Source organism: Excalfactoria chinensis, chromosome 2 (assembly GCF_039878825.1).
Source record: "Excalfactoria chinensis isolate bCotChi1 chromosome 2, bCotChi1.hap2, whole genome shotgun sequence".
Classification (NCBI taxonomy): Eukaryota; Metazoa; Chordata; class Aves; order Galliformes; family Phasianidae; genus Excalfactoria; species Excalfactoria chinensis.
This window is the reverse complement of record NC_092826.1, coordinates 16,092,457-16,164,545: the sequence shown is the minus strand read 5'-3', so window position 1 is coordinate 16,164,545 and position 72,089 is coordinate 16,092,457.

Below are 72,089 nucleotides of genomic sequence, written 5' to 3'. Positions count from 1 at the left end.
TCATTTTAGTAGAACTGCTGAGTCATTCTAAAAAGTATATCTCTGGCTGTGACACTGTAACAGATACCCCATGATCCTGAAAAGCTTGATATTTATTTAAAAATAGACACCTTGCATACCTTCAGAAAGGTCAATATAAACGTTTGGGAAATAAGTAGAGACAATAAAGACAGATTATATTTTGGCTTTGAGTTTACTGTAGAATGTTAATGAACAGATTTTAAAAGTTACTACTGTTTGTAAGAAAATACTGTTGTCACTGTCATGACAATAGGTATTCAGAAAGTAAAATAGTTTAAATAATTAGTAAGATATACCAGCCCATTAATTGGAATTCTTCTAGACTTTTTTTCTAAAATTGCTGTCTGAATTTTTCAGTCAGTTTAGGAGGTGATCAAAGCTAACAATGGAAATTCACAAAACTAACAGATTGTCAGAAATGTTCATGTTCAATAATCCAGGCTTGGGTGGAATTTGTTATGAAAGACATTTTGCTATGCAGTTTTGCAAGTGAGTGTCCTAATGAGCAGGCACACATTGTAACAATCAACAGATATTTATACCTTTATCACTGACCACAATTCCCTTCTCCTGATTTATATCCTTCTAAGTCATCCCCTCAGGAAAGTTTTTCTTTGTTAAAACACCCCATTCATAATCTCTAAGATTGCAGAGTATCAAGGTCACAATGTTTGCAATTCAAATTAGCAAATAGCATCATGCAAGAATACTTCAGAGCTGGAAGGGTACAAAAGATCATGATATGATTATGGTCTGAACATTTTGATTTTTATAAGCATTAAAAAAGATATAATCTGTTGGGCTGTTACATAAATGATGTTTTTGAAACTAGATTTAATATGTGAATTAAAGATTATGCAATGCATGTGGAAGGAGATAAGTCTGCAGCCAAAATGCATTCTATTACACTTTGCAGCTGATAGAAAGAAGCAGAAAAATCTTGTGGATTTTCAGTTTATTAATTAATTTTGTCTATATGCAGCTCTTTAGTCTTTGAACATACACTATTAAATCTGTAATAGTAATTCTGCTTCCTGGCATGGAAATGCCATTTGTTGAAATGACTTGTTCTTTGGTAAAATAAACTGTTATTTATTGAGCTCCTTGTAAAATACTTTGGTTGTATGAACCAGAACTCCAGACAAGAGGCAAAATGAGAAATCACATCATCTGTTCTTCAAGCCTGAGATAGACAGAGTGCAAATTCTTGTTTGAGACACTAATAATATCTTAGAAGTTCTGAGAAATGTGATTACTGTATTGGAGAAAAAGCCTCTCTTCTGCATACCTACGTTTTCTGTTTCTATACTGCTGAGTTTTCTAAGATTTAAGGACCAGCATCTTACCCAATACTTTTCACCACAATTTTTGTCCAGATTAATATTTTGATAGATTACCAGAATTTTGAATGTTCAATTCCAACATAGTAATTTTTAATATCCCTGCTTAATAGATGCATAGATTGTTTCCCTTTTTTGAAGTTAAATGTATTTCAGTCTCCAGATTGTACACTTCTTCATACTCTTCATACTGTCATTCAAGACTGTGACTGGTGCTTAAGAGTGCCTGAATTGTTTTTTCTATGGTTTAGGGAGATAATAAGAGCTTTATTTTGGATGCCCACCCAAACAGAGATAAAAGATACTATCAAAATCAATCATTTCATATGATGTGTTGAGAGTGTTAACTAGGCTTAGTAGCCTACTGACTGAAGTGTTCACTCCAGTAACAGATGTAGCTCCAGCTACTCCTCTTCTTTACAGGAGTACCCTACAAAGGAGAATGAATGCCTGGCTAAGGCTGAAGTAGTTCCTCCTCTATGATGACTCTGACTTCATCTGTTTCTTGTGATAACTTCATTTGTTACATGTAAAAAAAAAACAAACAAACAAACAAACAAAAAAAAAACCACAAAAACAACCTGAGATTTACAGGTTAATTTCACCTATTAACCTTAACAAATATTATAATAAAAATTTATTATAAAATATGAAGTATTAAATGGCATAGGTAACTATTTAGATTAAAATTGACTGTCTAACACTTTAAACTGCAGAGAGCTGTATCTCATGAGATTCTAATATTGCTCAGTTAGAAGCAATGCAACAGCTGGAGACATTCCTCTGAAAAATGGCAACTATGAGAAATAAAACATCCTGTTTGTAGTCTCACAGGTCTTTCAAAAAATATGAGTTTTCTTCAGTGTACTTGTGATTATTCAGAGTTCCTTCTGAAAAATGCTTTTAAATCCTTCAAGTCCAAGAATCCTGCAAACATAATGACTGTCCTTAGATATACATTTTTAGCTGACCAAGAGAAGGAATGGAATTCTTAATGCTCCCATTTGACTGCTAACTCTTCTGGACAATAAGAAAAGATGAAAAATTTGAAGTTGTTATTTATCATTTTGATTATAGCATTGCACTGGGGGTTCATGTTTTATTCAAGGTTATATAAGTTTATTTTGTGAGAAATGCTAATAAAAGATATTACAGTTTTCAAAGTATACTTTGATTTCTACCTCAATAGCGCCTACATATATTCAGAGGATCCCGTAAGGCAACTTTGGTTTCTAAAGGGGGTCTAGCTATTTCACAATACTTTATAAACTTACAAAAACAGTGGACAGTTATCTTGAAAGACAGATTTAGATGGATTACCCATTTCAACTAATCCACAGAACAGCTCTATGAAACCTGACAGAAGCATATATAATGAACTATTTTCTTTACATCTACATAAAGCTAAAACTCTTCTGTAAGAGAATTGGACCTGTAGGAGTGCTGTAGTACAGCTTTGGCACTTTTGGTATAACCTTTGTGTAAAATAACTTACCGAGGTTGCAATGACTCCAAACTAATTAATACAGATGTAAACACGCATGCAACGCTGTCTGGAGATCAGAGTGCTAACATGCACCTTTCAGAATAACATTCTGAGTAAAATCATCCAACTAGTGGGCAGTAATGCAGTTGCAGAGATAAGCATTTGTCTCACTTTATAGGACAAGAGAAAAATCCATTTGTATTCGTAACACTTCTGGGACAGAAATTAGTTTAAGCCTCAGGTGGGTATGAGACTAATAAATGTGAAAGGAAAAGAGGAAGGCTTCATGGGATTTTTACCTGCCAGAGCACTACTGAAAAGAACTGAACTACCTACTTCTGGATGAGAGGAACAAGTGGAACTAATTCCTCTCCCAGATTGCTAAAAGGCAACAGACTGAACCTTTAAATCATTCATGACAAACTGTGAAAGGAGTGCAGACCTATGGAGGATTTGAAAAAAGTGACATGACAAGAAGAGAGAAGTCATGTTCCTATAAAGACCATATATTATTTTTTTCCTTATCTGCAATTAATTTCTTAGTATTCATAATTTGCCTTTTTTTTTTTTTTTTCCAATACTTTTAGGTCTTTTCTTAACTTAAATTAAACATAGCTTCTCCATGGAAGAAATAAAGAAATATCTGGTCAGCAAGCCCCCTTACATAAGGAATGATTTTGTGTCACCATATTCTATAAGTATGGCTCTACATTTTAATAAAGTTCTTATTATGCTCAGAGGACAAATTCTGTCTTATGGACTTCTGTTCTCTTTGATTTGAGAACAGTGGTATTCCCTATTATATTTTGTTCCAGATCTAATTCCAGAGTATTTAAAATATTAGGAAAATTCTATTCTTAATATTTTTTGGGCTAGATGCAAATGGCGCTGAATTAGTAATGCCAATGGGAGGCATTTTAACAAATAAGTGATGCTTTAAGTTTGGATTATTTTCTTTATGTTAAGCCTCTTTATTGTTTATTTATTTATTTTCAGGAGATGAGAACAAACATTCACAATGAAATTAAACAGTCTATTTTTTATTTTTTTATTTTTATCAAGGACATTTCATGCAAGCAGCGAGAAAGTAAAATAGATATTATTAATAAGAAAATTATTAGTGTGGAAACCATACAGAGAATGAAGAAGAAAGATGGAAGGCTGCAACCACTGAAACTGATAACTTGAGTGAACAGACCAGAATATTTATCCTTGTAAATTCCTGAAGCAGATCTGAAAAATAAAAATGGAATCCAGGTGCTTTGCAGTTAGCATATCTTGGTGAATCTGGGTAAGAAAAACCAAATGGAATTCTAAATGCTACACATTTGGGTTTTAAAAAAAGAGTTGTATTCTTCTAAAAATAAAGCAACATTTACTGTTTTAGGGATGATAAATTAAATGATGTTGTTTTCCACTGACTCACATTAAAAGTTACTGGAAGTTCTCATTACCTTGGTGTGCTGATGGACAGTCGGCTGAATATGAGCCAGCAGTGTGCCCAGGTGGCCAAGAAGGCCAATGGCGTCCTGGCTTGTATCAGGAATGGTGTGGTGAGCAGGACTAGGGAAGTCATCTTGCCCCTGTACTCAGCATCGGTGAGGACTCACCTTGAGTACTGTGTTCAGTTTTGGGCACATCAGTACAAAAAGACATTGAGGTATTGGAGCAGGTCCAGAGAAGGGCAATGAGGCTTGTGAAGGGCTTGGAAAATCAACCCTATGAGAAGAGGCTGAGGAAGCTGGGGCTGGGGAAAAGGAGGATGAGGGGAGACCTTATCGTTCTTTTCCAGTATCTGAAGGGTGCTTACAGTGAGAGAGGGGCAAGTCTCTTCTCACTGGTGGCAAGTGACAGGATGAGGGGAAATGGCCTCAAGTTGCACTAAGGTGAGACGTTAGGAAACACTTCTTTAGAGAAAGGGTAGTTAAGCACTGGAATAGGCTCTCCAGGTAGGTTGTTGAGTCACTGTCCCCGGATGTGTTTAAGAGCAGTTTGGAGAGGGTTGTTAGAGTTAGGGTATTGTGTTTAGGCTGTGGTTGGACTTGATGATCTTTGAGGTCTTTACCAACCTGGGTAATTCTATGATTCTATGATTAGCTCGCCATTGTATATGGTTATTCAGGGTCTGTCTTCTGTCTATTCTGAGGACAATCTGAGTTTAAAAGAATAAAGAACTTATTAGAAACTGCAGTTTATATCCTTCTAGCTATCTTCCCTTCAAATGCAAAATAGTTCAAAAAGCTGACCCAAAGCCAAGGCTAATACAAGGTTCGTGAAAATTGTTCAGCCCATTTTGGAATGCAACTGAACTTTTTTTTTTTTTTTTTTTTTTTTTTTTTTTGGTTTGAAAAGCAACCGTGATTACGCATCTTGTCACAGAATATTATGTGACCTGTCATCACCTATTCTTCAGCAAAGCAAACAAATGTATAATCTGCCATCTATTTTTGAATTTTATCACACAATAATTATATCTAAGATTGATCTGCTGAACTTTGGGCTTTGCCCTTTTGTAAAGTGGCATGGAATACAAATTTGAAGTAATGTGTCTGAACTGTAAGGTTTACTTTTACATCAGTATTTAACATTTTTTTCTCTAAGAACACTGATGTGAAATTCATCCCTGGTTGACCTTGAAGTTTTGATAATAAAATAGCTATAATTGAAGACTTTGCAGAGTTTTGCTTATTTATTTATTTTGTGGGGGAAAAAATAAAATAGCAGAAGTGTACCTGAGGTATAATAAATTTCATGGTAATCTACATTTGTTTTACTGATTCATGATTATAGTTAGACATAATAAAGTACTTTGACTTTGTGTTCAGTAGGATATACGAATAGTACTGGGCGGATGTTGCATACATGAAAAATATACTTTGAATACTTTATCTGGTTGCAGTCTATGAAGTTGATAAGATGCATGTGTCAGATTTTTAAAGCTTGCATTTGTGTTTCATTTTTATTATCCCTAACAGCAACTCACTGCTGGAAAAAATAAATTTTTCTTAAAAGGAATTACAAAAGCAGTAGCAGAAAGAAGGAAAAAAAGCATTAAGAAGTGCACTATTTAAAAGACAGAAAACACAAATTCATTTAATCTTAAATAGTACAATATAAAAATATAAATTTCTAACAAATAGAGAAATTTAATAATGTAACTTGAACGAGCAGAATTCAATTCTGGTTTTAAACAAAGAGATGATGTTCTATGGAGAAATATTTTCTTCTTCAGTAACATGAAATTCAAAATTTTCTTTCATATCTCAGCATAATGTCAGGGGTTAACTGAAAATCTACCTGTGCCCATGACAGGGGGGCAGCTGGCCCACAGGGCCACTGGCCCAAAAAAGGGAAGGGAAAAAAGAAAGGGGAAAAGAAAACAGCGGCAACGATCTAAGGAGGCACACTTATTTACTAAATACTATATCGAAATACAGGATAACACAATATAATACAATATAATTGAAATTAAGACTAATGAATCAAGCAAAATAGAAGAGAGAGTGAGTCCCAAAATCGAGAGGCCTACTGTAAGCTCTAGGCGAAATGGCTGGAATGCTCCCCCCTGGCTGCGAGGATTCGAGAGAGCGATTCCAGCCTGGGAGTGAGATTATATAGTGTCCTTGTCCTGTGACTTATCCCTGACCACGATGTCCTCTGGGATATTGTCTTGCTCCAATTTAGGAGAGAGGCAAAGGTTCTTTTGATATGTTATGCCCGGCGTGAGATTAAGAAGAAAAACATTCAAATGTTGATCCAACCAGTTTATTAGAAATAATAGTCAGCTGGGGGAATGGGGAAGGGAGAGCGGCGAATATTAAAATTAGGGTGATGGGGACAGGAAAGTGGGCGTTAGAAAAGGTGGAAAAAGTCAAGAGTTACGTAAAGGCGGGGAAAGTCACCTCCTGGATGCAGCAGCGTCCCGTTGCACATTGATTCGTTGGTCCGGGGGAAAAATAAGTGTAGGGGAGAGCAGCAGCAGAGTGGCAGGCCGCTAGCAGCAGATTGGTGCAGCACAGAGCAGGTGGTAGAAAGAGTAGTGGGGTCTCAGGGAATAGTGTGGTCTCACGAAACAGAGTCTTGAGCAGCGAGGTCTCACGGAGCAGTGAGGTCTCACGGGCAGAGTCTCGAGCAGCAAGCCCAGGTGAATCCGTTGGCAGCAGTAGGATGACGATGGAGGAATCTGAGGCCAGAAACCTAGAAGCTCTTCAGCATGCAGGCATCTTCTTCAGCATGCAGGCATCTTCTTCAGCATGCAGGCATTCACGTAGTGAGGCATCTGATGTCAGACAACCTCCTTGTTCACGAAGTGAGGCATCTGATGTCAGAAAACCTAAGTCCATGCTCTTTTTATCCGACTTCTTCCCAGCCTACGTGACATTCCAGGGAGTCTTGGGTCAAAGTGATGTGAGTACCTCGGAGATGGCCATCTTCCTTAAGATAAGCTCACACAAAAAGACCACTTTAGGGCCATTCATCTGCAGCTTCTCTCTCTCTCCTTTCCCCTGGACTTGTCCATCTGTTACCCTCAGACAAAGGGAGTTCTGGAACCTTGGCCAGCCTTGCCTGAACTTGTCCATTTCAGCAAACTTTGAGACAGTAATGTAAAAAGCATGGCCTCTTACAGATATGTAGTCTTCTTCTGTGAGCTGAACATCTGGTAAAATTATCCATACTTTACATGATGTTATGATGTGGAATACTGATAGCAAAATTACAAAACCATGACACATAACACTGGAAGGTATTTTACAGATGCACTTTAAAAGGTTACAGTGGATTTTCTACATTTTACTCTGAACTATTTTTTTTACATAAACTGTGAATGAGCTCTTGACATTCTGGAAGCTTCTGGCATGTAGTGGAAAATACATCCAACTGTGGTTTTCCACTAGCTTTGGCAAAAAATAATTAAGAAGTTGTTAAACTCCTCTGAAACCTTACATGAATAAGGAAGAGTTTCACAAGCTGTGCTATGCACAGAGCCTAGTTTCATAAGCAGGAATGCCTGAGAGTACAATTGTAGGATAGTAACCAACATCTTCAGAATAGTGGCACAGGACAGTGGCAAAGACTGAGTATAAATACAAATCCAGATGTAATGCAATCTCCAGAAGTGGGTGGAATAGTGCAAGTGAATAACAAAGAGAACAAATAACTAGAATCTAGTGTATCCTAAAGATCCCATATGTGGTGATAACATATAGGAAATTATTAGATGTCATAAAAGATAGTCACAACCTCTAGAGGAATTAGAACAAAAGAAAAAGAAAGTGGAATTTCTCTAGCACTGTCTTTCCAGTTAAGTGTGGTCAGTACTACTACTTACAATGAGTCTGCAAAAGAAGCAACACCATTCACCTTCACAGCACCATCTGAAATAGTCTTGTGGTGGGCTTGTGTGGAAAGAGGAATGACGTCAATCAGATTCAGTGGCTATGAAATGCTTTTCTACAGGTGCAGTTCTAAAGAAGATATTAAATCAAGATTGCTGTCTGCCTCTTTGGCTCTATTCCATCACGGTCTGGGAGTTTTATGTTGCCAGTCATCATGCTAGGAGACATGGGAACTATATTAATCTCAGCTATATTCTGTGACTCAGACCTGCAGTCAAAAATGCAGACCAAGCATTTCTAATAATTAAAAGTTCTTATCCCAATGAAATTTCCAAAACAGAATGTGTTCTATTCATTATTATTACTATTATTATTATTATTTACATTTTTGGAATTTCTGTTCATAGCAAAAATTCTTCAGAATGGAAATATCCTAGAAATATATCCATAGAAATATCCTTATACATCAACCAGAAATAATTTCAGCCAGTGGTCTACTAGTTTAACAGTCCAAAACCTGGTGATAGGTGCTGCTTGCAACACCAGAGGCCCGGGGTTCAAATCCCCCCTGTGGCACAAATGGCAGAAATGCTGCTCTGCTACACAGAAAGGCTCGAATCCTGGGAGTTGGACTCAATGATCTCTAAGGTCCCTTCCAACTCACACGATACTGTGATACTGTGATACTGTGATACTGTGATAGCCAGAATCAGGATTTGCTCCCACTTCAGAGAATCAGAAAGAAATAAAATGTATTCTGTGAAGCTAAACAGTGAAAATGATATTAAATTAAATTTTTAACAGCCATGACATAAAAAATCACACTACTATCATTTGTGTCATAATTTGTCATAGATGTTTTAAATATTACTGTCTAAATATTTTTGTCTGTTGTCACTTTCATTAATACCTTACAGTAGATCTGATGAAATATAATGGTTGATACTATTTAAGAAAAAGAGCCTGGAGCAGGGATATAACCACAGACAAATTTGTTGAATTAAGAACATATTTTATTTCTGTCTCCAATTCTCTTCACATTTAGTTTCTGAAATTTCTACAATATGGGCAAAATACAGAATGTAAAATCTAGCATAAAACATGAGAAAAGTCACTAAATGATGCATCACAGGATTTTGCACTAAGCAACAGGATTTACATAGTCAGGAACTGCTTTTGACAACACAGCTTCTGCTTCTGAATCCCAAGTAGATACAGGTTTTTTTTCTTTTTTTCCTCTGGGGGCAGATGCAATTATGTAGACTTCATCAACTGAGAGAGATTAACTGGTGTAGCTATTCTGAAGCAATTATATTCTACTATAGTTTCTTCAATAATTTCTCCTTAATAATTACTCTCTTTTATATTTGAAATATTATACACTATTCTTAGTGAATTATTTATTATACCGATAACATCCCAAGTACACTAAATGCACTAAATATGTAAAATCTTTATGTAATCCTTTTAACAAAATCAACATTAATAAATATATTAAGTTTTAGAATGGAATGGCAGAGACATTACAGTAGTTAACTTCTTATTAAAAAACTCTCACAAATATTTCATATGTTCATAGTCATTATATCATTAAATGTTTACATGACTGAAATACACTTTGAAAAGTGCATTTTTATGTATAGTCAAAATCAGAGGAAATTACTCAGTAAAGCAACTAAAATTGTTTGTCATAAGTAATAAAAATTTTGAAAATTTGAAATGGCAGTCTTAGAGTGGAGAAAGGAATAAGATAAATTTTTAGAAGTCCTTTTTGAAATTCCATGATTCTTTTGAAACAACCAATTAATGAAATCAAAATAAATAGATGCTCATTGTGGGTTAGTGAATGGCCAGAAGAATGAAAATAACATTTTTATTTTACAGACAAACTATTGGGATTGAAAACTGGAAAACTGTGCATGAAGTTAAAGAGCAGGTATATTTTTTATGATGTCCGCAGGAGAAATGAAATCTGTTCTCCTGCTTTATAAGCTGATACCTGGAGGATATAATTAGGTTAATTATAAAATTCAAGAAACTTCTTTCTTATAAAGTTCATCAGTGCCTTTCCAGTGTTCTGAAGAAGTCCAATACAGGAAAAGTGATAACATTTATGTAACAGCAACAGAAAATGCGGCAAATATAATGAAGTGTTAGTACTCTCTAAAATCAGTTTCCTAATGGTTGTTCATAACACATACTGGAAGACAGCTTTAGGATTCAGAGCCTTTGCCACAGTTCACTGTCATATATTATCTTCTGGAGGTTTTAGGTCAAACACTGTCCCTTGTAAAAGGAGTTGTTAAATAGGTGCTGCCAAGTCTTGTCTGCCTTTGGCATAACAAATAGCTCTTGCACAAGCTCCAGATCTGCAAAGCCTTCCAGGATCTTCTTACATGTCATCCCATTAAACACATCTCATGCATGTTGTGAAAACAACAAGCAGCCAAATGATGAAGCTCTCAGTATTATTACATTAACAGAATTAAATAGTTACATATCTCTCATTGTACAGCTTGTTAAAGGGTGAATATAAGTGAAATGCACTATTTTTGATGCAATAAAGGTTTCTTATACAACGAGGGACTGTCAGGATTTGTATGGAAGTAGTAAGAACAAAGGCAATGTGCAGCCTTGGTTCACTGTGGTATAGTTTACTTGCACCTAACACAGAATGACAACTAATAAAGTCTGCATGTGTCATCTTTGTTTCACTAGTCCAAAATAAAATCATGGGTAAAAAAGTGCCATTCTGTTGCTCAAACAGGAGAGTATGAAATGGCCAATGGCTTCTTTTCTCTTACTCACACATGCAATACATTCATACATATGAAAAAACCTGTGTATAATTTTGGGCCACCTCTTCTCTCGCTGTGCTGGAGTTGGGCTGATCAACAGCGATACTTTTAATTATCTTCCTGAAAAGTTATTTAGATTCTAATACATCAGAAATGTATTCTGTCTAATGGCTACTGTGCTTTCCTCCTTGAATATATTTCATACACATCCTTTCTCTGTTTGCATAGATAAGCTGTTTCAAGTCAGGTCTACAAAGTACAAACTTCACGGTGTAGTAAGTATTTTAATTATTCTTGTATGCAACCTTTGGGGGTCAGATCTAGGGAGAGAACCCAATGGAACTGCACACTCAAAAAGAAAAAAAGCTGTAATTACTGTTCCGCATATCATTCATGGGTCAGTGGTAAAGAAAGTCTCCTAGGGAATCTCTTCAGCATATACTCATGTTTACTGGGTGAAATGTTATGCTAGCTTTAAACTAAACTTTTTCATTTAATCTTTTTAATTAATTCACTTAGAATACTTGGAACATCTGAGCATTCCGCAGATCTTAAGGCTATATCTGTGACCAATTGTGAGCAGATTTAAATGAACTTGTCTAGTCCTATTGTTGATGTTAATGAGCTTATAAATCTGATTACATCCAGAATATTCACTCAGATACTCTGGGCACTTTGCACTTTTCTGCAACATATTTTGATGTTAATATTAATTTCCACAATTAGATTACTAATGCTGTGCCTACTATCTTTTTTTTTTTTTTTTTTTTTTTCATGTTTTTTAAGGATTTGCAAGTTCTTTAAGGTAAGAATTGGGAACCAAAGTATCAGCTTCCTTATTTTACTAGTTTTCGTCTGGTGTTTTTGTACTGTTTGCTGCAAAAGGTGGGAAACTTTGATCCCAGAACTTCTTATCTTGTCTGGTGTTTTCTATTCATCTTTTTCATTCATTTGGCAGGATGTCATATCTATTTATTGTTCCCTATGCTTATCTTGAGACTTTGTACTACTTAGAGGTCTAAGTGGCATCTAACCCCTTTGATGCTCACATTACTCACGTATTTATGCAAAATCTTGTCTGATCCACAATATAGGTGTATTTTTGTTGGTTATAGTTAATATACTCATTTTAATCAAAGCATCAGGAAGAACAGTCTGCATAAGTGATTTGATAATGGCTGATTTTGGAATGCTGATCATCAGGTCAATCATCAGGAATCTCTCTCAATTGACTGTGTAGTCTCATGAATGTTGATCTCATGATGTATGATGTTCATGTGTTATTTGGAAGAAGTGACTGGATCTGGTGTAAAAGCCTGGAAATTCATTCAGATAGAATTTGAAGATATGGGAATATTTGAAACAAATTAACTGTTCCATTTTACTGAAAGATTGGAAGTAACTTACATTTTCTCTAATTCCAGCTGTATGATGTTCATCTGTTAACAGCTGTGTTTGCTTACTGAGTGCTTTCAAAAGCTATTCAGACCATGGCTGTTGAACATTTTGTAGTCTTGGAAGTCTTAACATGCAAAAAAGTTACATTTTATTATTAAGTCTTAACATGCAAAAAAGTTACATTTTATTATTATGAACTAATGATGTCTGAAAGAGTGAATTGAGCTTAGAGTTCTCAAAATGTCAATTGCCTGCTGTTCCAGCTTTACGATTGAAACTTTGGGTAGAAGGTATTTAGAGGAAATTAGTCAAATTCAGAACATTCATTCAGAACTGAACTAGATATTTTTTAAAGTGCACACTTTTGTAAAGTTAGATTGCGTAAATGTATCTTTTGAAATAAAATGCTCATAAATGATTTAGACTCTTCATTTATTTACAGAAAATGATCCAGAATACGCTGCATTTCTGATCAGCTAACCTGAAAGTTCTGTTTCTCGAATGAGTCATGACTTTTTCAACTATTTTTAATCATTCATTTCTTAAAATTTTGATCAAAGAAGAAAGTCAGAGGGGAATAGAATAATTTATTACTATTTGCTATAGCTTACCATATGAGTTGTGTGTAAAAATTAGATTTTATTAGAATAACAGAAAAGTTTTGATTTTGCTGCATACAAAATAAAACTGTACACTAACACTGCCACATAAATAAAGTATTAGCAAAAATTCATATGTGTGATGTAGGGATGGTAATCAGTAATTTTTACATCACCATAATAGTTTTTAACAGTTGGGCTTCTACTCTTCGTCAGTGTTATCATGCTTCAGCTATAAAAACATTGCTGCTAGCTGAATAGGTTAGATTTAAATATGTGATTTAAATTTTTATCTAGACATAATGATGACCAGCTTAATTTGAATATTTAAATATCTCAATATGCAAAAGTTTTATGAATAGCTATCTAAGCTTTCAGGATTTAGAAGCTGAGATTAACATACTTCAAAATAAATTAGCAACACCTGTGCTAATAAAGCGGTGATTCCATAACTATTATTTTATAAGTTCTAATAAATGACCAAATAATGCACAGCACATACAAATTATCATGTTTGGGTAAAACATTTCCAATTAACACCATATTAGAGATTTTTTTCTTTCCAAATTATTATTATTTTTTTTATCATCTATAAATCACTATGCTTTTTCCAGTTCTGAATTATTTTGATCATTTGACTGATGTGGATCAAAATCAAACTGGATAGAATGCAGCTCTGTTTTGCTAAAAGTAGAAATGTCCAGCACAGTTGACTGACTTTTTGAATTTTGAGGACTGTATAGATTAGAGAAATAGATTTAACCTGAGAGAAATCAGTTAAGCATTTGCTTAGAATGCAAAATAAATATATAGTCCTTAAAAGGGAGAAGTTGACTGAAAAAAGGAAGTTAGTAAAAGATTTTATTGAGACTTTTTTGTTCAAGAGGGATTTTCAAGATGGATTACTTCAGTGATCTTTACAGTGTTTTGTGGGTTAGTATTTTTTCTTTGTTTTACTTTGGTTTTAATATTAACTAGTATAGATTAATGTGCTAAATACAAATAATTCTTAAATTGAAAAGACTGAAAGAATGAACTGCAGAATGAGACTGAATCATATAAGCACAATGAAGCATTTGAGAAGAAGAATAAACATAATCTTAGCAGAAGCATATAGATAGATATACTGATAGAATACTGATAGATAGAAGCATATAGATAGATATACATGGAATCAGTACTTAGTACTGCTAAGTACTAAGCCCATGCTAAGTGCTAGTGCTAAGGCCATGTCTAGAACACTGTATACAGTTCTCATTGCCTTACTCGTGGAAGACAAATTAAGATTGGAGCAGACACGTATAAGAAAATAGATAGGGATGGAATAGTCAGTTTTACGAGAGGGTTTAAAAGAATTGGCCTTATGTAGACAGCATAATGAAAAATGAGAAGGGATCAGATTGTTGTCTATAAATACATCACAGAAATTGAACAGGAGTTAGGGAGAGAGTAGTTATTTAAACTGAAGGACAGTGTTTGAACAGGTGCAATAGTTATAAATTGGCCACAAACTAGACAGGCTGTAAATTTAAAGGAAAGGTTTCTAATCATTAGAGAAGAAACAAGGAAGGAAAAATATCTAGCTGCTTTTAAGATGGACCTTGACCATATTTTATTAAGGTAATGCTATTCATAGAACAATTTTTATATTGTTTTTGTTGTTTATAATTTTAAATAATCAGTAAAATTAATTTCTCTTGTAAATGTATGTGCTGAATTATTGTTTTTATATGCTTAGGCAGGTGGGAAATAAGTTAAGGCAATGGTAATGTAATAGATTCAAATATGACATATATTTTGTTCTATTAAGAAATTCAAAAGCTTTCTGAGATATCTTAGGAAGAAAAAGTCATTGTTTCAGACTTGTTGGAAGAACTATTCACTATCTGGGCTTAGTCATAAATTCATAGCTGAGAGCCTGCTCACGTTATTTCAGTGATAATTCCCTTTTAAATTCTTTTGGTGTGTTTTGGTCACTAGCTGCCTTCTTTTCTTTTTTCATTCTTAATACTTGTCTTAAACAATTACATTAATTAATTAAAATTTAAAGCCAAACTATTTGGGTTTCTTTTATAACATTTATATACATTTTATAAGACCACATTTTCTATAGTGGTGTCTGAACTGACAGCTTCCCCACTTTTCCTACTTATAGGCAACTGTAGTTTCTGAAAAAAAATCCCAAATTTATACATTCTATAGAATCATAAAATCACAGAATGGATTGAGTTGGAAGATCATCAAGTTCCAGCCCCCTGCCACAGGCAGGGTTGCCAATTGCTAGATGAAGTACAAGATCAGATTGCCCAGCAACCCATCCAGCCTTAAACAGCTCAAGGGACAAGTCATCCACATCTCTGGGCAAACTGTTCCAGCACTTCACCACTCTCAGTAGGAAACTATCCCTGACAATCAAAATCACAACCTTATCCTGTCACTATTTATCCACATAAAAAAATTGATTTCCCTCATATTTATAAACTCCCTATATATATATTGGAAGGCCAACATAAGCCTTCCCTATTCCGTGCTTTACAAGCCCAGTTCCTTCAGCATATCTTCTTAACAGAGATACTCCACCCCTTGGAGTATCTTTGTGTCCCTCTTCTGGACCCTCTCCAGCAGCACCAAATCTTTTCTGCATCGTGGTCCCCAGACCTGGACGCAGTATTCCAGATTGGGCCTCAAGAGGGCAGAGTGGAGGGGAAAAATCACCTGCCTTTGAAGTCTGCTTACTAGATAACATAAGTTCAGGTCCATACTTTCTGCAGAACTCATCTCATTTTCATTTCCTCTTCCTGTTTAACTTTTAGTTTATTTTTCATCTTGAATATTACCACATGTTTTGAATATATTTAAATAATCTATGTGTGTAAAAATGAAGGAAAGCTTTTCCTAATTTCATTTAAATCTTATTAGTCTTCAATTTGCAGTACTTGCATGCTTTCCATGGAAATTATTTGAGCAGAAACCTGTGTGCTCTTTCAAACTGAAAGATAGTACATCAATTCAAATCTTGTAGACAAGAATTTGCCAATTTATTTAATCTATCTACAGTAGTTAATGGATGATGCTAATTTATTACTATAACAGGGTCTGAATTTAGCTGCCTGCTTAAATAAATGTTATTGATATATCTAAATTTTCCTATTAGTTCTTTTGGCAGAGTATCCCTGACCAGTACAGTCTTCAGTGGAAACTAAATTTAATTGCTCTTGAAAACTGGCAGATGGGCACAGAAAATTATGATTAAGGGATTTTTTTTGGTAGACCTCACAATCTAGCCTTTAAGGTTGCCATGTACTATAACATGACATATCTAATTTGTAAATTAATATTAATACACTGACTAAGATTTTTGGAAAATGGTGGATAAGGAAAATTTGAGGGAATTAAAAATAACTAGGTCATAAAACATTGTCCTGGTTTTATGATTTTTGGTTACTGGTATTCCACATCATAACATCATGTAGTGCACTGGGAATTAAAGTATTAATGCTCCAGTTCATGGTACCTGTCCAGAAGAGAAGAACTACATTCCCCAGGGGGCTTTGCAGTCAGAGAGGAGATGTAACTCCTGGCAAGGAGGAGTAAGCTGTAAGACCTACAGCTTTCAGATACTCCCTCATTATATTTGATATAATAGCTTCAATTCTAATTATATTGTATAATAGTCTGTTATCTTGCATTCTGATACCATATTTAGTAAATTAGTTTGTTTCTCCTTTTTTTCTCTTATTTTGGGGTCCCCTGTTTCCCTTTTCCAGAGGTGCAGATTTTGCAAAATCCCTCCACCCCATTTGTCATGGAACTGGGATGAACCAGCCCAGCCCATAAAACACTGACAAATATTACACGTGTAAAAAGAAGATAATCATGAGTTACTCATGCTGCCAATATATTTGCCTGGATGATTTTATTGCAGAGATGCCTTTTTACTGCAAGCCTTGTACCTGAAACTGCATGGCCTAAACCAATCCTTACTGAATATGAACCTAACTTATTAGATGAATATCTTGGCAAGAATTATCTTGGATGCACTTTAATAATGCATCAAGACTGAAGTCCAAGAGGTTCAATATTGACATTTAATTACTTTATGATTTTTCATGATCTCTTATTTGCACAAAGTAAACTAAGTGATCTATTCCTATCAGTGCCAAAAAACTTTTTAAACTTTTATTAAACTGTTGCTTTCTGAGTGATATGAAGGTAATTTTAAAGAAATAAGTTGAAGAATAAGAGTAGTCATAAGATTGTTTGCTACTGAATGGATTCCAATTGTGGAAAGTAACTGCAGTATTTTTGGTTATTAATGAATCCTTAAGTGGGTGGCTAGCACATCCTGTTCATCATGCAGAACTGTCAGCTCCTGCAATAACCTCAGCTTTCATTTCAAACATTTAGTATTACAGTTCAAACCTAAAAGTACTGAATTCTGTATTTTCTCAAACATAGAAAGAAAAAAAAAGTATTGCTATTAGTTTTTAATAGAAGAACAAAGATAAACAAGTTGTACTTTATCTTTTTTTTCCCTTTCATTCTTTATTATTATTATTATTATCCAGAAGTTAGCACTGATGATGTGATTTTGGAATGTTTTAGATTGGGAAAGGTGGAATTCACTCATTTTATCCTTAAGTACTTTATGATGGAAATAATCAAACCTACCTGCAATACTCATCTTTCATATATTGTAGGTATCTACATCTGAACAGTCTATGCTATCACAGTCAATGCAGACATTGTCAAAAGTGCAATTCAGCCCACTAAACTCAGGTATTATAGAGCATGCACAAGGATTTGTGTAATGAATAGCACTTTAACCTCTACTGACTAGTTTGTGATAACTAAAAATGTGAGCCAAAGTGTCCTGCTCCAATCTACATGCCTAATCAGATAGATAGACTTTTTTCCATAGCAATTATTTAATTTACTTTAACAATTCACCGGCTCATGTTCCATTTACAAAGAACCAGTATAGTCATGCAGATGCCTATGACAGAGCATCCCTTGGACACTTCCTCTCTTGCACTTGGATAAAAAATTTGTAATGGATAATTTTATAGAGTAGAACTCCGAAGATTTTTATATACCAGTACTATACAAATTACTCTTTTAAAAAATATATATGTATATTATTTGTTCAAAAGTAATGTCTACTGTTCATTTACAGATTTTTTTCCAGCTAGCCTGAAGTTAACTTACTACAATATGACTAACTAATTAGCTGCTAGCAGTAGAGCCAAGAAAACCGGTAAGTGTTTCTGAATAAATACTGTTTCCAGATTCTAAAAATACCCTGCTGAATAACAGCAATGATATAATTAATACATTCTTAAAAATATAATGTAAAGCATCACACTTAAATAAAAATGTTTCTAAATATGATCAGTTGTTTTTCTTAGAATAGACTGGAAAAGTTACGTGAAAAAAATAAGATCTGTTACCATAGTAATAATGCTTAAAAATAGTACTACCGTGGTCTCATGTGAACCATTAGCTACTGACTTTAATTGAGAAAAATTTATGCCAGAAAGACTGTAACTGAGGTCAAACAAGAGAAAACCTTGAATAAAATGTATATAAAAAGGAAACTTACTCTGACAGTGATAGTCTTCTGCCCAAGCACAGAACACAGCCCCAAGAGTTAAACTGTACATAGGGAATTCTTTTCTCCAAGTGTGATTAAAATCATTATTTTTAAAAATACGTTTGTATGTGTGTTTGCTATGTTTGTGTGTACAGATATGTGTTTCCTTAGGGATGCAAATATGTGCTCTCTGTGGAAGCCATGCTTTTTTTTTTTTTTTTTTTTTTTTTTTTGTTAATTGACTTTTACTTAGATAGGCAGGTTAAAAATGAATTGATTTTCTGCTCTCTGACACAATGAAAACTGGCCACTGAAAACATCTTGAGTTATCTGTCTGTCAGTATTTCCAGTCTATCTGTCACTGAAATAAGTAGGTACTAATTATAAGGATTAGGAGAAGTATCTATGCTATCCCACTAGGATCATCTTGATTGCCTATCTTAATGACAAGGTATAAATCATTAAAAAGTTGTACGAGTTATAGGTCTTTTTAATATTTTTGCTTTGTTAGCAGCTGACATAGTGATATTTTAATAAAATTTTAGAATTAAGTTAATGATTTTTGAGAGATTAGTGCTTGAATTGTGGCATCAGTATCAACATTTGGGCAAGACAGTTTTGTAGCTGCAGTAGCATCCATTCAGGTTGCCAAGTAAAGTCAGGAGAGTTTTTTCAAGGTCATTTATGTTTGATGGAATCTGGCATGTTGCAGATCAATCCCTGTCCACAGTGTTTGACACTGATAATGCCTAATCCAGTGTGACCCTTAGGTGTGGTAGATTTTTCTGCTTTAGTTTTGTTTCTGCATATCTCCTTGTTAATCAACACTTCTGTAAGTTACAGCACATGAATGGAAAATGAGATTACTCAGACATCTAGGGATGCTAATACAATGATGATTTTATTTAGATCTGTCTCAACTCTTTTTTTATGATTTCTACTTACTACCTAAATTGATTTTTATTATTTTTGGCAGACAAAAACTGCTAGAGAGTTTCTTCTTAGGACAGCTACTAAAATGAAATAGCAGCCATCATTTTCTTTGGGAAATGAAAATGTAGTTCTGCAGCTGATATGCTTAATTTATATTCTAGCTGAGTGCATTATATTTCCTATGATGTGATGATCTCAGTGTAGAGTGCTGAGTGCTCACCAGTGAAGGCCAATTCAAAATTCTGATTTACTTGAGCTTTGGCTTTTGAATTCCTGAGTTTTGCTATACTGGGTAGATGATAAAATATTCAGAAATGATTTGAATATTTGTCAAACTGCTCTACATGCACTAGGAAAAAAAAAAAAAAACAACTCAAGCACATTCATTTAAAAACTTATGTCCTTTTTCCTATGATGACTTGAAAGCAGAGAATTTCTGTCTGAGCTGAAAGAGGGAAAATGATCCAGAAAACACTGATGTCTTCGGGTACAGTTTATCTCAAGGTTTCAGTGAACTGCAGATTCAGTGATTCTCTATACAGAGCATACCCTTGTTGTCACGTAAAGCTGGGTCCACTCTGGAGAGGGATGGCAGGAACCAGCTGCTCTGACATTGCTCATTAGTAAGGTACTCATGTCTTAAAGGTTCCATTTAACTTTCATTTCCTACCTTCAAAGGTGAGTCTGGATGAGTTTGCTGGTTAGAGGCTTTAGTGCATGGTGAGCTTTATGAGCTCCTCAGTATTAAATGATATAAGCCTGAATTTATTTAGAGTTTACAGTAATGATGGATGGTAGACATGGTTGATTCACAAATAAGTTTTGATTAAAGTTGTTCTACACTTCAAGAGAAAACTAATGGTGTGTTCTTCAGACCCAAGACATCTTTTTTGTCTTTCTTTCTTTTCCACTTCTCTTTTCTGTTGATTTGCCCTTATCAAAGTCTCCCAGTAGTTTTCCAAAAGAGGTTCAGGAAGACCAGTGTACAATTACTTGCTACCACCCGGCTAATGTCCAGATAACAATGCAACAGACGGACAGCCAATGGCCAGTTAACATCACAACAATTCATGACCCACCAATGCCCAGCCAATACTTAAAGCAGAGATTTGCTCCTGGCCAGATTCCTATAGCTTTATGGCCTTATGCAGATAAAAATGTAGTATGGAATAACCCCCTTCCCTAACTCAGGCCAGCTCTCTTGGCTTAGCCCTACCTCCTGCTGTTGCGCCATTATGGTGATAGCTTTTCCTAAACAGAGTGGCCTTGGGCATGCTTCAATCATAAAACAACAACCAAAACATTGGTGTGCTATTAACAGTGTCCTGGCTGAAACCAAGAGCCTGGGCAACACAATAATGTGTTAGAGGACTACATATTCATGTGTGTTCCCTCTGAATATTTTTTCCCTATTTTCACTCAGTTAAGTTCTCACAGAGATTTACATAAATTTACTTCTTGAGCTCTGTTGGTGTTCTTGACACCATTTTAAATACAGACTGTCCTCAACTGCTTTATAGTATAGGAAATTTGGGAAAAGAAGGATTTCTGCTTGCCTTTCTTTGCTGTTTATTTTTCACTTACGGAATTTTTAGCATTCTCTCCAGAGAACCCCTTAGGACACCAAACATTTAATGCTGTCTTTCAGCTTCCAGTACTTGAAGGGAATGTATAAACAGGAGGGGAAACAATTGTTCACGAGTGGATAATGATAGGACAAGGGGGAATGGTTTAAAACTGAGACAAGGGAGGTTTAGGTTAGATATTAGGAAGACGTTTTTCACTCAGAGGTTGGTGACACACTGGAACAGGTTGCCCAAGGAGGTTGTGGATGCTGAAAATAAAGAGATTAGAATAAAATTTTTTGGGTTAAATCAACATACCTTCACTGATATCATGGTTCTACAGTGGCTGAATAGCTCAATTGAAATTATTTTTTTACAAGGGCTGCTGAAAATAATGACACCTATTTTATTATTCTGGTCCACAAAATCAGAGGTGGATGTTGGTGGTATAGCAGCAGAGGCTGAAACTTCTCACCCATATTACATTACATGTTGTTACCATGTGACAACTGCAGCAGAGGGGCAGTCTGACAAAATGGCATTTGACATGGAAGTGGGTGTGAAGCAGTGGTGTGGAATTTAATTTCTCCATGTGGAAAAGATGGCACTAATTGAAATTCATTCTTGCTCACTGAATGTTTATGGAGAACTAACGGTGGATATGAATATAGTGAGACAGTGAGTGATGTCCTTCAGCAAGGACAACAATGTCACAAAACACAAGTCATGATCCAGTTATGAACAGCTGTCATATCACTAAATGAAGAGTGTCTCAATCAGTTCATCCACACACATCAATGGTTCATGACCAGGGAAGGGTGTATGGAGCTGAGTATCATCTTCAATGTGTTGGAAGCAATGGTGGCAACATTAAAATACTGTAAAGTTTGAGGAAGGTGGACCCCACAAATGCTCACACAAGAAAAGGAAGAACAGCTGTGGGGGTAGACTCAACTGTGAGCAAGTCACCAAAGAGCTTATCAGACTCTTTGGTAAACCGTATCACTGTGGAACCCTGGAAGACCAGAGTGTGAGACAAGAGCAAGCAGTGTCTGTCTGCGTCTAAGGGTGGACAGGAGGTTCCATTGATATGCATTGTTAATCCTGTTATTCTTAAGAAACCTTTCATCTTTTATCACTGTTGTTTGGGAGAAGCTGGGACCAATTAACTGATTAGAGGAACTGTCAGAGGAACAGGAATGTCTTGTTTGTAAGTGAATGGTATATAGGATGCATGTTGAACACAATAGAGACGCTATTCTGATGCTACAAGAAACTAAGAGAGCTCTCTAACTTGACTGAGCACCGACAAACAGCATATTCAAGTTTGTCATGACCTATTGTACAAATGTGAGGCTAAAGGTGACAGGTTGCTGGATCAAATCCTCACCAGTGATGAGATGTGGAAACATCACTATGAGTTGAGTAAAAATGGCATTCCATGGAGTGGTAACATGAGTTCTCCATCAAAGAAAAAGCTTAAGCTTCATCTCTCTGTGATGTACACAGTCTTTTGGGATAGGACTCTGACCATGACTTCATGATGCTGACTAAGCTGAAGGCTTGAATTTTCAGTAAGCCCAGAGAAGAAAGCTTGTTGCACTGATTACTAGTATTGTGAGCTCGTCTCGGTGAATACTGTCGCACATTCGCAAAGGGCCAAATACAACACCATCAGTCTCAGAATGAAGTGCTTCAAAAATGACTTCTTACCTCTCCTTATATATTCACTGCTAACAGCCTATCACAGAGCGGAGGGGCCTATCACGTCACAGCCCGAGTGTTCGAGAATGCCTATTACAACAAAAGCCTTACTCTTGTAATGATAAAATCAGGACCCCTACCAGTTTGAAGGGTATGGAGCACATTGCCAGTCTTGGCTGAACTGTCTTACCACATCTGCCATATATTCCAGATTTGGCGCCTGCTGACTTCTATATGTTCAGACCAATGAAGGAGGTACTGTGTGGGCATAATTCTTCAAGCAATGACAGCAGTTGTGTGACAGTGTGTTACCTCCACTGGTACAGATATTTTTGAACACAGCATGCAGGATTTTGTTCATTGCTGGTGAAAATGCATAGATAATGGTGGTGACTATGTTAAAAAAAAAATATTTTATAGTTAAGAAACTTGCTTTATCAAATAGTGCTGTTGTGCTCTTTGTTTTAGTTGTAGTTTCTGTGGAAATAAAAAGAAGGCATCACTAATAGAGTGACCTACATGTATTAATTTCAGAGTTTAAAACTGAGCTGGTAACTGAGGACATAAATATACGTTTGCTCTATGAAAGAAATCAAAGCATGTCCCAGATCTGCTGCTGTGCTTCGAAGATATTCTAAGTTGAAATCTCATAAGTACTGCCAGGTAAGCTGGCTGATTTCAAGTTCCTTAGCAAAAGCTTCCCTGGGACGCCAGTACAGCTGATGCAACCAGAGCCTGCAACAGCCACCATCTGCTAGCAGTGTTAAAAATTACTGCTACAGATATTACTTTGTTATTGTTTTTTTCTATCATCCAGATGCTGCATCAAAAATATTAGTGTTATGAGAGCCTGCTTAATACTAGACATTATATAATGTTGGATAAGAGAGAAAAAGTTAATCATCTACTTCAGGTTGATGCTTACTAGAAGGAATTTAAATGGCAGAAGCAGAACAATTCAAACAGGTTGATAGCATCTGGTAGCAAAGATTTTTCACTGTACACACTCAGTGACTGAGTCCTTTGTAAGGCATAGAGTGTTTTCTTTTATAACAGTCTTTGCTCTTGTCATGGCATTGCTCTAACTGTCACAGTTTATAGATATTTGTTGGAGAAAGATAGTATCAGTTCCTCTGATAGAAAATACTGTTGGAGTTGGGAACAGACAGCCTTCCAGGCAAACAAGCTACTCCTTTATGTGTTCAAGACCTTGTTTTCTTTCCTCCGCTATAGTAGTTGTTACAGTGACAGATTATATCTTCCTGCAAATCTGATCTACTTCAGATCATTCCTGAGTGTAAAAATCTTTATGGTTAATTTTGTACAAAATATTTTATTTATTTATTTATTTATTTATTAAGGGTTCATTAGTATTCTTGGTTTCTGAAATAAACCCCAAGCATCTTCTTTCATTAATTATATGATATGTCCTGGCTACTCAACATACTGTTACTGTCATCTGTGGTGGTATATTGGTTGAAACAGAAGACAGGTGTAATGAAAAAAAAATATATTTATTATATATATATATGAAATTATATATATATATATATAAAAGCAAACAGCAAACAAGATTTGATAACATTCATGACATGAACATGTTCTAAAAGAACCCACCTAGGGTAGCATTTACTCAACCACAGACTAAGACCTGTGGCTACATGAGACAGACTTAAAATGATAAGTACTTAATGAAAAATACTCCTAAACTTCAGCTCTCTTTATATTTCACAGAAAATTAATCTGACTTCAGAAATGTTCCCAGGTGGTCAAAATTAATTTTCAAAGTATTTTTCAAGTGTAAAGAAACAAAATATTTTCAACAAAGATTCTGTTCATTAGCAGAGAAGAGGGCCCAGTAAATTATAGTTACATGGAATAAAGTAACCAGACAAATAGTAATATATTTTTGAAGTAGCATCTTGCGTAAATGTTGTCATGTAGTTGGTGTAGAACAGTGTACACAATATTGTCTGAAATCAATAGAAGGATTTCAATTTGTACCAGTTTATATTTCATTCAGCATGTGCTGTGCACAACATCAAATATGCTATGTAGCTATGCACACACTATGGATGACTTCAGTAGTAACAGCTCATTTCAGTGTGAACAACAAGCCACTGTGCAATTAAATATAAAAGATTTAAGCTATGCTGAGATTTTCATGCCAGAAAAGCTTTGACTGTAATTATTACCAGTTTTATCAACAAACTTGTTTGGATTAATTATGTTACTAGCTTTGTAAGTGATCAGATTTCAGTAGTGTATTTTTGAGTTTAGTTTTACCAGTTAAATTACTTGGAGATGTGATCAGTGACTGACTCAATTGGGGAAGAAGGTATTAAAATTTTTACTACTCTGGTTTCTATGTAAGTTATTATCTATATTAAGTATTTGAACATAAAAATATATAGCTACTGAAATACTGAGAGATCTGGTGTTAATACACAGTAGCCCTAAGAAATCCTAGACAAGGTTTTGGGACATAACATCAGAATTTGATTAGATATTTTAGTACAGAATATTATTTTTCTGGCAAGTCAGGAACAAGAGGGATGATTTTAAATGTCCATGAAGCTGTCCTTGGAACTGATTGAAAAGAGAAAGTCAATTGAAGAAAACTGTCTCAATTAGAACATTTCATTGTTCTTTACAAGTTTTATTGCTAATACATTTGCATAATATGATTCATACAAGTCATTAAAATAATATATTGGAAGGCATATGGTCTCTCTACAACATAAAGAGATAATATTGGTAATATGGAGAGAGATTAATTAAAAGTTGCAATCACAGGCCACATAAGGTTTGTTGCAGATATGACTCAGACTTTCTAATACTTGGCAACACTTATAAAAAGTACTGTACAATTGCTATTAAGAATAAATTGGTGTTTCCAGATGTTTTAAATTGTTTAACTACCAGAGTGATAATGAGGACAAAAACAAATAAAGAACTGTATACAAAATCTTGGGATATTACAGAGTTGCTAAAATTTTGTCACTAAGCTAGAGATGACCACACCGGTATGTAAATGATTATAAAATATTTAAATAAGCTTTATGAATTTCAAGGTTTCCTCAGTCACACAAGGAGGAAGTGTCTATAGTGCAGAAAACAGCCATATTACTGTTAAATGTCCCATTTATCAAAGATATATTATCAAGAATGATTTTCTCACTTTTCAGAAATATTTTAAATAAAAATTGCTCAAAATACATACCTTTCATCTTATATATAGGTACACCACAGGTAATATGTAAATATAACAAGATATCTGTTATTTTTAAGATGTCCTAACAGTTTATTTTTCTCTTCTGAAGGCTTACATGTATTTTACTAACAAGCAAATACTTGTCATTTCTGCTCCAAAGAAGGAGAGAGGAGTTTCTTATTTCTCCCATATGGCAAATATACGAAGATTAGCATCCAGCTCACCTTGTTTATACATTGTGCTAAAGACTTCCAGACTCCTATATCTGCTCCTTTTATGGTTACTGAAGAAGTGACATCCTTATTGTGTACATTACTAAGAAGAAAAAAACCTCCTCTTACAAATATGTAGTTCTCTCTGAAAGTAATAACTCCTTTTTATTTCCGTGGAAAACTACAACAGATATAAAGAGCATAATAACACTGATAAAACAAATTCTCATTTACAGAACATTATTTTTCAAGATAGCCAGCACCATTAGCTGTTCATTTTCATCAGTGATGAACAGTATCCTACATCACACTTATGAAGATCTGCATGGCCATCTAGAATGTAGTTTGTCTTTCATGTCACTGTCACCACCGCTTAAATGTGGCATGCACCACCTCACTGTGCTCACATCCATTGATTTGTCTCCAGAAGCATTCAGTAAGTATTGACAGACGTCAATGTGTTCTATTTTTTTTTTTCAAATGTAGGAATTCACTTCCACACCTTTGCTTCATACACACTTGTGTGTCAGATGCCATTTTGTCAAACTGCTCTGCTGCCATCTGTCACACAGCAACAACATGTAACAAAATACTTGTGGGAAAGTTCCACTCTACTGTTGTACTACCAACATCTGCCACTGACATCATGGGCCTGCATAATAAAATCGGAGGCATTAATTTTAGAACAGCCCTCATTCATTGCCAATTTGTGTGTCACAGTTTCTATAATGCATTTCTGAATCTATAACTGCAATAAATTTTATCAAACCTAGTTATATATAAATACGTGGGAAATATCAAGGGGAATACTGATATTTTGATATATGAGCATAACATTTTCTCATTTCCGTTGGTTATACTCATTTGGCAAAGTCTGTTTTTTTCTGTTTGTTGTTGTTGTTTTTGTTTGTTTGTTTATTTTTAATTTCTCACAATTTACTCCATCTGCTTATGATATGCTGTCCTTAAAATTTTGCTCAAAAATTTGACTTAAAGGATTTTGTTTTTCTCATAAAATTTTAGGTAACTGTTTTCAATTCAAATCATTATATCACAATAGTTTTTGCATTCCTGGAAGGAGTTGTTTCTTTCAGTAGATTCATTTAACATCTCTGTATTTCCTATCTCCTACACTTTTCTCTTTACTTAGAGATGCTCTCTCCTTATTCTTTGTACTATCAACAAAGAAGTACATATTAGATTTAAGTTTCAACTGAACTGAAGTAATTGGTCACAGTGGATTTCTCTGAAAGAATTTTTTTCAGTTCATTTGAAATACTGATTGTTGTGAAGTGAAAAGTTCATTTTGCATACTCGAGATCTCAGCAACTTTTAGACAGTCTCTAGACAGTTATTAACTGCAGGATAGACACATGTTGGTTCTCTTACAAGGTAAAGTGGCATAGACATAATTTTTCATTTTTTTATTGGTGTCATTATTGACTTACCTAGGAGATTTTCACATAACACATACAGAAGGCAGATTAATGGGGTATAAAATAAATACGTCTAAATTAAATTATACCAAAAATTCTCTTTTCACTGTCATGTTAATCATTTCCTTTTCACATTTTCACATTTTCACATTTTCACAGAATCACAGAATGACCCAGGTTGGAGGGGACCTCAAGGATCATGAAGTTCCAAGCCCCCTGCAATAGCATAAGATTTTAACGTTAGTTAAAAGTTAGTTAGTAGGAAAAAAAAAAAAAAAAAAAAAAAAAAAAAAAAAGAAAAAGGATTTCTTTAAGCCAGAGACTGCATAAGCATTCATTGATACTTTGACCTTCATAGATTAGATTGTAGTCTGGGCAGTCTGCCAGACTCCAGACACTGTACTGAGTGTCTTCAGTTTTGTTGTTTTTTTTTTTCCCTTTTTTAGCAGCTACCAGATATGAATCCACTCTTCATTTTAGCTGATCTGTTTAAGGTATTGAAAGCAAATATGATTTTCTGAACGTATTGACCAATTATTAACGTCATGATTTATTGTGGAATTGTGTTCATATATAACCACATCAGGGCACTGATGGAGACACCTGCCTTGAACTTATATGCAATGTAGTATAATTTGAATTTTGACACTTTCATCCCAGATGGAATAACTAATTTTACAAATAATTACATCCCAGATGGAATAGCCAATTTTACAAACAACACAATGTTCAATCCAATTTCCAGGCTGTCTTTTCAGTATGCCACACACTTTTCAAAAGCCAAATTAGTGATCATGCTTGTGTCAGTCCCCCTGAATGTACTCTTTTCCATTTGTTTTATGTGGAACAAGTCTTCTTCAAAACCAGAGAATTCTGACTGGCAGGGAATACGGAGAGGTTTAGGAAAAATCTTAGAAGCGTGGGGGTTTACAACGTCATGGGATTTCACTCTGGAATACCTGTGGGGTCCCAAGAAACTAAGCCGGTATTTGTGTCAAGGATGGTGCAGCTTAGATAGATTTAAGGAGGCATGACTTATCTGGGGCTTGGCTTGTGTTTACAGTGCCCTACACAATATTATTCTGGAGAGACAGAATTTCTGAGCTGAGATTCAAGCCAAAGGGAGAAATTCCCAAGTCAAATCTGATCAGTCATGGGAGGCACCCATGTCAGTTGCCCTTGTGGAAGGCAAGAAATGGAAATGGAAACAGAAAAGAGAAGTGGAGGAGGAGACAGAGGAAGATCCAGGTGAGGGGCCCTCCTCAGCACCAAGAAAGGCAAAAGGAAAAGCTAAGAGGCATGAAGAGTCCTCTAAAGATGACTGAAATCCAAGGTTCAAGAAAGGAGTTTACATGATGCCCAAACAAATCTCTTGCTAACTGGTTGCTTCACTGTTGGGACAGCAAGGACAGTAGCTCTAGCTGTCTAGCTCTAGTCTCTAGATGGTAATGAAGTTCAGATAGAACTTCTCTGATCTGTGAAACAATGCTATGCAGTAAGAGAGAAAAACAAAATACTTAGTACTTGATATGACTTGTGTGCAGAGGAAGTGACAGTTCTTCCAAATCTTGTATCTATATTTAAAATAGATGAATACTGTACAGAATATTTTTTTGCAGCATGAACTAATTAGTGGAGAGGGAGTAAACAAGAATGTAGGAGATTGGAGCTGTATCTCCATTAATACTATCTGATGCTTTAAGCTTTCTGTCTTTTCCCATTATTAAAGATGTACATGCTTTGGCACATAAGGCAAGTCACTCACTAGGTGGAAACATCACCTAAAACAATCGGTACTACAGTGTATTTGTAATAAGAAATATATGGTAAGTCAGGAATTAGGGTAGAATGGAATGGAATGGAATGGAATGGAATGGAATGGAATGGAATGGAATGGAATGGAATGGAATGGAATGGAATGGAATGGAATGGAATGGAATAGTTCCCCCGATGTATTCGTAATTAGAAATATCATAAGTCAGGAATTAGGGTAGAATAGAATGGAATGGAATGGAATGGAATAGTTCAGTTGTCAGAGACCTTGAAAGATCATTTTGTACAACTGCCAGTTAGCTACTTGGAGGGGAATATTTTGTTTGATGTTTGTCTAATATGCTGTGCTGTCTCACACTTTTGTCTTTTACGGAGATATGGAAGAAGAGTTTTAATTCAAGGAAATTCAAGAAATGTACACATACAGGTGTACTTGTATGTATGCCTTAAATGCATTGTTATTTCTTCTACTCTTCGAATACCCTACATTAAATATGTATGGGTTGCACTGGGATAGGGCTGAGACATTTAGCTGTCAATAAGTGTGATTGGTCTGAGTGATTATCATTATTCGAGTACTGTGTCCAGTTTTGGGCACCTCAGCACAAGAAAGATATGGAAGTACTGGAGCAGGTCCAGAGAAGGGCAACGAGGCTCGTGAAGGGCTTGGAGAATCAGCCCTACGAGGAGAGGCTAAGGAAGCTGGAGCTGTTTAGTCTGGGGAAAAGGAGGCTGAGGGGAGACCTTATCGCTCTCTTCTAGTACCTGAAAGGTTCTTACAGTGAGAGTGGGGCAGGTCTCTTCTCACTAGTGACAAGTGACAGGATGAGGGGAAATGGCCTCAAGTTGCACCAGGGCAAGTTTAGATTGGATATTAGGAAGAACTTGTTTACAGAAAGGGTAGTTAGGTACTGGAATAGGCTCCCCAGGGAGGTGGTTGAATAGCCATCCCTGGATGTGTTTAAGAGCCATTTGGATGTGGTACTCAGGGATATGATATAGCAGAGGTTTTTTTTTTTTTAATGTTTTTTGCTGCCCAAGATAGACTACAAACATGTAATCTTCCATATATTTTTAGTTTTATTATACAAATTGTATCAAACATTTTACTATGTATCTGATAGTTGTTATGGTGTTATTGTTTGTGTTATGTATGAAACAATATATTTCATTTTATACATGAGAATTTTCTTGTATTGGTTAATTAGAATTCTGCAACGTTATTCATAGGTCTTTGTCTCATTTGCTGAACAAATCTTTAGAATGGGCTGGGCTTTTTTTTCTTAATTGAACGTAGTATCATAGAATCATTTGGGCTAAAAGGGACCTGTAAGGTCATCTAGTTTCAGCCTCTGTATTCTAGGCAGGGACAGCTCCATCTAGACCAGGTTGGTCAAAGCCCCATCCAGCTTGGCTGTGAATGCTTCCAGACAAGGAGCATCCACAAGCTATCTGAGCAACCTGTTCCACTCTCTCTCTAACCTCACAGTAAAGACTTTTCCTGATATCTAGTCTAAATCTACCCTCTTCCAGTTTAACACCATTTCCCTTCATCCTGCTATTACACGCCCTTATAAAAAGTCCCTCTCCAGTTTTTCAAAGGTCCTATTTTCTTGGTAAATTGTATTTTACTATTGTTGTAAAGTGCATGTTATTTGTTTATTAAACTAAATTTCTGGATTTTAAAATGCCATAGGTCGCTTTCCCTTACAGGTAGGAAAACTGGAAGATATCCTTTGTACAAAATGTATTTTAAAATACTTTCTTCACTGATACGTGCTTCTCTTTCTTAAAAGTATCCTATAAATGATTGTTCAGAAAATTGGGATGCAAAAGCTTTCTGTGGAAAATGTATACATGTGAAATACCTTGGGGTTAACCAGCTGATGAGCCACAATTTTAACAATATTATTTATTTATTATTAAGAAAGCTAGGTTCTTTTTCAGATATTTGTTTGAACTTTGTATCTAGAGTTGTAATAAAGAAGGCTTTTCGTAATCTCTAAATTTACTCAGAACCTAATTAAAGGAAAAAACAGTGAATTAATATACCCAGAATTGTATCTCTTGGTACATACCCTTGCAGAATGTGTTGAGTAGTTTAAGTAATTGTATTAAGTTATGTGAATTCTCTTTCTTTTAATAAAAAACACTGGCAGAAAACTTCTTATTGTTCTTTTTAATTTATTTAGCAATTCCCACCAGAACTGCACACTTATATTACAAGTAGTTGATTTCTGTGAAAAACAGATAACAAATCTATCTTCCTGTATCAAATAACTTTACATTCAGACATGTAAGACCTTCTATAATAAAAGGGCATACTTTTTACATGTATCTTGTATACATACATGAAGAAACAAGAAACTTCATAGATATATTTTAATTGGAGTAAAACATAATAAGTATACCTGGGAATTAAAAGAATTCTTAGGGCATAAGTCATTTTGCACTGTTTCCTCTAGCAAAGAATTAGTTGTTATGTGTCACCCAAACTTGCTGGATAAGTGAGCATTTAAATGATGACTAATTAAATATGTGGTGCTGAAGCACAAAACTCAATAGAATATTTAATAGGGCAACAGGAAAACTAAGAAATGTTAAGGCAGAAGAGATCTTGTAAGGGCAAGAAGTGTTCATCAGTGAAGTCTATAAATGTTCTAAGAAAGAATGTTTCGGGTTTAATTAACTAAAGATTCTTAAGGACCAGTTGCTGTATCAGCTGTGGTTTTATATTCATTTTCTTGGTTAGCAAAAATGCTTGGGAAGTTCTTTACTCTGCCTCCCCGTTCCAAGCAGTTTTTAAAGAATAAATAGGTGAGATTCATTCCTGAAACTAAACTTGGGAACAAGACTACAAAACTCTTGATTTGATTGCCAACATCATGTTTATATTTTTTCTTGTGGTGGACAGAAGTGAGAGAGGATCTACTGTCTTCAAATTTGGGTTAGAAAAATAGAGGAGTGTAATAGAGGAGTTCTCAAATCATGCTTATTTCTCTGTTAATAATTATAATCACTTCTCTTGAAACTGAAACTTTATGATTGAAATAAAGTGTGTGTCTATTTGTTGAAATTGTTTTGTCTCAACACAAGTGTGAAATAGTTAACTAGTTTACTTATTATTTGGTTTACTGAACTTGATCCTGAAATTCTTAAACATTAGTTATCTATTTTCTTTATTTTATTTTCTGGGGAATCTACCCTCATCGGTAAGATCTGTAGTTATTAAAGATGTAACTCAGTTATTGAAGAAGCTGGTGGAAAGATTCACATCAGCCTTTAGGGAAGCTGATTCAGCCTTCTACTTTTATGATACGGTTATAATATATCTTCATTCATAAAGATAGTCTTTTAAAAAGTTGTCTGTCCACACAATTTATGCTACAGTCATCTCGTGCCTAGTATACCTAACACAGTATAAAAATTTCTACTGTAAGGGGCAAAATGCATGGTCATCTTTTAAAAACAATAACATTTCTGCATAATGTCATTCTCAATTATAGATTTTACATGAATGGATCCCTAAAAGAGATGTACACTTCAACAGATATAGTGGATATATTTTGGGTAGAAGCAAAAGTTTGTAATTTGAGCATTGAATGTGCAGTAATGCCTATAAAATACCAATCTTTCATTCTGAAATATAGGATCTTTAATCTCAATCTTATAGTAAAGATACTTGCAGATAGTAGGAGACAAGTTTGTAATTCTCTTGAACACATAGAGGAGACAGACAAATGCCTATCTTATAAGGTAAAGTTTGAGTAAATTACTCAATAACAGCAGAAAGTTTGGGACATATTTGTGTTCTCTAATACTAACTTAACAAAAAGCATTGCTTTTTACCACAGACCTACTGTTTTAATTAGCAAAAAAAGATATTTTGCCCTCTAATTCTCTCCACCTCTTTTTATAAAAATAAAAACTGTAAAACTGTATAAGGAGAGCCTGAAAGACCTGGGAAGGAACTGGGAATGTTCAGCCTGGAGAAGAGGAGGCTCAGGGGAGACCTTATTGCTCTTTATAAATTCCTGAAGGGAGGTTGTAGTGAGCTGGTGGTCAGCCTCTTCTCTCATGTCATTAGTGATAGGACCAGAGGGAATGGATTTAAGATGCATCAGGGGAGATTCAGGCTGGATGTTAGAAAATATTACTTCTCAGAAAGGGTGGTCAGGCACTGAAATGGACTGCCCAGGGAGGTGGTGGAGTCACCAATCCTGGGGGTGTTCAAGGAAAGACTGGATGTTGTGTTGAGGGACATGGTTTAGTGAAAGCTATTGGTAATAGGTGAATGGTTGGACTGGATGATCTTTTAGGTCTTTTCCAACGTTGCTGATTCTGTGATTCTGTGAAAACCACATTTAAAGAAAGCCTCTTAAAAAATGTACTAATACAACATATGCTATAATTCTGGCTTCTATGAATGGAGAATGAGACATTTTTTCTGGACTAAATAGGTGCCTGGACCATGATTATGTCATAACCTAAGCTTTCCATTGCCAATGGAAATCATATTTACAATTTTGGCTCTTCTAGATGGAATTAATGGTGGGCAGGATATCCTGCAGCCTGGTATCCTGAGATGAGTTCAATTTCACAGGTAAAATTAATGTGCTTTCCATTATGAAATGCACTTGAACACTGATTGACTACGAATACAGTGGACTTGTGTACTTCATCATCAGTATTTTCTTCTCACATTGTGTCCCTAGGTATGGATTTTCCTCTCCAAGAAGGAGAACAGCTCTGAAATTTATACCTTTGACAATTAAATGCATTTGTCATTCCCAAGATACCAGCAGGGACAGGTTGTAAATGATGTGAAAAACACATGCTACATCGCTGAATATCTCAGTATCTTCAGTAATTGTCTCCTCATATTTCCAAGAAGTTCACATTAAATCTTGTAACCCATCCTTGCCAATTCTGCTAGGTGAAAAACATTAGCTCCAGATTGCACTGTATAGTATGTAGCATGAGTTCTGTCTACCATCTAAAGTGATTTATTACTCTTGCCAAAAACACAATTCTAGAGCGGGAAGAATTTGGCTGTTTTGGAACTGAAGATAAACACTTATTCCAACCACTTATTTGTTTGATGTCCTGATAAAACACTCAACATGCATAACTATATACATTTTTATTAATGTTTCTTTCTAAAGAAATGCTTATTTCTTCACTTTGTTTTCTCATGGTTTTTAAATGTGTCTTTTCCTTGTCCTTTATCATGGGAATACATAACTGTTTAAGTAAAATTTCAGAGTTGCGGTTCTCTTGATGCTTAAATGCATTTGACTAGAAATAAATTATTTCCCAAACAGTATGCATGTTTTAAGTAGAGTTTTAATTAAAAAAAGGAAAAAAAAAAAACAAAACAAAACAAAACAAAAAAAAAAAAAAAACAAGTACAAAAAGGTAAACCCTCAATTAATCGTCGTGTTTACAATATTGCTTTTTAACACAGAAATTCCAGAATCACTGCATGGGTCATATTGTATGCATCAAAAGAGTAGATAGAAAGACAGCTAGTTAGTACTATGTGCTGGGCTATGCCTCATCTGAGGAGTATAGTCTGCTACAAGACTAGTACTCATCAAAAATCTCTTCCTTTGGTATATATGCCTTCTGACAGTGATCAGAAGATTGCTTTTGTTTTTCTTGGATTGCATGAGTTTCTTTAATCTCTCACCATAAATTTTTTATTTATTTATTTATTAATTTTTTTGCACAGCTTTTCTGACAACTCTTCCTTTTTGCAATATATTTTTTAAAAAGAATTGACCAAATACCAAATGAGCATACAGTGTACCATCAATGGCTCAACAGTACTTGGAGTGAAGGGCAGAACTCCTTATGTCCCTAGCTTATTGAGATTTTTCACTATTTAGACAGAATTGCATAAAATCATTTCATACAGCAACACATAGAACAATCATATTTCATTGAGCAGCGTAAGATTAAAGATAGATACACAGTCTCACTGTGTAAAAGCCTATCAAAAGCATTTGTTTTTTGACTATGACCAAAAACGAATGTGTAGACAAGAGTAATACAACAGATCAAGCATATATTACACTACCCTTAAAAGTCTCCCAGCTTTTATAGTTTTCCAGTTAAGGCCTCCCTGACTCAGTTTTGTGTATTTGGTAACTTTCTGAACCTCCCCTTCAGCCAGAGCTAATTCTACAGTATCTTGCAATGTGGAGGTCCACAGATCAAGAAGCCTGATTTGGCACCTCTTTAGTACAGGTGTTCCCAATATGTTTCCTGCTTCTTGCATACACTCTCTACTCTGGAAAAGAGAATCAATAACGATTACCTTCCCGTGACACTAGCAATTTTCATCATCATAGTATCATAGTATCATAGTATTGTGCGAGTTGGAAGGGACCTTAGAGATCATCGAGTCCAACTCCCGGGATTCGAGCCCTCTGTGTAGCAGAGCGGCACTTCTACCCCCTGCTCCACAGGAGGGGATTCGAACCCGGGCCCCCTGGTGTTGCAAACGGGAATTCTACCGCTGCGCCACCGGAGGCACACTTTGTAGGCACATTTTGGTAGATCTCTCTTCTATTACTTCACATTTATATTTTTCTGGAGAGAAATTTACTTCTTTGTATCTAATACAGAAGTCAATACATGCTTGCAGCCTTTGTTTAACGACTTTCTCATTATTGTGCATTACTTCTGAGACATAAGGGCAGCTAGTAAACAGAATTAAAATAATCAAATTGATTTCATAACACATTTACTCTTCCTCATGATACTTTTGTTTACCTGCTGTCTGATTCTGAGCAGTTTCAAGTTGCTGGTTGAACATCGTCAAGATTTTTGTTAGTGTCTAGGTTATCACTTGCTCCTTATTTCTTGCATACCTGTATGTTTGATAAATCACCCTTTTTATCTCCCAATTTTAATTTCTATGCTGGCGTTGCAAGCCAGGTATTCCTCTCTAATCAGATATTTTTGCATTCCAGACATCTCTATATATATTCACATTTTATATATATAATGCTCCAGTATTACTCTTATATGGAGCTTCTAAGAACTCTTTGAAAATATAAGAATTGTTGCAGTTTATCAGGTTGATTGATTCAGAAAAATCAACATTGCTTAAAGTTTCAACAGAGATTATGCAGCTACTTAAAATAGGTAATTTATCTCATTACTATTTGTTTTTTATATCTGCAAAGTTACAGTACTTAGGGGTGGTAAGCGGCCTTTGACAAGAATCCAGTATTAGCTCCCAGAATAAGTAGTTTTTATTTTATTTTATTTTATTTTATTTTATTTTATTTTATTTTATTTTATTTTATTTTATTTCATTTTATTTTATTTTATTTTTATTTTATTTTTTTTATTTGTTTTCTGTTGGAATAATGCAGGACATTTGATTCATGTATATGCACAGCAAAATAAGCTTTAAATTTGCTATGATGGGTTAAGTTTGTCTTTCAGTCTCCCAGATGAATTATAAGTGCTTCATTGCATTCACAACATGCTTCTTGCAAAACAATAAAGGTAGGAAAAGAAGACCAGAAACTAAATTTGCTGATTGACTAAGTTTCACATCTTCTCAGAGCAAGAGTCAGTGTCCTGACTCTATCCTGACTGATACAGTCAGTGTCCAGAGTCCATTCTTTATGGTCTAAACTTTAAATTAGTCTGGCTTATTTTATACAGCTTTCTTTGGGAAAAATAATAATAATAATAATAAAAGATTAAATGTGGTACCTCAGGTCACGGACTTGCTGTGTGTTATTTCTAGAAAGTGAACATATACAGCCACATGCATCCCACAGGCTGCCTCATGAATTATGTATTAACTGTCCAAGAATAAACATTGTGCATTATATTAATTTGGAATGTTGTGGTTGTGGTTTTGGTGCTGAAATGATTTACCTAACCACAAGTCTGAAAAAGACAATGCATACAAAGTTAGGCTTAAATAATCTTCATAGGGAAGGAAGAATGTTCAGTGCAGGCAGGAATAGAAGGGCAGCTGAGCATTATAGAAGAGATCAGCTGTCATTTCAGCTACCTAAAAGATGAAGTTTCTGTCAAGAGTATAAGTACAGGTGGGAGTGATGTTCATTACCTTTAGAGACACAGCATAAAATTATAAATCCAAACAGTAGGTATGGTAAAGGAAGGACAGTTCTTTTCAACCTTGTGATTCTATGATTTTATAAGGATATTAATTACTATTACAGGCAAAACATACTCAGCATATGGAGATTAATATAATTATTTTCTGTTGCTTACTCATTATCACTAAAATAGTGAAAAAATAAAGCAAACTAAGCCCCCTTCTCCCTATACACCCTCTTCTACCTCCTTCCAAGTCACTCAGGGGAACAGATAATTTCTCTCTGATGCTCCTTAATGGTCACTGTCTTCCCCTGCTCCATTGCAGGGTCACTCCCATGAAATGATGTCCTTCCTGAACTGGTCCCATATGGACTTCCCATACACTGCTATTCAAGAACTACGTGAACATGGATCTGTACCAGAGGGCCCATCCTTCAGGACAGACTATATCAGCATGTGTACCCCAGGGGCAGCATCTACCCAAGATCTCCAGCCCCACTGTGGGCTCCTCTACATAGGCTGCAGCTCCAGCCATGTTCCTACTTCTGCAGGGGTTTTCAATGGACTTTGGTCTCTTTCAGACCACATCCACTGCTGCATCGTGGGCTCCTCCATGGCTGCACATGGAGCTGCCCATGAACTGCAGGGGGACAGTCTGCTCCACCATGAGACTCTCCTGGGCTGCAGGGAATGTCTGCTTTGTGTTTGGAGCACCTACTGCCTTCTTTTGGCAGTTACCTTGGTATCTACAGGACTGTTCTTCTCTACATCTTCTCACTTTTTTCTCCCTTTTTCCATTCTTAAATCTGTTCTCACAGTCACAACCAGGGCAGCCCACTGGCTCAGATCTGGCCATTGGTGTGTCCATTTTGGAGCAGCTGGAGCTCAGATGAGTGCCAGTTCATCTAACATGAGGAAGTTCTTCAACTCTACACAGAGGCCACTCCTGCGTAAGCATCATGCTAGCAAAGTCTTGCCACCTAAATCCCATACAGTAGGTTTTTTGTTTTTTTTTTTAGTCAGGGCAAATACATGTGATTCTACAAATATGAAATGGAGGCAGATTGGATTGTCAAGGTAGACAGGTGCTTGGAGGGGTTTGACTGGGACGTAGCTGGTGCCAACTTGCACTAAAAAAGAACTGACCTGAACCTCTGTTATGGCTGCAGGTAGACAAGGATAGACAAACTGGGCAATCACCACAAGACAGTTGGTACCCCAGAAATGGGGGATTCTGCACCACAGATGAGTCTGAGACCCAATGAGAATGAAACAGCTGAGGTAATGTAAGGTACCAAAATAAACTCAGGCAGATCTAACATCAAGGAGGAACTGTAAACTTTGTATTGCTCCTGCGATGATCCTTTTGCGCTTAAGAAGATTTTGAGTGTAAACAATATGTTCAGTCTGAACAACTCTGCCTTTTGTACTTGCAACAAGCTTGGATCCCCCTATATAATTTTGTAGCTCTAAGCAATTTCTATCTTTCTCAAAACACTTCATAGGAATTTTCTAGTTTTTAACTGGAAATGAAATATAGAATGTTTAACTTTGTTCTATACAGGTATTAATCTTACCTCAGTAGCCTGAAATTAGAATTTTAAAATCATGTATGTTCTAACAACAAACAAACAACAACAACAACAAAATCATTGCATTCCAGAGGTTCAGTAGCAAAGATATTAGTGGTGGCCCTGCCAGGCAGGGGGTTTGGAACTTCATGATCCTTGAGGGCCTTTCCAACCCAGATCATTCTGTGATTCTGTGATAAGTCACTGGGAATAATGTACCTAAAATGGGCGGTAGAATAGAATATCTTTTCATTGCAGCATCTCTTGAGACCAAGAGATTCAGTTTTAATGAAGCAGTAAATCACAGTATCCTCATTCTCTTTTCTCTTTCTGCATTTACCAATGTGCCCCCAAACTCATATCCACGGGTGGTATAAAGTAAGCACAGAATGTCTCCAAGTGGAAGGGGCCTTTAAAGATTTTCTCATTCCAATCCTTCCTGCCCATGGCATGAATGTCTTCTTCCAATAGATCAGGCTGCCCAAAGCTCCATCCTGATCTTGAACACTTCTGGGGATAAGGCATGCACAACTTCTTAGGGCAACCTGTTCTAGTATCTAAGCATTCTTGTAGTAAAGAATTTCTTCTGTATATCTACTATATCATCTCATAGATTAAAGCTGGTACCCTTTCTCCTATCCCGGTAAAGAGTTTCTCCCAGTCTTTCTTGTAGCCCCCCTTTGAAGGCCACAAATAAATCTCTTCAGAGATTTATGTTCTTCAGGGTACAGCTGGAACTTTCTCAGACTCTCTTCATGGAGAGGCGCTCCAGATCTCAGACCATTTCTCTGGCCCTCTCTGGCCCCAGTCTGAGAGTCAATACATAAAGAAATAACTGCATCCTCAGGAGTTTGCTTGTTTTGTTGTTGTTGTTTCTTTCTCGGCTGTAAAAAGTGATGGCTGGTAACTGGATTCAGCATTTAAGGCATTCCTTGGGTTGCATGTGAAGTTATTTTAGCTATTCCCAAGGTCTTTATTAGATAGATGCTAAATTTAATATTTTGGATCCAATTAAGATCCAAAATTCTTTTCTAAAGTTTGTTTATTTTAAGAAGAACTAATATAGCAACCGTTTTTATTTTGGTTGTCTAAAATCTATTAGAAAAGGTTTACTGTCATGTACGATAGGTAAGAAACAGTCCAGTGACACGACCAACACAGTGATTACTTTGATGATATTACATTTAGTAATCCCTTCTTGGAAGCTTAGAAATGGGAAGAATGTGTTATATGATCCTGGACTGCCTCTGACAAAGCAAATCATGTCACAGACACATCATATTTTGAGATTTGTATTTTGAGATTAAGAGTTTTATTCTTGATTTAGATAATATATGGTCTCCAAATTTTTTGCCCAGATGTTGACCCTTCCATATTATCCTGGCTTTGACAGAGATAATTTCCTTCTTAGTGTCTGGTATGAGGCCCTATTTGGATTTAGGAGAAAAACAATGTTGATAGGACATTGATATTTTAGCTGTTGCTCAGCAGTGTTTACACTAATTCAAGGAATTTTCATTGTCTCACACTGTCCTGCTAGCATGGAGTCTGGGGATACACAACAACCTAGGAGGGGAAAGAACAGGACTGCTGAGACAAACTGGCCAAAAGGGTATTCCATACCATATGGCATCATGTGAAATAAAACTGGGTTTGCTCTGCTGTGAGGGTGGCTGCTGATTTGGGATTGGCTTGCTTTTAGTCAGAGTGTAGTGGGCATATGTATTGTGCATCGCTTGATTTATATATATTTTTATACATATACATATATGCATATACATGTATATATGCACAATACATACACATATATAATTATAAATAATTATGTGCAAAATAAATATATGTGGTATTTTATATATAATGTGTAAAAAATATGTAATTATATATAACATATATACCTATACTATTTACTACTATTTACTACTATTTTATTGTTATTGCTGTTATTTTCCTGTCCTTTTCTGACCAATCAAAACAGCTTTATCTCAACTTACAGGTTATATCGTTTTCCAATTACCTCTCCCACCCTACTGGGCAGGAGAATTGAGTAAATGGCTGTGTGATGCTGAGCTGCCTACCAGGTTAAACCACGACACTTTCACATTAGAATATTTGGTATCAGTTCTGCACTTCAAATCACTCTCTTATTTGCTATTTTAAGAAACCGATTGACTATTTTCTGTCTTCTGATAAAAAATACAACCTCTCAGACGTTGCCAAGTCATATTCTGATTTCTTTTTTTCTTTCATTTAGACTGAGCTAAAATAATTTATGTTTTTAATCTTCCTTATTATTGCATGTTCCATCTTGTTTCAAACATTATTTTTTTTCATATCTCTTAATGGCCTCTGAAGTTTTCCACTTCCTCTTCGAAATGTAACTAATGCTAGAAATGTAACTGGCTGTACTGAATATTTGCTCTGCCAAATAGTAGTTCAGTGTTGTTTTCAAGTATATAATATTTGTTAATATATAATCATAGAATTACCAAGGCTGGAGAAGAGATCAAAGATAATCTAGTCCAATTTACCATTTACCATGTTTCCCCACTAAACTCTGCCCTTGGTATAACACCTAACTGTTTCTTGAACACCTCTAGGGACTGTGATTCAAACACCTCCAACCCTGGGCAGCTTGTTCCAGTGCCTGAACACTCTTTCAGAGAAGAATTTTTTTCTAATATCCAACCTGAACTTCCCCTGGCACAACTTGAGGCTATTCCCATTTGTCCTTTTGTTGTTACATGCAAGAAGACAACAATTCCTACCTCATCACAATCTCCTTTCTCAAAATTGTAGAGACTAAACAATCCCAGTAGTCTCAGCAAACTCCTCTTAAGATTTGTGCTTCAGACCTCTCACCAGCTTTGTTGCCCTTCTCCAGATATACTCCAAGGTCTTGATGTCTTTCTTGTAGTGAGGGGCATAAAATTGAACGCAGTACCTAACATGAGGCCTTGTCATGGCTGAGTACAGAGAGGTAATCACTTCTCTGCTCCTGCTGGCAACACTATTTCTGATAAAAGACAGGATGCCATTGGCCTTCTTGGACACCTGGACACACTGCTGACTCATGCTAAGCTGAGAGCCGACCAACACACCCAATTCCATTTTTTCCATGCTGTCTTCCAGTCTCTCTGCCCCAAGTCTGTAGCATTGCCTGGGGCTGTTGTGGCTGAAGTGCAATATCTGGTAATTGGTTTTGTTGAACTTCATCCCACTGGCCTCAGCTCAGTGATCCAGCCTGTCCAGATCATACTACTACTACTACTACTACTACTACTACTACTACTACTACTACTACTACTACTACTACTACTAAAGTACTAAAAGTTAGTCCTTCTTTTTACTTTTTGCTACTGTATCATCTTTCATCCTTATCACCAGTTTTCTGTTTAACTCTTGCTCATAGAATTGCAGAATTGCAGAATTGCAGAATCACAGAATCAGAATTATAGAATGGTTTGGGTTTGAACTTCTAACACCCTGGTCAGGATGGCAGGGATACTTTCCAGTTGATCAGGTTTTTCTGATCTGGCCTTGAATAGTACCAGGGATGGGGCATCCACAACTTCTATGGGCAAGCTATGTCTCACTACTCTCATAATCATATATATATATATATATATATACTTTACATCTAATCTAAGTCTACCCTCTTATACTTTAAACCCAATACCCCTTGACCTTTCACTAGATTCCCTGATAAAAAGTCCCTCCTCATCTTTCTAGTAGGCACCTTTTGTGTATTGATATGATGTATAAAATGTTCCAGAGTTTTCACCAGACTAAACAATCCAGGTTTTCTCATTACTGATGAGGTGCTCAAGCCCTCTGATAATCTTAGTGATATTTCTCCTAACAGGTCCATGTTTTTCTCATTCTGCAGATCCTAGAAGTGAATGCAGTATTTCATGTGGTGTTTTGTGAAAGCAGAGTAGAGAGAGAAATCATCCCCATTTGGCCTGCTATCTACAAGTCTCTTGCAGCACAGGGCAGGTATGGATTTCTGGACTGAAAACTCACATTACCAGCTCATGTTAAGCCTTTCATTCACCAGTTTCTCCTTATCAAGGCCACTCTATTCATTCATTGCCCAGACTGTAATTTTTGGTTGAGATTGCCCTGATCCAGGTACAGATTACCTGATTTTGTTAAACTGTATATTGTTTATATGGCCTACCTCCCAAACCTGTCAAGGTCTCTCTGAATGGGATCCCTTCCCCCTAGTATATCAGTTGTACCACTCAGCTTGGTGTCATCCGAGGACTTGATGAAGGCGCATTCAAGTCCACTGTTTATGTCATTAAATAAAATATTAAACAGCACAGACCTCTCAGGGATACCTCTCACTTCAGACTTCTGTCTGGACACTGAACCTTTGTATGTGGCTATCCAGTCATTTCCTTATCTGTCCATCTTTCAAATGTATGCCTCTCTCTAAGTTAGAGGCAGGTTTGTTGTGAGGGACAATACTGAAGACCTTACAGAAGTCTTGATAGAGACTGGTTGCTCTTCCCTTGTGCAGTGAGTCAGTCAAACCATTGTAGAAGTTAATCAGGCTTGATTTGCCTTTGGTGTAGCTACAGTGGCTTTTCCTGATCAACTCCCTCTCTTTGATATATTTTGACATAGATTTCAGGAGGATGTATTCCATGATCTTACCACGCACTGACATGCTTGACTCATCAGTTCTTCCCAGGATATGCCTTATTACCTTTTAGATATGTGTGATATTGTCTTTGATATATGTATATGTGATGTGGGATTAAGAAACAACAGTTCAAATGTTGGTCCAATCAGTTTATTACAAATCCTAATCAGTTAGGGAGATGAGGAAGACTATTACGAATTAGGGTGATGGGGAAGATAAAGCAGGTAATAGGAAAGATAGGAAAGGAGAAAGAATTACATAAAGAAGGGATAGCCATCACCAAGATCTAGCAGTGTCTCATTGCACACTGTCTCCTACATTGACCAGGACTTGCCTGGCCTTGTCCATCTGTGTACCTCAGCGAGCTTTGAAATAAAGGTGCAAAAAGAATAGAGTCTCACAGATGTTTTCTCTTCTCCAGTCACGGGGGACTTTGCCTGATATAACTTCTCAAATAAAATAGAGAGGGGACTCTCAGAATGACAGATGACATAGAGGACATGTCTCAGAATTCTCAGAATTCTTTCTATTTTGTTTCTTTTTTTTTTTTTTTTTTTTTCCTTTGTTTTTGGCCAACTGTCACTATAAATTGGACTATGAAAGCAAAGAATAATTGAGGGCAAATTCTGCTGTTGTCATTATTATTATTTTCTATGGCACATTCTGTCAGGTATATACATATCTAAAAGATTAAATGAAAAGGTAAAAGTTAAATTTAGTTTTGACTTTTCTGTTAAACCCAAATTCAAGGTGAAAAGCAATTTCTGAGAGGAAAACTTTTGAAGTATTGGCTTTACTTGTATACAAATGGACAAAAGTAAATTTTCTTGCATATCATGCATAATCATTAAATCAGATGTAAACTGGAGAAAGGGGAAGCCTTGTATAATTGTTAATCCTCCACCCACTGTTCAGACTGCACTTTTGAGCATCTATAAATTTGTTTTTATTGGTGTCCTTTTTTATATATCTTGATATATAAGTAAAGTTTTTGAATCATTTCCTATAGCTCTTACTTCTTGTGCAACTGTCAGAAAAATTCTATTCTAGACTGCAACAAACATTAAATTTTATGATTTTTTTTTTTTAAAGACAGATGAGCTGACTAAAAAAATCCAATAACCTTCTAGAGCTTTTTTTTTATCATATTGTTGAATTATAATGAATTTTTCTTAGAGCCTAAGAGAGTTATAGATTACAGACTGTATAGGGAAAAGGCATAAAACTTGATTATATTCTTAATAAATTCAAGCTTTACCTTGAAGGATGTTGTTTTAACATACAAAATATTTCTTCAGCTAGACTATTCAACACAACTTAATTGAACATAGACGAAAAATGGATCATTCGTGTATTATATTCTCCTGCTGTTTTCTTGAACGATGGCTCAACCTAAAGCAGTGGTAGGGTTTTAAAAGGGAATAAACAGCTGTGACAGCATGGCACTCAGCATTTTTTTATGGAAATGGCTCAGACAGTATTTATGTTATCTATAGGGAGAATGTAAGCAAAACAGTTTAGACCTTTATGGCTACAGAAAAGAAGAAACAAAGAAAGAAAAAAAGATACTTGGTTTACATGGAACTTGGTGTGGATGAAATACAGTTCTTTTTGTTGCACTAATAAAGGAGTTTGCATACAGAGCAATTGGGATTGTTTAATACTGGCTGACATTCCAACACATCACTTTGAGTCCCCCTCCTCAAAAGGACAGGATAAGAAAATATGATAAAGAAAAAGCCTGTGGGTGTAACAGGGACAGAGATCACTCACAAATTACTGTCACAGGCAAAACAGTCAGCATAAGTTAATGTAATTTATCAACATTTAATAACAAACTAGAGCAGTGAGAACTAAAAGCAAATTAAAAACACCTTCCTCCCATCCATATTCTTCTACCTTCTCTGCCTGAGTGGCACAGGAGAATGGGGGTTGTGGTGAGTTCATAACACTTAATCACTGTCAGTCCCGCACTCCCACTCTGTCCCTCTGCTTTACTATGGGGTTCCTTGTGTGGGATGCTCTCCTTTTTGGATTGATAAAAAAGTGAACTTCTGCATGGTGCCTGGATAATACACTGCCCTCCTTCACTGACCTTGGGGTCTGCAGGGCTATTTCTTTCACATTTTCTCACTCCTCTCATTTATTTTGGGTCAGCATTTTTTAGATTTTCTTAAATCTGCTCTCACAAAGACAATCAGCTTCACTCCCTGAATCAGCTTAGGTCAGCGGCTGGTCCCTTTTGGAGCTAAAATAGGGCAGCTTATAGATCCTTCTTCCAGAGGCCATCCCTTCAGCGTCTCTACCACCAAAGTTTTTCCATCTCAATCCAATACAGCAATGCAAATTTTGTCTCTTCTATGTGCCTAATACTCAGATATTTATGTTGCATTTATACATTTATGTGTGGCTTTTTTGAGGTAATAGTATTTGCTTTGGGGTTACACAGACTTTGTGTTTCTCAAATCCTCCTCAAATGAGATCAGTTATAAGTCAAGTGCTCCCTGACATCTGCAGAAGCAGATCCACAGTGTTGGCTTGATATCAGGAAGGGAAATATGCATCAGAAGGAATTAGAAACACTACTTGCTGAAAAGCTGGAGATAAAATAGTACAGGTTCATAGATATTTAGAACATCTAGGGGCCACCTCTAAACTTTCAATATGTTCAAAATTCTCTTGAGTTCAGAATGAAAAGAATAATTTAGTATTTTCTCTCATGTACACAAGCTGAATGAAAACATATCAAAATATCTTAAATAATATTTCAAAATGATGTTCCTATATTTTTAGCTAGTTATTTAATACACATTCCCATATTTAGCATGTGTGTTTAGGAGTGTTTAGCATTATTTACTTATTTGCTTGAAGGGGGAAAAGTTCATTAAAACATCCTTTTTGAAAGGCAAATCAGATAAATTCTCCAAACTAAAGAAATGTTATGCAAGACTGAAAGTGGTGAGCTGTAATTATTGCAGTTATGCAACTGAATTAATAGGGAACTTGTGTAAGGATCTAGCTAACTGATTAATAAGAATACTGTAGAAAACAACTGCAGTGTTGTATTAAAACATTCTTCATACAGAAAAATGACAAAAATGCAACATCTAAAGAAGTTTCAAATGACTGTAAAATGCGATGCTGCTAATGGTAAGAATATCAATGCATTTTTAGTGTATAGATAAGGATTTAAAATTGAAGGAGGGGTGCATGATATAAGAGAACAACAAAGAAAGAACTTCTTGAGGAGACTTATGGCTGATGTATTTGAAACTTGGCAGCTAGCTAGCACAGCTGCTTTTGTCAGTAACTGCCAAGAGTAATTCTGCTAAGCTATCACATTGCCTCAATAAGCAAGGGAAAGAAGTCATCCATGGAAAGAGTAAATAAGTTCACCTGTGGAATGTAAAGAGTTGCTCCTGCTCCTTTTTAATTTTAAAATATTTTTACATGTGTAGATCAGGAGATGCTGCAACATGCCATACTGAGTTTGTCCAACTATTAATAATACATTTCTACTGCAGGACATTTTAAATGACCAGAAGTAATGGTTTACCTCCTTACTATGTCACTGTTGTGCAAAGAAAGTCTACAAGTTCCCAAGTTTATACCTTAACATTGTCTATAACTCTAAAAGCTAGGTTTTCATTTACCTTCATATATCAGTAATATTTCATCATATTTTTAGTAAGGGAATTGATGTTAGAATAGAAGTGCTTTATCATCCTATCACTGAATTAAATAAGCATAAGGTTGTGCTTATCCATTATTCTTTCATTGCCAAGTCTTAGACTATGACGGAGGCCTATCTACATCACCAGTACATCATCTGATGATGTTCAATGACAGGTTGAGATAAAATTTAAAAAAATTAAGCTTTTAGTGGCTATGATTAAACTAACTTCTCATCTGTACCCCCTAATGGAGATATATCAGAGGAACAGCTTGCAGCACTAGAGAGCCAGTTTTTGCTAAGTGAAACAAAACAACAATCTTAGATTAGTCTATATGCAACTGCCACAATTTCAGTTTAAAGTTTGAAATAACATAAATTTGGTTTCTTTAGACTTAAAACACAGAAAGCTAATCTGTTGCCTGAGAAGGTACATGACAGACTGTCTCTTCCACAGTTTTCACTGTTGAAATAACCAGGCATATTAAAATATCACAAGTCAGAACATTTTTCCTTTGTAATTTTATTATGTTTTATGTTGTTGAAATATTTTATTTTAAGGGATGCATAACATATGTTGACCTCATGAATACTAATGCCAATGAGATTCATACTCCTTTTTTCTTTAGATGATTTTTAATGTTTATTTCCATAACCTTGATAGACAGAACCAGAGTATAGTGGGAACTACACATCCATTAGTTGTTGGAACACAAGAAGGACTTTGCAGAGTAGTGGCTGTGGAGCAAGATAAACAGCATGAGAACCAAGGACACCACTTGAAGAAGAAAGAATGGCTCATGGCTCTGATTGGATAAGCGCCCATACGAACAGTTGTAAACTGTTTGTGGAATGTTCTGTTGACATGTAAAGGTAGATGGGAAAGTTGTAGGGGGAATGGGAACACTAGTAAAAGAAAACTTGTGAAGGCATATAAGTGATGTGAGAACTTGTAATAAACAATTTGGATCGTTCACATCTGAATCTGTACATCAGATACTGCAATTAGTTGACACTAGTTTTTACTCATTATTGCACAAAATTAAGCAGGTAGAGATGTTGAACTTAGTTCCTCATACTGAAGTCCTCAACAGTTTATAAAAGAGTCTGTTACAGCTGAGAAGTTAATCTAACCCTAGCCTGGCCCAGAATGTTATTTTCAACTTTCCAGTAAAAAGTATTGCACCACTAGAATGCATCTCAGGTGAAACAATAGAATTTGCCAGTTCTATTTTAGACACACCGTCTGTGACAATTCTTTTTTGTGAAAGTTGGCAGCGTACTGACACTTCATTACTAAAGTGAATGAGACCTGACACATGGAGAAATCCCAAGATTCTATTCCAGCTAATATATACATATTACTCAGAATATTTTTTTTCTTTGGGGTAGTTGACTGCTACTGTTATGGCAATGTTTTAATCCACACTGGCATTTTAATACCTTGTAAGAAATTAATGGGAGGGGTCATGCTGAACAATGATTCCTGCCATGGCTATTTAAAATACCTAAGTTTCCTTCCGGACTACTGGGTTGTCAGAAGCATAAATTTAGCATGGATCTGTTTTTATTACCCTAAATTACTGGTGTATTGTCCCTTGTAAAGTTGAAATAAAAGAAGTTTCGGAGATGAAGAACTCTTGCTTAGAAAAGTATGAATGAATGTGATGTGGACTGGGCACTCTCTTAAATCAAATTCCTTACATTGTCTGTATTTTTAAGCCTGATAACTAGTACAACTCAGAATTAAATACATATACAGATTCTCTTGGCATTACAATTATGGTAAGTGTAAATGCAAAGTTCACTGAAAATTTGTGTAAATCCCATAATTTGTTAGAACAAACAGAGGTTTGGAAGTTTGCACATTCTCCAAACACTTTTTGCATGTTAACATACCATAGAAGCTTATCTTCAAATGTTTATTTTTCTTCTTTTTGAGTACTGGTTGGGATTCCTCTTGAAAACTTAGCTAAACTTATTTAACAAGGCTAAATTTATTGCAGAGTGCTACAAAATTAATTTTTGACACCTAGATGTATAACCCTCCATCAGGTGTTATCTCTAGTTTTGTTTGTTTGTTGGATTGTTTATTAGTTTATCCTTTTTATCACCTGATGTGGAATGCAGTCTCTAATACTGTCTTTCCAACAGGCTGAATGTAATGTACATAATGTACATCCCAGGACTGTTAGCTGTTTCAATGAAAGCATTGAAAGACCCTCAATCATTTTCAATCTTTTCGTTCCCTACTGCTACATAGATTAGGAGCTTCCTTCAGTACTGCATATTAGTTCAGTAAATTGATAAGTAGAAAGCCTAACCCTTAGAATAACGTAAGAGTATTTTATACCTTTTATGTTCCAGTTGCTACAGCAATCAGTGCTGCCACTGTCTCCTTCTATGTCTGTGAGCTTATAATTCAACCTCTTGCATTTTAGTATGCTTCATTTCAGATCTACCTGTAATTCTAAGACAAAGACACAATTGTTTCAGTTTCAGTTCTGCAACAATTATTAAATGATTAAACACATTTAAAATGTCTGTTAAATTACTTATTTAATGCTTTATAGATTTCAACATTTTCTTACTTATCAAAATAAAAATGCAAGGAACATGATAATTTTTAAAAGTTCTGCTAATCAGAAGTTTTATAAGTCAGTGTTCTGTGTCTGTAACCGTGTTGTTAAACATTTCATCCCATTCAGTTTATCAAATGTTTAGGCAAGTTGATGAGAAGATTAGAAGTGATGGTGTCTTTTGGAACACTGTGTCTCTATACATACAGTTACATATTTGAGTAACTGTATTTTACCATGTAACTTCTTATACTGTGTGTCCATATGAGGATTTTGAACATGGGGATATGGGAGAAGGGTAGGACAGGGCCTCTGTGGGCACAGGATGGGACTGTGCCATGCTGACTCATGCTACCAGCCAGCTCCAACAGCTCCAGTGTAGTGCATGGCTGAGCCCAGCTGCCAAAATGTTGTACCTCTGTGATAACAGAGCAAAACCATTACAAAAATAAAGAAAAATGGTATGTGTCCCACATATTAAAGAGGAAGAAATTTGACTACAAGTCAACAAATATCAAACAAGTCAAAATATCAACACTTTTCAAAGGTTAACAATATTTTAAAATGCTCATTTTCATTTTCAAATAAATGGCAAGATATTTCTTTATCATCTTTCTTAATGGGTTCTCACAGCAGTTTACAAAAATTTAGTGCTCTTGGATCCATTCCATGAGTTCAAGCAGTAATTTCCTCCATATGGCAGTAATGCCATTTATGCTCTACTTTAGTCACAGAATCATAGAATCACCAGGGTTGGAAAAGACCTCTAAGATCATCCAGTGCAATTGTCCACCTATCACCAATATTTCCCGCTAAATCTCAGTACATCTAAACATTTCTTGAATGCCTCCAACCCAGGGCAGCCTGAACACTCTCTTCTAGAGAAGAAGCTTTCCAAACATCCAACCCAAACCTCCCCTTGTGCAACTTAAGCATTCTCTCTAGTCCTAGAGTCCTAGTGCTAGTTATATTGGAGAAGAGGCTGACCCACACCTCTCTACAGCTTCCATACAAGTAGCTGTAGAGAGCAATAAGGTCTCTCCTGGGTCTCCTATTCTCCAAACTAAACAATATCAGTTGCCTCAGCCACTCCTCATAAGACTTGCACTTCAGTCTCCAGCTTTGTTTCCCTTCTCCAGACATCCTCAAGGGCCTCAATGTGTACTGAACAGAGTGCTCTAAGTATGGCCTTATCAGAGCTGAGTACAGAGTCATTTCCCTGCTCCTGCTGGCAACACTACAAGGCAGGATGCCATTGTTCTTCTTGGCCACCTGGGCACATTTCTGGCTCAATGTTCATCTAAGCGTATCTTGAGATTCATTTCCCCTACACAGTCTTTCAGACAACCTGCCTCAGGACTGTATAATTGAGTGAAGTTGTTGTGGCCATAATGCAGGCGTTTATAAAGCTTTCCCAGTGAATCAGGAAGGGAATCAACTCTTTACAGGGATAGATAATGGCAGGACAGGGGGAAATGGTTTTGAGTGAGGGATGATTTAGGTTGAATATCAGGAAAGTTCCTTACCAAGAGAATGGTGAGGTGCTGGAACAGGTTGCCCAGGGTAGTTGTGGATGTCCCATCCCTGGTGGTGTTCAAGACCAGATAGGATGGGGCCCTGGGCAGCCTGGTCTGGTATTAAATGTGGAGGTTGTTGTCCCTGTCTGTGGCAGGGGGCTTGGAGCTTGATGATCCTGTAAGTCCTATCTAACCCAAGCCATTCTATGATTCTGTTAATCCATGTGGGCTGGCAGCAGTTACAGTGTGGGAGTAAGGTAGTTAGAGTGCAGCACACTGTGTGCTTACCTGGCCAAGCAGCCTCCTGTGGACTGTAGAATCTGCTTGCTGTCACCTGAAAGCTACTGTAACCCTTTCATCTTTCCTGGGTAAACTGAAACAGATAGTCAGCCCTTTCAGATCTTTTTTTCAGCCATTCAGTATTTATATTGCTTTTACAGGCTGACTCTGAGTCAGAAATGATCTTAAATTGCTTCCATTCCTGTCTAAAATAAAAGTCACAGGATGTCTACTTAAAATCCTCTTAAGGAAAAGTCCATTGAAATAATCAGGCTTAGAATGTGATGAGAATGTCAGTAAAATAATGCATTCCTAACAGCAGGGTAGCAGAACAAACTTTTATCATCAATGCAGTTGCTTCTGTCCTGAGTCTTTGGTACAGGTCTTAATTGTCATGACGTCTAAGGAGACTGGAGGCTTCCCCCAAAGCAGCAAGGACAAGGAGTACCTAGATAACAGTATAGCAGCTAAAGGTGAACAAATGCAAACTAAAAAAAGTAGTTACTATGTGCTTTCTGAAAAAAAAAAAAAAAAAAAAAAAAAAAAATCACAACAAAACAACAAACATGTCACTGCTGCATCACTTCAAATATGCCTTCAGAGGCAAATTCTATTTATGGGAAATTTCTTTAAACTTAGCAGAGAGCACAAATCTCTCTTGAGAATTTTAACACTCCATAGTTTTTTATAATAAATAAGCACCTGCTATTCTGGAAATAATATTCCGATCTATGTAGAGGAAATTATATTTCTGCAAAACTGCACTGTTTAAATTCTGTGGACTTTTCCATAAAATTATCTGGACTACAAGTAGGAGTTCTCCACTGAGGTAATAAATGAAATCTTTAGAAGATCTTCCACCTACTAGCCTGGTAGGTAGGTAGCTTCAAATGTAATGCTTCTTATTTATTTCCATAGAAATGGCAACAAATATAAAGAGCACAATAGTATTTTGATAAAACAAATTCTCAGCTAGGAAACAATTTTTTTTTATTTATTTATTTATTTTTTTTTCCATCACAGTCACCACCATTAGCTATTTATTTTCATCAGTGATTAACAAGACTCTGCATGTCATGTTCATAAGCAGTAGATGTAACCTGATGATGCTATCACGGCTTCTGAAATGCACCACCAACCACCTCACTGTGATCACATCCCCTGTTTGGTCACCATAAACATTCAGTAAACTTCAAAGAATGTGCTTTCAGCTACACACACATTTGCATCATAGTCACTTCCATGTCAGACACTATGTTTTCAGACTGCCCCTCTGATGCCATCTGTTATATGGCAACAACATGTGATGAAATATTAAAAGGGGAAGGTTCAGTCTTTACTGCTGTACCACCAGTATCCACCTCTGTCACTGTGAGCCAACATTAGAAAACAGGAGGCATTACTTTTGTAGCAGCCTTTGCATTAAATAAATAAATAAATAAATAATTCACGTTTTCCAATATTATGGCAGCAACTTCATATCTGATAGTCTAAATAGTGTGTACCACTTAAAATAAATAACTTCCAGTTGTACAGAGAAAACTAGTACCTCCATGACATAGCAACAGTATTGTGACTCACTATGCCATCTGAAAAAGTTCTAGCATTCACATTTTGTCATGCTGCTTCCGCTGATGGATCAGCATCACCTTCACCTTCTACAAATTGAATTTTTTTTTTTAATCTGCATTCTGCCAAGATTGCAGTGATGGCTAAAATTGCTGAATACATTTTCAATGTGTTTATTCTAGGAGATGGATTTCTATTGGTGACTATAAAGTGGAAAGGATAAAAAAAAGAGTCTACAGCGTCTGCATTAAAAAGTAAAAAAAAAAAACTATTATCAACTGAGGATAAATTACCAAGGAACAACGAAAATATATACATATGTCATTTGTTTTCAGAATTCTCAAATGTAATTTAGAGGGGTTAAAATATTATATAGCAATGCAGTGTCTCTATTTATTTATTTAGTTAGTTAGTTAGTTTAATTTGATATCTTGGAGCAGAGATGCCTAGTTAAAACTAGGTATGATTTTCAGTCCTTTCAAATATAATACTTAAGACTGTGAAAGAGATGCTTTTTTCCTTTTTAATGGCTTATGTTTATCTTATATTATTTGTTCAGATTCAAAGTTTCTGTCCTATTCATCCTGTTAGGCAGAAAAAATAGAGAGTATAAAAATCCTGTTTTCTGTTCTCTTCTAATGTATGCATCTTCTGAAAGTTTGATTTCTTAGATAAAATACTTCTTGTTGTTGTTGGTTGTTTGTTTTTGTCTTACTATTTTGCTGACTGCTTTAAGTTATTATGCACTGTAGAGGTAGCAAGGTAAGCAATTCATGTGACTTCTTTTGCATTCAGGGTACTTACAGCTGCCCTTAATGTAGTACCTGGATTCAGATTCCCCATATAAATGCAGTAGCTGTGTTATGCTAAGAAATACAGCTAAAAGTAACTTTCTGAGTTAGAACATTTTATCATCTCATCAGCAGTCAGTACCACAACTAAGCTCAGACACATGAAAGCCAAATAGAGGATTAAGAGAGAAAAGAAGAGCAACAAAAGGAAAAACATGGAACTTAATGTTCTGCAGTAAAGGTAGAGGGCAGTGGCAAAACCTGAGGCTCTGCACTCAAGGGGTCTGCCTTCCAGTACTATCCGTGTTACAGATGAGCATGTAATGTGAAGATCAATTTTTATTGACAGTAAGAGAACACAGAGACCTTTTTCTGTCACTGATATCTGAAGTCCTACAGTCATGCTATAACAGGTACAACTAAGAAGTTTATTGAAAGCTTATGCTTTGTGTTTTAGATGTTTTTGGAAATAAGATGTCATAATATAGGTTGAACTCAGTTGCTCATATCATATGTTAGTATGTAATTGGACAAGAAACGACAACATAGAATAAAAATGTACATAAGCATAACAATAACTCTTGTTTATAAATCTGACTAGTAGAAAACCAGGACCTCTAATTCCTTCACAGAAATAACTTTTGATGGACAGATATAAACTAAAGTAAGGGCAATTTATAAAACAGTGATTTCTGGATTCATTGGTGTAATATTTTATGGGAAACTAAAACACACTGACTTTTATTAGTATTTTTTTTTAACTTTGACTGAATTTAGATCTCTATACAAGCAAAAAAATCAGGGAAACCATTTGTATTTCATAGGACAAAAGATTCTGCATCAGAATTTCTACTGTGCTTGACATCTTGATCAGAGGTTTAGTTTGGAGGTTGGTTTTCTATGTTTCTGAACTGACGTGTGCACAGAGCTGTTTGATATATATCCTCTGCAATATACATGCATTGTCTTATCGTATTTAATATGTGTATTAGACTATGTCTAATATATAGACTATGTCACTGACTATGATGGTGAATCATGGAGATAGCAAGTTTTTCAATATCTCTCTCAAGTCAGTGGCCAGAAACAGTGCTCCCATGAGGGGGGCTGAATACTAGTTGTTTTCACAGATTTACTTTAGGACCAATAAAAATGTGTTAAACTCTAAGAAGAGAGGAAATATGTCTGGAAGCATCAGTAGGCTGTATGAAAGGCTCATGGCACTGACAGACTGTGGTTTGACCGCAGATGCTTGTTTCTAAATATCCTGGCATAGCACAATGTCAATGCCATGGCAGACAGAAGAGTATTAATAAACAATTATACAAGACATTAAAAAGTGGCCTACAGAGAAACTGAGCTTGGAATCAAAGTGGATGAAGCAAAATGGTAGGTAGTGTTAAATGTAAAAGTCTGCCTAACAAACAATGCAGTTCTCACTCTTTGTGCTATAAAAACGCGGGTGAGAGGGTGGGAAGGGGAAGAATCTATTGTTTGATGGATTTCTCAGAGATTTCTCTCTAAAATGAAAGCTTTTCTTCTTGCTAATTCATTATGTCACTTTCATATTTGTCTTTTTTGTAATGTGTGAAGATGAGTGTTAAAAAGGCTAAACTTGAGCCCTGTTGATTTCTTTTCAGAAGCTCCCAAAGCAAATAGTGCTGTTATCTAAAATATTTATACACAGGTTTGGTTTAAAACACTATGTATAGGACCTTACTATACCAAAGAACAAAACAGAACAAAATAATTTTTATACCAGATATGTTATTTAAACATTCAGTTTAAGAACAGTAAGAGGTAGAAAGAGTAGAAAGAGTCATATAATCAAACATTTTTCACTGATATTGATCAGAAACAGGATAATGCCAGAAGCTCTGAAGTAGATGGCTATGAAATGTGTCAAATTTCATCCAGTTTGCAAGACTTAATGCCAACTTGGACCATTCTCTGTTCAGGAGCTTCTCACTATTTTCTTCTCACTATCAACCACCTCCTGTGTTTCCAGCTTTCATTGTGATAACTGCTTCTATCACTTTTACTAGTCGCAGTATTTGTGCTCAGCCAAATTTCAACTTTTCTTTCCTCCCACTTTATTTTGCACATAGATGCAGCCCCTCGTATCACTCAATCCCAGAATTTCTATGCTCCCATTTTCACCAAACTAGATGTCCCACACCTTTCACAATCCAAATTTTTACCCTCTGTTTTCCTCTGTCACTAAGAGCACAGGAGAAACAATCTTTACTATCAAAAAGCTTGCTGAAAAACTTCAAGCAAAGCTCTCCAGCAATTTTAACTTTTGGTAGATTCTGCCAGACTGCCTTATACATCTGTCCAGTATTGTGGATGAAATGAAACTCAAATGTCTTACTGCAGTCTTACTGAACAGGTGCACATTGTTCTGATTAAGACACTTATAATAGTAAGAAAGCATAGTAAGATTGGCTTTTTCATAGGTAATAAACTTTCCACAAGAACAGCCAAATCATTAAAACAAAAAGTTGCAAAAGCATTAGGAGCTATTTTTTTTTTCATAGAAAAAATTATATTCTTATAATTTGAAATAAAAGAACTTAAGCTGAAATTAGAAAAATCAATTAAAGATACTAACAAAGATGCTGTAGCTATAACTGTTGTTTCAGTTCTATGTAAACTATTAAATTCTAACCACTTTCTCCACACCCTTCCCTTTCATAGCAAGAAATTATTTCTTTTTCATCTTCACGAGTATTTATTTTAAATATGTTAACCCTCGTAAGCAATTTATTCCAGTACAAATGTTCATTAACTGCCAGTAGCTCTTCACGTTATGGAAAGAGACATGAAACAAATAAACAGACAAAGAAAAAAATAATAAGAAAAAGAGCCAGAAAGAAGACATTGAAATGACAAAGCATCACAAAGCTCTGACCTTGAATAACGAGGCATGTCAAGTTAGCAGCCACGGTTTGAATACTTCCCTTTTTAAGAACATAAGCATTGCTGCAACCTGCAAAGACTACCACCACTGATTTCAATTGGAGATTTAATATTTTCTTCAAAGGGTTCAGTTAAGGGTAAGTCTCTATAAAATACACACTATAATTTGTTTATTATAGGAATGGCCTGCATTCTAAGTGTGACCTAGGTCAGTATGACCCCAACCTATATTTCTTCACAGTTTGAGTACAGACAGAAAATTACTTTTTTTCCTGGCTTAAGAACCTGTTCTATTTTTATGAAATGCAGGTATGTAAAGTTAATGTTTCACCATCAAAACTGATCCTAAATGTTACCATTTCTCCAGTTTGAATGCCTCTTTTTTTTACTCCACATAACAGACAGTTCTAAAAATAAGAAAAAAATACTTGTTTGTTTTTTCCCCCAATATCTGAAAACAAACAAACAAACAAAACAAAAAAGCAAACAAACAAACAAACAAAAAACAAACAAAAAACCTTCACTTAGATGAGTGTTATCAGGGATTTCTAAAAAAGACAGTAGTTCAGTAAAGACATTTGAAAGCTTATGTAATATCAGTACATATAATGCCTATCAGTCTAAGTTAAATAACTTGCAAAATGCTAATTTTGAAATGAAGAACAATCAGGAAACAAAACTTTTTTTTTTTTTTTAATCAGACTTCACATCTATCAAGTGAAATACAACTTGATATTCTAAGAAGCATCTCTTCAAAATGGTGTTCAGGGAGTTACACAAACAAATCTTTTTGATGTAAACGTGACCTGAGCACATAACTTCCCAAGAGAGATCTTTGAAAGTTACCTCTCATCATCTCTAAATGTATTTCAGTCAAAAGGAGATCCCAGATGAATATGAGGTACTTTTTTGTTATGTTAATTAAATACTTCTTGTTCTAGCAATTTGTTTTTAACTAGTTATTTACCAAAAGAAAAAAAAAAATGTAGAAAGAATCAGGAAAGGAAGCAGTTGTTTCTGTGAAGACAAAGGAAAGAATTTTCAGAACTGTCTAAAAAGTTGATGAGCCTTATGTAACTAGTCTTGAAATATTTTTTATTATGATAAGGTAACACAACCGCTTTTTGCTCAGTACAAATAAATCTTACATTTTCTTTTAAACAACGTGATTTATTGCTGTCAGTGTTACGAAGAGGTTATTTAAAATACTAGCTTTACAAGTAAAGGAAAAGAGTTAATTTGGTTTAATGCTATATATTTCAGGATACAGAACAACTTATTATTCAGTTATTGATGGAGATTTTAAAGCTTTTGGATCTTTGTATTTCATCTAGCATAATGAAAAATGGGAGGAGATTCACTATGGCTCTAGTTCCAGGATAATTAAATATTAATTAAATATAAATAAACATTCATGGAGAGACCAAGGACATAATTCCAAACACCGGAAAATAATAATAATAATAATAGTAATAATAATAATAATAATAATAAATAAGTAAATAAAAGAAGGATGAGATCTTATTAAAGCATTTCAAAATAAGCATCAAATAGGAATGATTTGTACTCAGGTCTGTTCTCAGACTAAATAATATCATGACAAATTAGAATAACTAAATGTAAGATCCATCACATACATGACTTTTTCAAGATAGAAGAGTAAGCCACAATTACAAACTGTGAAAAAATACATGAAATGAATAGTTTGGTGGATTAGCAGGAAGCAGTGGATATTGTTTTTTATTTTTATTTTATAATAATATTAATAACTATTATTATTATTTTGTGAGGCTTTCAGCACTGTAGCCTAAAACATCCTCACAGACAAGCTGATTAGATACAGGTAAGGTAAAACAGTGAGGTGGATTGAAAAGTGGCTACTGAGCTGTGAAGCTCAAATTGTTGGAATCGTGAAGTTCAGTCTGAAATGATTAAAAAACTGGAGCACCATTCTCATGAGGTGAGACTGAGAGCTCAGAGTGCTCAGCCTGGAGAAGAAGAGGGTTGGAAGGAATCTCATTTATGTCTATAAGGGATGCATAGGAGGGTGTAAAGAGGATGGAGCCAGGCTCTTTTCACTTGTGCTCCATCCCAGGACAAAAGGAAATGCACAGAAACTGGAACACAGGAGGTTTCCTGTGAGCATGAGTACACAATTCAGTAGTGTGCAGGTGGCACAACAGTACTGGCATAGTTTACACAGAAGCCATGAAGCACCTACTTGAGATGTTCAGAAGCCACTTGAACATGGGCTTGGGCTCCCTGCTCTAACTCTCTCTGTTTGTGCAGGGGTTGGGCTGGAGGAGAAGAGGTCCCTGCCAATCTTAATCATTCTGGTACTATGAAAAACTTTTGTATTTTGAAAATAATGCATTCATTTTTCTTCATCATCATGCATTGTTATGCTATAGGCAACCCTGCAGAGAAGTAGCACCCTGTTTTGTTTTTTTGTTTGTTTGTTTGCTTGTTTTGATTTTTTTCCCTTGTTTCTTTACTTTTTTTTTTTCCAAGATACACCAGCTCTTAAATCCATCATAAGGTCTTACTGATCTAAGATGAGACAGTGAAAGCTTATTACTCCTTGCAAGTGAAACATAGTAGTTGCTCTGCTTATTCTGGAAGAAACAGATGAATAGAAGGCTCTGCCATTTTGTCTCAACAAACTTGGGTGTCATTATGGAGAATTTGGAAATACCTTAATAAACTCAATTATTTCTAATTTTAAATTAATTCAATCTGACTCTAATCAAATATTGAATATTAGATGAATTTTATGTAGGCTAGTTGAATAATTATTTTAAGAGTGATTCATCTTCAAAATCAGAGATGACATTCAGTAGACCACAACATAAATTGCAGTTGGCCTGGAATTTAATATAATCACAATAAAACAAAGTTTCTCAATGGATGAGATAAAGTGAATGATGATATTTTTATCTGTTATATGTTCAATTCTTATTTAAGTTATCTACAGTCTTGCAGAATATTTATGAAATATCAGGTAGGCTAATAAAATAAAGCTTTGAAGATCAAGGGAAAAATAAATAAATAATTAAAAATTGCTATGCTTCATTGTTTCTGTGATTGAATTTTCTCATTTGAAATGTCAGGAGACTAAACCATTTCCCTTATTTAGAATGTGCATTGCTTAATTAAATTTATTCTGCATTGTAGAATTGAAACCCATAACTTTTGCCTTGCTGGAAATTGTGTTTGAATTATAAGCAAGATAGAAAATATTGTAATTTTGTGACAAGTTTATAAGAAATAATGCTTTTCTGGCTTAATGAACTGCCATTTTGGAAGCCTCAGCTCCACTTTCCACTGAAAAGTATAAAAAATAGTTGCTTTGCAGAATGCTTGCAAAGAATGTGCATAGACCCATGACACATGTTTGAGTTCCTGAATATATTAAAATGCATTGAAAAGCATTTAGAACTGTATCTGAGATTCTGTGTCAAAGAATATCAGTGAAATACTGTGAATGAAGTTTTTAAAGAGGAACAGTCTTATTTAGTGTTTAACTTTAGCCCTGCAGAGAAGGACCTGGTGTCCTGGTGGATGAAAAACTTAACATGAGCCAGAAGTGTGCTCTTGCAGCTCAGAAAGCAAATGGCTCCATTAGAAGAGGGGTGGCCAGCAGGGACAGGGAGGTGACTGTCCCTCTCTACTCTGCTCTTGTGTGGCCCCATCTGGAGTACTGCTTCCAGGTCCAGAGCCCCCAGTACCAGAAAGAAAGAGAGCTGCTGAAGAGAGTCCAGAGGAGGGCCACAAATATGATCAGGGGCCTGGAGCACCTCCCTATGAAGACAGGCTAAGTGAGCTGGGCTTGTTCAGTCTGGAGAAAAGAAGGCTGAGGGGTGACCTTATTGCAGCCTTTCAGTACCTAAAGGGAGCCCATAAACAGGAGGGGATTTAACTCTTTGAAAGGGTAGATAACAGCAGGACAAGGGGAAATAGTTTTAAGTTGAAGGAGGAAAGATTTAGGTTGGATGTCAGGGGGAAAGTGGTGAGGTGCTGGAACAGGCTGCCCAGAGAGGTTGGGGATGCCCCATCCCTGGATGTGTTCAAAGCCAGGTTGGATGGAGCCCTGGGCAGCCTGGTCTGGTATTAATTGTGGAGGTTGATGGCAGGGAGGCTGGAGATTTGTAATCCTTGATGTCCCTTCTACCCAGGCCATTCTGTGTTTCTGTGATTCTGTAATGTTTTATCTCACTTTTTTTCCTGAAACTATATTGAATGATAGATACAACATGGCATGTATAGTGTGGTATGATCATAAATTATTGTCTTAGCTGTTGTCATTCATTTTACCATATTAATGACAAAAAATGTAGTAACAACTTGTAGTGACTGATGGGACTCTTTATACAATGTCACAGTTATTTTAAAGAAGATTAAGTAGCTTTTAAAAAATTATTTGTTTAGAAGATGGCCATATATATTACTTAGCAAAAATGTTTTGGTTATTTTTGTGCTTGTTTTTTAAATCAGCTAGAGAATAACTTCATTTTCAGTGGACTTGCAGTAGGCTGGAAACTACTTACCTTTTTTATTATTATGTTTCCCGAGTTAAGAAAAATTATGTGGTAGCCAATACTCAGTAGCTGAGCCAAGAGGGTATTCTTCCATTCTTTCAAATTTGTATTGAGTTGCTGAAAAGCATAGTCATCTTATGCTAATCAAGCCACTTTCTCTTGCTTCACAAATTGCCATATTTCACACTGAAAAACAGTATATCCAATTGCAGTGCTCCTGCAGTGTTACTTCTTCCACTGAAAATCAACAACTATTTCTCTAGACTACCTATTTTTTCTGAAATGTTAGTAAATAATTTTGCCCACATTATTAACTTAATATTTTATTTACAATTTTATTTACTTTTTATTATAAAAATTATTCTGGTGGGTAATTTTTTGAGTGCTTTCCTTTCCATTTTCATGTGTTGATCTACCCTGGAAGCAATTAAATATTGCAAACACTGTTCTTTCATATTAACATTCTTTTTTTTTTTTTTTTTTTTTTTTTTTTAATCAAACAATACTTTGCAATAAAGAAAAAAAATATGTATTCATGAAAAAAATATCTATATTTGAGCACATAAATTACTATTTCAGACTAGATTGTGATAGAACTTTGAGGGACATATAACCATTATTGTTTCATGTTTATTTACAGTTTATTATATTTTCTTTACTATTAATATATTTACTTTTATATTATTAAAAATAAGTTTGCATTTATGACAAATTCAGATAAAAAATGTTGCAGCCCAGAAACCAACTACATCCGGAGTTGCATTAAAAAAGGGGTGGCCAGCAGGGAGTGGGAGGTGATTGTCCCCCTCTACTCAGCTCTTGTGAGGCCCCATCTGGAGTACTGAGTCCAGGCCTGGGGGCCCCCAGTACAGGAAGGACATGGAGCTGTTGAAGCGGGTCCAGAGAGGGCCAGTAAGATGATCAGAGGGCTAGAGCACCTCTCCTATGAGGAAAGGTTGAGGGAACTGGGCTTGTTTAGCTTGGAGAAGAGAAGGCTCCAGGGAGACCTTATTGTGGCCTTCCAATATTTGAGAGAATATAAACAGGAAGAAGAATGAATGCTTACAATGGTGAATAGTGATAGGACAAGGTGGAATGGTTTTAAACTAAGACAGGGAAGGTTTAGCTTGGATGTTAGTTTTTCAATCAGAGGGTGGTGACACTCTGGAACAGGCTGGCTAGAGAGATTGTAGATGCCTCATCCATAGAGGCATCCAAGACCAGGCTGGGTGTGATTATGGGTAGCCTGGTCTAGTGTTTGGCAATCCTGTCCATGGCAGGGGTGTTGAAACTAGTTGGTCATTGTGGTCCTTTTCAACCCAGGCCATTCTATGATTCTATGATTATATGACTATATGATTCCATGATTCCGTGATTCTCTGATCCTATGGTGATTCTATGATTCTGTGATGAAACCAAAAGCTGTACTGTAACTTTTTCACTGATCATCTTCATTTAGGAGTGGTTCTAATGAAATGAAGAAAATGTCATCTTAACTATGAATTTGTTGCTGTTTTTTTTTTTTTTTTTTTTTGTTTTTTTTTTTGTTTTGTTTTGTTTTTCCCCAAATTATTGAACTAGACAGGAGTTCAGTCTACTGTTCATACCCTCATTACTCTTCCTCACTTTCCATTGTACACGTTCTTGAAAGATATTCTGTCACAGTCGACCTGGCTTTTCTAAATAAGTGACGAAGGTAATTTTCCTAAAGTCTTTAGATGTTTTGGTGTCATTTTACTGAAATCAAGAAAACCACATTTTTTTAACTTTTCTTCTGAGCAGAACTATTGAGGTACAGGAGTATTTTGTTCTAACTGCAAAAAATCGAACAGTTATTTAATTGGGATCTAGATGTTTGGGGAATTCTGTGCTCACCATGCTATAGATCCACTCTTTCTTAGCCTTCGGCTATTTAACAAATCACACAGAGGTGACACAGTTTCAAAGTTGAAGTGGATGTGGAAGAATAGTGTAAATTTTTTATTTTTATTTTTTGAAAGAAAAGACAGCATGGATTTTAGTTCTCTCCAGAAAGGATATGATTTGAAACTACTATTCTATCTCCAGTGACTTTCTTATTACAGTTTGCTGCACAGAACTCTGAAACAAAGTTTCTAGCCTAATGTGCCCATGGGGAAAAACATAGTGAGTGTTTTTTGTTTGTTTGTTTGTATATTTTTTACTCTTTAATCACTGAAATATTTGACTGCAAGGCTCATATATACTTTCTGCCTCATCAACACAATGTACTCTAATCCTTGTCTTTCTCAGCCAACTAGGCAATAACTGTTTAATCAGTGAGTGCCATATGAGGTGTTCATAAATGCTTTTCACTATTTTGAGATATTAAATACTAATGTAGTCAGGTGATAATAATGAACAAAATTAGAATACACAGAAAGTATAATGTGGTGTATAACGATGATACAATGATGATAATGATGAACGTGAAACACAATAAAAATGAAGACGAAGTTCTAGTATATACATTTTAGGATTAATGGGGAAATTATATGTAATTTGCAGGTGGGTAACTTTAATTAAATTTTCTCATTTTTCCAAACATCAGGATAACATGCTTGTGTATCCACATATGTTTTCACCCTCACATATCTCTAGAAAGGTAAAGAAAGTGTACTCTCTGTCTCTAATATTTTTTTCTCAAATTTACACAATTCTACAAAAACATATTACATATATAGAATTACAAACAGATTATTTTTTTCTCTTAGGGAAAGGGCAAGATGAAAAGCTATCCATATCTTGCAGATATTAGAAATAAGTCCAACAGTGTTGAAACTGGTGTAAATAATTACACTTCAATATAAGCATGCCAGTATATTGAGACTGCTGACATAGCCAATGAAATGAATTGTACATAACATTTGACCACCAAGTTTCAGATCCTGGTGATTGTATATTCCTTCCACTCTTCTGTTTGCCCAGGTTTATAACTAACTGGATACACATACTAGAAATGTTGTCAGTCTCAGTGTCTCTAAAAGCAAATATATTAACACTCACCAATGACTACATTACTGTGAAAACACATGTATGTTGATCGTATTTGTGCAGAACTACAGTAGACACTATGTGCAATACAAATAGTTTGTATCTAATTCGTAGAATTATTTAAATGTCAGTTCTTCTTACAAGGACAAAAGTTTATTTGTTGTGTGACAAGAAAAAAAATATCTTTAGTAGAAGTTAAAATAGAAACACAAGTCACAAATGAGGAGGGTGAAAATTGCAAATATAAACTCCTTAACTCTAATTTATCCAAATTTAGGCACCTATAACATATTTCTATGCAAGTCTAATGCTTTGTATTTTCCTGAAAGTTCCAACTATCCTACATTTTTATCTTTCAAGGCTGGTGAGTATTTTGTTTGTTTGTTTGTTTCTTTTGGTGGCAAACCTGTGGCAAGCTTTAAGAATGTTTTTGACACTTTGATCATTGCTGTCATGTCTGAATAATACAGTTAAATGTTCAGGAAAAGGACTGCACATAACCATGCTTCCAGAACAATGGGATTTCCAGTCTTAAGTTTGCACTTGTTGACAATGCTGTAGTAGAATTATTAAGAGGGACATAAGGCTTAAGTAATGCAGATGACTTGACTTTAAAGCCCTCTATAGGGAGATATTTCATCATAGTCTATTGAGATCACTAGGAAGAAAATTTTCCCGCATCAGTATAGAGGTGGCATCATATTAGATTAATCAGTTCAAAGCCCAAGTGACTGTAAACTATGATGGTGCTGCGGTGGTGACTATAAATCAAGAAAAGAAAGCCGAATCTTTGTGACCTGGTTAAGTGCACCTTCCAGTTACCTGAGGAATAGAAGGACAGATGATGTTAATAAATAAGTAGACAAACAAATAAATAAATAAATAAAAAGGCCATTTCCCAAGTCTCAGAAACAACTAGACCTTATGAAGTGACCTTCAAGAGCTTAATAGTATCCAGTCATATTTATTTTTGATTGTGAATTCAATGGCCATTCAAACTGATAATCATAAAAAAGATATATTTTTTTTCTGAGAAATCTGACTGCAAATGTTCGTGGTAGTAGTCATCGTTCAGTGGAATATACTTTTCCCAGTATGTTAATAGTTAACTAGCACCGAAGTTCAGGGAGAAGGAAACATGATGCTGGTAGAAGTAACCTCACATAGATTAAATTGTAAAACTTGTTCTCCTGCAATCCTTGAGAAGATAATGTTTCTTTATCGCTAAAAAAATAAAAATAAAAATAAAAAAATTAAAAAAAATTGCTTAGTCTGTCCAAATTGACACTACTGTTTTCATTAAAAGAGTAGTGTCATTGTTAAATCACAGCTATCTTTCATCATAGAGATGCAGTAAGGGTTGAAATACAGGGCAAATTGTCTGGACTTATGTCATTCTGTTTTATTAAGGAGTAAGGATTCTCTAAGGATTTAAATTGTTTGTATGTTTGTTTTGAGGAAGATTTAACAAAGTGTAATGATCAGAGTTTGGAATAACAAGCTTATTATTAGAGAGAATCATATATTAGTGAATTACAGTCTTTGGTCTGAATACAATAAAAAAACTTTTGTTGTTGTTGTTTTTTTCATTTAAGAAGAAATTATTAAGAAGTAATTACATTAAAAAAATAAAAAATAAAAAATCATGATAATATGAAGTGGTAGTTAAGGGAAATAAGATTGCCTGAAAAACAAAAAGATTACAATTATTCACTTTGTGTGTTAGACTGTGAAAATGAAATTTAATTATTTCAATTTTCATTCTAATCTCCAGATTCTAGTGATAAGTATATTACTACTGATTCTGAAGTGCTTATCTTTTTTTTTTTTTTTTTTTTTTTTCCCTTCAATTCAGATGCCCTTAAACATAATATGAAAACTGATCTTAGAGATTTTAAAGCAAGAAAGCAATTAAAGGGGCATTCTTGATTTATGAATGAAATGATATACTAAAGAATATGTAGTATTCAGAGCATCTTTTCTTTTCCTTCCGTAGCATAACTTGACTGTTGAAAACAGGGATTTAAAGTTCACAGAACTGATTTGTTAGTATCTGAAATGTTACATTTTCATTAAACAAATTTTAACTATGTAGGTCAGATTGAAAGTAATGCCCCCTTTTAATTTCCATTGAAACTACAACAAATACAAAGAGTACAATAACATTATTTGATATAGCAGTTCTCAGCTACAAAACACTGTTTTACAACATAGTCATTACTATTAGCTATGCATTTTCATCAGCAATGAACAAGATCCTGCATGTTACACTTGTAAAAATGTGTACCAACTTGCGTGAACCACTGTTGCTGTTGCCACTGCGGAAAGCCACTACCCCAGTAGTAGCTAGGTTGTATATCAATGGAACAAACCATCTAGAGTTGTGATTTTTCATGGCCTGATTAGTTCTTTACCATACAACTTCTGTTAAATATGTCAGTCTATGAAAAATATGAAAGAAGACACATAAGGGACATTATCATATTTGTCAGAATAAATAGGAATATACTTTAATTTAAATTCCTTCATAAAACATACCATGCAAACTCAGTGGTGAATCAAGTGAGTTTCTGATCTTTACCACCACTTTGTTCAGAGCAACTTTCAGATAAATAAGCAGTAGAAATAATATTTTTCAGATTTGACAGACAGTGTGGAGTAGGAATACTTTTGAGTAGTATGGAAAAGCAAGGGTAATGTTAAAAGCATGTGAATGTAGCCAGCCACCAGAATGTACCATCAAGTAACCAGAGATGTAGAAAATTTATTTAAAGTTATTTACATTAATTCTTTATATTAATAACTACATTTATCAGTCAATAATTGAAAAATGGAGATCCCAAAAAAGTAATGCTAACTTTACTGAACATTGCGCACACATTTATGCTTATGAGAATAATGTCAATAATTTCAGCACAGTTTAAATATAAAAGATTGAAATATTTTTATAATATCCAGATTTGTTATCAGGCACAAGTTTGAACAATTTTAATTAGTATCTATACAATTTATATCTGTTTTTCAGGAACTCAGATATTGCATGTAACAATTTAGTATTTTATAATACGTTTGAAATTTCAAATATTAACAGAGTAAAAGGAAAGGATTATTATTCTCTACTTAAGTTTGTGCTTAGTATTAGATATTAAAAATAATGTTATTATTTAAGATTTAAGATTTTAACATTTTTCATTTTTAAGGTTCTCTGAATCTTTCACATTCTTTATAGCAGTAGTTTTATGACATGATATTTTGCTTGGGACATTTTAAGCAGTAAATTCATTTACTGCTCAAGAGCATTTGAGTGTTCTTAAAAATATTTGACATTGTAAATTTTCTACCTCTGTATACCATAATATACAAAAATTTAGAGCAATATAATTTTAAATGTTTACTTAGTTAACTCTAAACCAAAGACTATAAATCCAGACAAACACTGTGTGTAGAAAACGTATGTTAAAAAGAAGTAGACAAGTTCATCAACGAACTGGTTAGAATTGTACTTTCCACAGACACGCTGAAAGCCCTTTAGTTAGAACTAAGGAACAATGGTATCAGATTAAGTTGGTATTTAAAAACTTTTATTTTTATTTTTATTATTTTTAATTTTATTATTTATTTATTTATTTATTTATTCCTTAGGTTACTTGAGTGAATAAAATGTAAGACACTATGCTTGGCAACCTCCAGGTCTGAAAGAATGAACTAAAAGTTCAGTTAAGGTTCTTAACCACCAGTCATCTTTTACTAAAGATTCAATGCAGCTGGAAATGTGCATAGTCATTTATGTGCTATACTGACATGAAACATATCCAGTGAGATCTCATATGGGCAAGTTTAAATCATGATTTTCTTTTGCCTTAATATTCAGTGACAGATTCATGATTTTATAAGACCATTATCAAATCGGGGTGGGGAATATATCTGCACATTACATTCATGCATTCATCTGAACCATTTCACATAATCAATTTCAAAACTGGATTATGTTTATATAGACTTGCAATTCATTTTATTTTAAACTAGATGTTCCTCTAAGTTCCCATTATAAGAAATAATAACAAATGCTTTCTTTTTTAATTTCTTATTTTCATTTATAATTTCAGAGCCCACTGTCATCTTTCATTCCATCATCTCTTTCTCAAGCTGAGAAATCCTAGTTTTCCAAAAATGGAAATCATTCTACAGTGATGAAAATGCTTACCAGTTTTTTGTATCACTTGTTCATTCTGAAATGGTATTAAAGCTTTAGAAAATGACATGTGTTCTTTTCTACATCTTGCCTAACAGTCTTGCAATTCTACATGCCCTTTAGCCAACTGAGTAAATACTTTTTATAAGAGCTTCCAGAATCTTTTTACATAATGCTTATATCTAAATTCAAGTCACTGCTGAAGAACTAAACATTTGGTTTATTTGTTTTTATATATGTTTGCTTTTTATTTTTATTTATTTTTTATTTGTTTTTATGTGTTTTATTCTGAATATATCTGTGATGAAGTTCACCTTATACATCATGACTGTCACTCAAAAACATTGTAACTTGGTCCAGTTATCTTTGCTGTCACCTTTCATTTTTGATAACTGTAAATAATTTATATTCCCAGAAAAAATAAACATTTTACACCTTATGCTTTTTTTTTCTTTCTTTTTTTTTTTTTTTTTCTTTTTTTCCCTCCAGTTTATGTATTTAGAAATATGTTGTGCATAATGGATCACAACACAGACTTTTATCTGATTCTATTTTTTTGTTTGTTTTTATCTCTTGTTTGTTTAGAAATTTCCCTATTTATTCTCTCCACCCTTTTTACGTATATTCATTACTTACATTCTACCAAAAGTGGAAAAGAACTTCCATTATGTTTCACATATCCAACAACTCTTTATGTTGCTTGAAATAGAAATATGCTTCTCCATTTTCATTTCTGGTTTACGTTCTCATTTTATACCTCAAGGGTTTGAAATAAATTTTGAATCTGACCTTTTAAATTTGATATTTATTTTTATCCTAAATACTTATCAGTTCTAAAGGTGTTATTCGGTGTGCATTCCATTTCTGATTTTCATATACCGTTATTCTTTTCCTGCTGAAATTTTCCTTTCCTAAATTTTCCTAGCTCTACCTGAGACAAATATATTTATATTTTTTTTTTTCAATTTTGTTTTGAAAGCACATTTAATAGTAGCTGGGAGCAATGAAAGTAAATACTTAGGTTGATTATATTACATACTTTAAAATAGTAGTTTATTGTAACAAAATTTTAGTTTTCAGTTTATCCACTTTTCAAATATCTTCTCTTCAGGGAGAAAATATATCTTCAAGTGATACTACAAAGGAGAGCTTTCATAAATAAATGATTTTCATTTTTCAGATTAAAAAGAAGAAGAAATGAAAACATTAGAGAATTTCTTACACCTATTTATTTCAATGATTCTTTTGCCTAGTCATCTACTTGACATCAATAAATGTTCATCAACAATGAACAGGGCATATACATCTAGAATAGGCTGCTCAGAGCCTGATGACACTGATGGGCTTTTTTTATAAATAAAAATATTTTTATTTAATTGAGTAAGGATTAAAAAGCAAGCACAGAAAGGGAAGGAAAAGAGAAAGGGGAAAGGAAAGTCTAATGTTGAGGTTATTTATTCAAAGCATAAACAATCTGACTTTTTGTATTTTGGAATACTGCTTTATTAGCAAACTCTTTTGCTTATTCCTCCATAGTGAAGATAAATGGTCAGTTTTTCTTCAGAAACTCTTTATCATTACAAAAAAAGGAAAAAAAGTATTAGGAGAAAGTAAGCATATATTTTACTTTATGTACAAATTTGCTGTGAGAACTATAGCTCACCAATGTGCTTGTTAGGCAATCCCACTCATGACAGTGAGTTCTAGATGGTCAGACTGTCTCTTCCCCATACCATCCCAGCTGTTCAAATATGCCCTTCATTCTGAGAAATTAAGAAACAGTAAACTCACCTTGCACAGTTTGACTCACACAGGATATCAATTACCTATTCTACTCTCCCCATATTTATTCTCCTTTCTTAGAAAATATCAGAGAAAATGACTTGTTCAGAAAAAGGGACACCTATATAGGTGTTCCAGAGCGAACTGATAGATCCAGAAACCAGACTGGACTTGTAGCTGATCAATTCAAGAATATAGTCACAATGTGCAGGAAGAATCCTGAATCAGAAATCAGTTATTGCTATGAATCACACTGTCACCTCAATGCAGGAATTGTCATTCTGGTGCTGCTCTCAGTATACAACAAATAAATAAATAAAAAGAGTGGACTGTATTAATCTGGGAAAAAAAAAAAAATCCTTTTCAGAACATTGTTTTCATGTATATCATAAACCAATAGGTGCCACCATTGCACTGTGGTTGTCACAGAAATTCTGAAAGAATAAATACACGGACCTGTTTTGATATATAGTTCAAAAATGCTCTTCTTTTCGGGAGGGGGAGTGGGAAGTATGTTTGTTGTTGTTGTTGTTTGCCTTGAAAAAGCAATTCAGGGGATGTAATTTGGTTGTTGGATTTCTTATTCTTTTTTGTTGTTGTTGCTGTTTCCTTTCGCTTCTTTTTTATTTTTACCCTCTGATTCATTCCAGCCAGAATGTTGCAACCTTAACATTTCTTTGTAATTGCTCAAAGCCTTTGATCATGAGTATCCAAATGAATTAAGCTTTAGTAAATTGTGTGGATATGTCTTTGTGTCATTTTACTGCTGAGCAAACAAAACCACAACATGACTTCATCTGATTAATTCCTCATTCTTTTGGTGACCTAAATAGGACTGATCTCATACTTTTGTATTGAATTTTTATATCTGGAAGTCTCATGTTGTATAAATATACAATTGTAAGTTATAGAATACTGTAGAAAATTCTTTTGAGAACAGAATTTTTCAGTGTTGGTATTCCTTTGTTCCTAACATAATGAGTGAAAATATACCTTTTGGTTGTATTTATGACTCTTCCACACACTTTAGGATATGTTTCAAAACTACTGTTAGTAGTGTACTACTGTTCACTAGGTAGAAACTGAAGATAACAGCACTTTTCTCAGGTATTCCAGAACTTAATTATTGACTTACTTGAATGAATTTACAATATGAAGATGTTTATTTTCTTAGTTGTAGGAACTTATATACCATATAACTGAAAAATGGCAGGTATACTTTGGTATATTTACAAAGCCAATTTAGATGATAATAAGGAAAGTTTCCTATACTTTTCTGAATTCCAATTTACAAATAGTTTACAAACACCTAAGATGAGAAGAAATATCTATTTCAGTATCTCTTCAGTTCTTATCATGCAGCCGAGACTTCTAAATGAGTCAACAAATACTGAAAGCTTTTTTTCTTTGTAATTGAGAAGGATGAAGAAAATGTGATAAAGCACCTTCACTTTACAGAAGTTATCAGATCATTTACTGACAGTAAATCAATACCAGTATGACCTGGA